Here is a 72,089-nt window from a genome sequence, read left to right as displayed (position 1 = left end):
AAATAACTTATCCTAAAGAAAATAATTCAACCATTCATTATGGACATTTTTCTAGATCAAATCATGCTTTGCATGTCTTTCACAATCGGTATCAATAAAATGGACTTGTTTGACCAAGTATTCATCTCCTTAACCTCCCATACGCCAGAACGAGGTATGCCAATATTAGATTCCGATATGGAATATTTTAAAATGAGATAACTCAAATGTTCTCGCATCAAATTAAGTACACTATGCTCAAGCTACATATACAACAAATAAGCCACATGTTATTTCAAAAGGAATTTCTTACTCTTCCTACCTCAATTTCTAATATATTGCTGTGAACAACAACATAATACATACAAATATGATAGATAGAGCATAGGATCAAAAACTAAACATGTAGTTTTTTCGAGGAACAAAAGGTTAAGCAAAAACCAAACATGTAGTTGAATATGTAGAACTCAAGTACATAGAGCTAGCATACTCATGTTTTGCAAACCCCACCAAAACTAATAAAAGAACTTCTCCGAAAAATTCATTGACTCTACAACACCAAAATGAAAGGCATGAAAGAATATCCCAAATTTAAAAAATATTGTATTAGATGTCTCTATTGGACATGAACTATTTAGGGATGTTTTGAATCTTGTATAATCATCATCACAATAAAATGAAGAATGATGAAAAGTATATAATTTTCAAATGCTCTTTGCCAACAAGTAGCTTCACGTTCAATATAATATAGATACAACAAGGCTTCAAGTACATGATTGACAAGCATATAAACAACGGCATTGTGGACTCTACTATGAATATAACTTCTTACATTACAAATCAAAGATATAGTTAGCCTTATGAAAATAGATATAAGAAATAAAAGAAAGTTATAATCAATTGAAGAAACACATTATTCTCTGATAAACCTCAAATATTGCTCATCCACCCACCAGATACACATAGAACACGAAGCGAGTGGATTCCTCAATACAACCAAGTAACATTTTTCTAAACTGCTCAAATAAATATGAAAACATAAAGCAAAGATAAGGACTCAAATAGGCTAAGTAATTCAATATTATCCTTATGAATCCTATGTTTAGGCTATACATCTATATTCATGGACTCAAAAGTATAAAAATGAGCTAAAGAATTATTTTTCTGATAAGAAAAGCCTGAAATAGACACTGATTAAATACGTATCATGTTGTTCAAATTTGTGTTTTATTCTATAAATTCTTTAAAAATAAGTAAACTATAATATTGTGTTTTGAATAGTTCTCTTATTCTTCTATAAGTATAATCGAAATATATCATATCAAGTAGGCTTCATCAAGAGGCTAAGTGTGTTTAGTAGCAAGAGACTTCTAGATTGTTGAGAAACTATTTGTTTGTATTAATAGGCTATCGCCTAGATGTGTTTTATTTCATCAGAAAGGTGGAACATGAGGGGGATTGAACCTTACCTCCAAAATACATTACGAGATTAATTGTAGTCAATCTCTCAAAAAAAACTAAAACAGGGAATTAAACTCTTTCAGTCTAGCTGGACTATACAAATTTAACTAAAAAAAAAGTTGATTTATCATACGAGGTCTTATTGTAGGGAGTTTCCATTTATCTAACAACAGAAGACCAAATCTAATGGATCAACAACAATGGAAACACAAAATGTCATGTTTCCTATTATTATGATAAAAATCAAATACTATTACCATCAAGAACAAAAATTAACCCTAAACAGCTTCATTAGCTTGTTGACCTGCAGAATACAAAATGATATCAAAGATCTCTACCTCTTCTATTAGCTAAGGCCTATATAGCTCTAGAAATATCCTGAAGCCAACGAAGATAAATATGATCTCCTTAGCATATGTTCAGGTGAAGATTTACCAATGTTAATATGTGACAAACATTACACTTTCAAATGAATTCCTAGCTCAAATTGCAAAGAATCAGATAAAGAGTCCCACAAAATGCAACTAAATATAAAAAAGATACAACTTATTATTAGGTGCCAAAGGCTGAACACAAGTGACTTTGTGGAAACTTACTTGCCTAAAGAAAACATTTATCTCAAGTGGCGGGTTGAGTTGTCGTCCAAAGAGAATAGGAGAAATGCTAGAACCTGCAAAATTGATGTAAAAGAAGAAATCTCACTAATAAATTAAAAGTAGCAGTAACAAGCAATGCGAGAAGCTACACAAAATGAAAAAGCTTGAGCCACCAACATAAGACATAATAGAAAATGATAACTCAAGATAGATAGACAAAAAAATAGTCAAATAACCCAAAGCGGGGTTAATTAGTAGAAAATAGAGTAATACCTGTGAAAATTAGAGCAAACAAGACAGACATTGGGAGACAGATTTTCCAATGAAACTTGGAATTTTTTGGTGGATCTCATAATCCAAACAACATCAAGGACGATCTGGTGGTTGATGTTTTCAAGCTTGGTACCAAAGATCGCCTATTTTTAGGCACAAAATAGAGCACAAAATCGCGAACCCCACCAGATTTGGTGATCTTCATTGATATCCACATCGTATCAATGAAGAGGGTCCAATAGGATGCAACGGAGGTTGTTGGGACCAATAGGTTACGTCACAACCTTATTGTTAGTGTAGCACTATGGCATGGCACACCAAAGCATCAGATTTAGCGAATGCAGCCAATTATTCCGCGAATCCAAAGACTTGGTCAGCTAAGGTTCACGAACACGGCCACCTCATATGAGAATGCAGAGTATAAAGAGGCAATGATCTACGAACGCAAACAGACCTCCGCGAATGCAGAGAAGAAAGTTGCTAGATGTTAGGGACATATTTGGAACTTCAAAATTAAATATCAATTCACAATATACATACATACACAACCATTTTGGAATACATATTATACTTGGATATTTTTGAACTTGGGATTAGCTTTCAGAGCAAGGCTTCCTATACAAATACCATTAGAGTGAAGATTGAAAGCTTAATTTTTAATTATTTTTCATCCTTTCTTCAACTCTTTTCTTTGTAATGCTTAAATTCTAGGTGTAATTGTTAATTGGTGATTTAGATTTTGTGTTAGAAATAAACAATTTATGGGTTATTGATTTTCATCTTATGCTTTTATAATTGGTTGAATATTTTTATATTTATGAAATGAGTTTTTGATTATCTAATCAATTTCATGCTTTAATCGCTTTCCTATGAATTTGATCACTCCTTGAACTTGCCCATTTACTTTGATTGAGCTTGAAAGAGTCAATTGAGATTGAAAAAAGTTTAATAGTGCATAATTTGAGGTTTAGCAACTCATATATCAGATTTTAACTAGAAATAGTGAATCAATGCAATGCCTATAGTTGAATTGATTGTGTTGTCACTTAACTAGGTTCGAAAGAACTAGTTGAGAAATATTTGTCTATATTCGAGAAAAATAGGTGAATAATTTAGATTTTAAGGCATGTATGATTTTATCCATGATTAATTGAGATTATATGAAACTGGTATACATTGGATTGTGTAAGCGTTGATTAATTTTCCATTACCAAATCCCATTGGTATCCTTGCTTGAAAAGGCTTTGTTCCTTGTTCTTTCCTATCTTTCCTATCCTAAATTGTTACCAATTTTTTTATATTATAATTGTATCTTTATTTTGGATTCAAACTAGTAATTTGTAATTCTTTATTTGTTCAATTGCCTACACATTGTTCCTAGTGGGATTGACCCTGACCTAATACGTTGGGTTATATTGCTAACGACCACCTACACTTTGATTTGTAAGTTGTAGTTGAGCGTTATCAACAGATGATTCAGGTGTTGGAGGACATGCTTCGAGCCTGTGTTATTGATTTTGGTGCTAAGTGGGATCAACATTTGTCGTTAGCAGAGTTTGCCTATAACAATAGTTATCACTCAAGTATTTAGATGTTCCCATTCGAGGCGTTGTATGGTAGGGGTGCAGATATCTTATTGGTTGGTTTGATTCAGCTAAGTTGGATTCATAAGAAACAAACTTTCTTAGAGATGCCATGGAGTAGGTTTGTATGATTTACGGTAGACTATTGACAACCAGAGTTGACAGAAAGGTTATGCAGGCCGAAGAGTTTGACCCCTAGAGTTCATTGAGAGATACCATGTGTGGCTCCAAGTATCGCCCATGAAGGACATGATGCAGTTTGGCAAGAAGGGCAAGCTCAGCCCTCGATTCATTGGCCCATTTGAGATTTTGGGACAAGTGAGAGAGGTGGCTAATAGGTTGGAATTGCCACCTAGTTTATCAGTTGTGCATACTATATTTCATGTTACCATGCTCTAGAAGTATGTTTTGGATGATTCCCATGTGATTTCCCTTGATTTTGTATAGTTGGGTCCAGATTTGACATTTGAGGAGGAGCCTATATCTATCCTGGATAGAAAGGTTTGTAAGCTTAGTAACAATGAGATAGCTTCAGTGAAGGTTCAGTGGAGGCACCCTTCAACTTGAGAAGCTATTTTGGAGGTGAAGTCCCACATGCATGCCTAATATCCCGAGCTTTTTGAGGCTCCAGATACCTTCCTTTAGTTTATATTTAAGGACGAACATAGTTTTTAGTGGTGGATGATATAGTGACTCAAAAGGTTATTTTTGGAAATTTTTATAAAATGTTCATTTTACCCCTCCCGATAGTTGTCCTGAATCATTTTTTGATTAGTGTTTAGAGTTGGTTTTGGAAATTCTTTGAAAAGTTTAGATTTTTGGAATTTTTTTAGTTTTGAAAGCCTAAGATGTTTAAAAGTGGTATTTGATATCAACTGGAGCTACGAATCTTGGAATGTATTTCTCTCAGTTCCATCAGCTCCGAAACGTGGAATTTGATTTAGGAGAGTTGTCATTTCTGAAGTTGGAGTTGTTTTAGAGATTTGAGATCTTAAGTTGGAAATTTATGTTATTTTAGACTAAGGCTTGACTTTTGTCAACAATTGGAGTTCGGATGCTCAGATTAGAATTTTGATGATTTCATTAGATTCAGAAGGTGATTTTAGGCCTAGAAAGAGTTTCAATATATTTTTTGAGAACTCCAAGGGCATTTTGGTCTGTTTGAGCCTTAAACTAGTTTAATTGCGACTAAATAGATTTTGGATCAAGGATACGTCAAATTGAAATTCTTACGGTTCCATTGAGTCCAAAACATTGAATTTAGTAGGGTGGCATAAATGGTTTGTGTGCACGGAATTTCGAATGAGTATCCAGGGTCTATTTCGTGACTTTGTGGCTTATATTCTTGTTGTGTTACTGATGACTCCTGCCTTCCTCTTCCCATTTGTAGAGCTTAAGGTTGCATTCATGAAGTTTCCCATATGGATACTTCCAAGGTAGCGTGTGTCTAACCTCGATCTCGCTGCACTAAAGGGTTGACCTTCGTGTTCACGGGCCACAGGCCGCAATAGCGGAGAGTAAATTAATGCCCCACAGTAAATATTTCCCAAAAGTTCAAAGTAGGTTATTTTCACTATTTTTGGACTTTAAGAGCTCAGGGGAAGGCAATTTCAAAGAGATTTTTTCGTGGAGACCATTGTGTAAGTTATTTTGAACTAAAATCTTCTTTAACCATGATTATGTCATGAATTTGATCTTTAATTCTCGATTTTGAATTTAGAATGGTGATTATGAATTGATTTTAATCCATTTTAGAAATGGTTTTCACTAATAGATTTCTAATATCCCGGAGAACATTTTTATATTAAAATTTCCAGAATTACCCTTTCCTTTCAGGAATTGAGTTTTTGGGTCGATTTCAGACCGATTTCCAAAATGGATGATTTGGTATCATTGTGCTCATATTCTTATTGGAAATTCATATTTAAATAGATTTTATTAATTTGGAGAGCCGACGGAAGGGAAAGGCCCAAGTTTCGGGATAGTTTGTGATTGAAATTAAGGCAAGTGAACTTCTAAACGTTCATTAAAGCTTGTAGAATTATGTGCTTCTTGTTATGTGTATTGGGGGAGTAATAGGAGTCGGTTTGGGTTCTTTATTCACTATGTTGGCTCTTAATAATGATGAACAAGGGTAATAAAATATCAAATATGATAAATTATATCGGTGTGATTGATGTGGTGATGACTTTGATGTACTACAGATACATATGTGATTACCTAATATGAATGGTATGTTGTTACTGAATTCATCGTATTCTCATATTTTTTGTGAACATTGCCTGTTTGCATTGATTCTAATACACTATAATGAGATTAGAAGTGATGAGAAAGAGGGGTCACACTACACGCTCCATGGCAGATATTATGAGAAAGAGGGGCCAGGTCACATGTTCCACGACATAAAATATGTGGAAGAATATATATATATATATAGATAGATAGATAGATAGATAGATAGATATGAAGAGACGAGTCACATGCTCTATGGCAGGTTACATGGATAGAAATATCTCCCATGGATTCCGTAGTGAGTTTCAACTGATATGTACCAACAGGATAGACATGCATCATCTTATTGCATTGCATTGCACATTTTTTTATAGTTGTGGATTCGTGTTTACCCCTTGTTGACCCTATATTAGATGTACTTCACTTGATATGATTCATTTGGTGACATTGTTGATCAATATTCGTGAAATGTGTGCTATATGATATACAAATTGTTAGGTTGGGCTAATTTCTATGCAGGATGTAATTAAGGAGGTTTGGTTGGGATGACAGGAATACTTGTATTATTATTAGCTTTGCTTAGTGTTAGTAATCCGCTTGTTAAGTACCGTATTGTTTGATATTCACTCCTTACTTCTAACCTTGTGTAGGTTGTGATCTTGGACCTGCATGATCTCCTAGTATTTCCTACTACATCCAAGGCTACTATTTTGAGCTGTTGAGGTAGTTGTTGCATCCATCCAACGAACACCTCTTACTTTTTTTATGTTTTAGTTCTAATCTTGAGACAATGATATTGTGACTGTATTTCTTTATTTATCTTCTGTATTTCATTAGTGGCTTATACATGTAACAACCAATCTTGGGGTATTTTGAGATTATTTATCCGTATTTACTTAAATTATATCTTATATTGTCTTATTACTTCTGTATTTACTTCTCGTTGGGTTTTAGGCTAACTCAACTCGGTGGGTTAAGTAAAGTGTCATCACACACATATTCGGATCGTGACAATATGTAAGGCTAATACAATGTTAGATTGAGTTCGTTCTCGTGCTCTACATCTTCGTTCAGTCAAAGTTTGAGTTTGAGTTTAAGTTTTAATCCCATTAAATTAAGTTCTTGCGTTATCTATGTAAGTTTTTATTGAGTTTTTTTTATATATATGCATATATTGTGATGATCCTCATGATTTGATCTCTTGAATTGTTGTTCATGTCTTCATTCACACGAACCCTAGTTGAGCATTTGCATTGTTTAATTCTATGCATTGTTTTGAGTTTAAAGAATGATTACATTTCATATCTTAATTAAGATAGATTTTTGTGCATAATATATATTATTTGATTCGAGGTCCTTCATCCACTAATTTTGAGCATGATCAAGTCTAAATGAATTTGAGTAATAATGCATTTACATATTTATCTTAAGATTGAGTTGAGAAGTTAAAGCTATATTTTATGCATTCACTGGGTTGAGGAGTAAAACTATTTTAACAAGAAGTTATGAGTTGAGAAGAGTTGAGTTAAATTGAGTAAAGTCCAATGAGACTAATGAGATAATATATGAGTACTTACACTCACCGAAGTTCATGAGCATAATTATATTTATTTTGAGAGTAGTATTGAGCATCGATTTGTATAAGAGTTTATATAACTCAAACCTCATAAACTACGTAGCAAAACTTAGGATAGGATCATGTCATTTGTTCGGGCGACTCCTCACTTCAATCCTTGATACGGACTTTTATTGGATCCATGAAATGAGTTTGATTCCCTTATACTGGAAAGGTATTGGATGGCTGTGGCAAAAATAGAAGTTTTTTGTATCATCACGAGGCTCATAGTAATGGTTGTTGGTTAGAGAAACTCCCTTAAGAGTAAAATATTATTTTTATACTGAGTTGCATTATTTATTTATATTTTGTAAAGCATAGTTTTATTCATATATTGCATGCTTTATTGAGTTGAGATATTTGAGTATTCATCCCATTGAGTTATCTGAGTGTTCTTGAGTAAGTTCTTTTCACTTATTTTCATACCATACATTTCATGTAGTGACGCCTTTCGACACTTTATCATTTTATGGTGTAGATGTAGGTGATAGAGATCCTCAACAGGTGCATTGTTGAAGATCAGTTTTCATCCAGCTTTTTGGTGAGACCTCTTTTCATTCAGAGGAGCTCTTAGTCATTTATTTCATTCTTTATTTTACTTGTCATTTGAGATAGCTATGAACCTATTGCGGTACCTATCTAGAGTCAGTTTTAGAGGCTATACAGACTAGACACAAGCAGAATTAAAGTTCTTTCAGTTTATTTTTAGATTTTTGGACATCCTAATATTTATATATTTGAGTATTGAGATTTATTGAGAAAAGCTTATGTATTTATTTATGCCCGTTTGAGTTATATTTTCTATGAGTTAACTCTTCCACTTAGTAGTGAGGCAGGTCAAGGATTCGCTTGGGAACCAAAATTGGTTCTTGAGTGTCGGCCACGCCTAGAGTGTAGACATAAGGTGTGACATACTTGATATCAGAGACCATAGTTCAAGAGTTCTAGGATGTCAGTGAAGACGAGTCTAGTAGAGTTCTCCTTATCGATGTGAAATGCGCCACATCAATAATAGAGAGGCTACAGGACTTTAGAAAATGTCTCACTTCTTTCATACTCTAGTTTGTGCAATAGAACTTAACTTTATGAAATCTCCTTCTAATTTGTATGTTTCATATTTTTAGATCATGCCTTCAAAACGCACTCTAGGTTAGAGAAACGTTGCCAACAATGAGATTCCATCACCGTCTGAAATGCAGACCTAAAACCAATCCCGAGCAGTTAAGACTGATAATGAAAATGGAACTCAAGAGGTTCCACAGACTGCTCAACCTACCATGACTTCTGAGACTGAGTTTAGAGGAGCGATTTCAATGCTCACACAGTTAATAGTTGATCAGCTTTGCCATCAGAGTACTCTAAACCCTAGCTCTAGTTATCTAGATCCATTTGTTGTTACTAGAATTAGAGACTTTTTGAGGATGAACACATCAGTTTTCATCGAGTCGAGAGTTGAGGAGTATCCCTAGAACTTTATAGATAAGATGTGAAAGATTCTGAAAGTTATGCATGCAATTGAGATAGAGGGAGTTCAGCTTGTTTCCTACCAGCTCAAAGATGTTGCGAATATGTGACATGATTAGTAGGAGAAGAATCGTGGTGAGGATCTTGAACCTACAGTTTGGGATGAGTTCGAGACTTCATTTCTAGACCACTTCTTTCCCCAAGAGCTGAGGGAAGCAAAGGTTGAGGATTTTATTAATCTAAAGTAAGAGAGGTTGACTGTGTAAAAGTACATCCTTAAATTCATTCATCTATCAAGGTATGCTCCAGAGATGATCCAGATGTGAGAGTAAAGATGAAGAAGTTTATCTCTGGTCTGGGCAAACATGTGAAGAATGAGTGTCAGGCTGCACTATTGATTTTAGATATGGACATCTCCAGACTTATGGTGTGTGATCAACAGGTTGAGGAGAACAAGAAGAAAGACAGGGAGGAGCACTAGCCTAAGAAAGCAAGGTCGACAGGAAATAAGGGTATCCACCATAAGAGTGGTAATGGAAATTGGTCTTTCTTTTAGAGGAGGTATTTTGACTATGCACCATTATCGGTGAGTGCATCTGCAGTGAACAACAAAAATGACCAGATATCTCAAGGTAACCAGAACTTCAGAGCTCAAGACTATAGTCTCGAGGTAGTGTATCTCAAGGTTCTTCACGCAAGCTACCTTGTGGTAAGTGTGGTAGACAACATTTGGGAGAGTGTCGTGATTGCACTAGTGGTTGCTATAAGTGTGGCCAGATGGGTCACTTTATAAGAGACTGCTCATCAGATAGGCAAAGTAATGGTGCCAACAGGGCCCAATCTTTTTTAGTAGCACCATCAGGTAGATATAACCAGAGAGGTATTACTTTGGGGGTAGGGCTGTTCAAAACCGTCTGCTATCGATAACCCAACCGCAAAATTGGCTTATTGGCTTATTGGTATTGAGTTATCGGATTAATGGGTGGGGAATAGATTTAAATTTTATAATTAACGGCTTATCGGTGTGGGGAACGGATTACTCAATTTTGTTATTGGGTAAACCGTTAACCCGTTAAGAATTTATTATATTTTACTATATTTTTATCCCTAAACATATAAAATATGTATGATAATTATAATTTATAAATCTAAAATAAGCCTCAATAAGCCAAACTCATTTAATTAAACAGGTCAAGCCCATTTAAAGTATACTCAACAACTAATTACTAAACATAATTTTCCCTAAACCTAAATAAGAGTATAAGAGATTCAGAGTGCCACTTTGCCAGTTGCCCTCTGTCTTATCTCTATTCTCTCATTCTCTCTCAAAGCTCAGTGTAGTGTTAAGTTGTGTATACTGTGTACTCTTCTTGACTGCCATGGTGGCTTTAAATAAGTTAAACTAGTTTGATGTTGCTTGAGCATTGATTGGTCTCCAAGATATCAACAGAAACGTTGTGGCTCCAAACTCCGGCGAACAACAGGCTATGCGCCGTTGGGATATTATAAATATGTATTTATTTTCTAAGATTTGTGTTTATCTAGATATTCTGGATTATATTTGTTATAGTTTAATTTTATTATTTTTGTCCAAGTCTATTTTCAGTGACTAGTTTACTAATTTATTTTAATCCTCAAATAAGTTATGCATTGTTAAATTGTCTTTATTCTTTTATTATTGGTTTCTCACTGATCTTGTCCTCCATTATTTCATGATATTATTTTCTATCATTTTATCTTCTAAAAATCACGTGTTGGTGATCTATTTAGATTAGCTTTTGTTTCTGCATTTAAGATATATGAATATATGTGATGTTTTTTTTAACAACGTTGGATTTGTATTGCTGCTCCACTTGGTTCACAGTTAATTTTCCTTAATTTATTTGAATTGATTTCATTCACTGTTTAAGAATTTGTTGGCAACCCTTGTGTATGTCATTTTCATTTGACTACTTTTTGTTGTTTGTCTTTCCTTTACATGTTACCATACCATCGATACACCGCCCGATAACCGTCCGATAATTACTAATCCGATACCGAACCAACCGATATCTTATAGGTTGGCTAGTGGATTAGTACTTTTAAAAGCCGATAACCGTTAAGTCAAACTGTTAAGCATAATAATCCGTCCGATCCGCCCGATAAGCACCCCTATTTGGGGGTAGGCGGAGGTTCAAACCGTAAATATGCTATGGCTAGTTGCCAAGACTAGGAGAACTCACCAGATGTTGTCATTGGTATGCTACGTGTCATTTCTTCTGATGTTTATACATTACTTGATCTGAGTACAACTTTGTCTTACATGACCCTTTATGAGGCTATTAAGTTTGGGATCCGTACCGAATGACTTTTAGAGCCCTTTAGTGTTTCCACTCCTATTGGTGAGTCTATTCTAGTGAAAAGAGTCTATAGACATTGCATAGTTTCTTTTTATCATAAAGATACTTCAGCAGAGTTAGTTGAGTTAGACATCATTCTTGGCATGGACTGGCTTTATGCTTGTTATACCTAAGTTGATTGTAGAACTTGAGCAGTCAAATTTTAGTTTCCAAATAAGCTAGTTATTGAGATGAAGGGTAGTCTAGAAGTGCCTAAGGGTCGATTCATTTCTTACCTTAAGGCAATAAAGTTAGTTTCTAAATGGTGTATCTATCACATTATCTGAGTTAGAGATCATAGTGTAGAGACACCATCCCTTCAGCCAGTTCTAGTCGTTAATCAGTTTCCTGATGATTTACCTAGAGTCCCTCCCGATAATGAGATAGACTTCAGAATAGATGTTCTTGATATTCAACCTATCTATATTCCGCCATATAGAATGTCTCTAACCGAGTTAAAACATCTTTTTAAAAAAGGATTTATTAGGTCGAGTGTCTCACCTTGGGGCGTGATACACCCAAATTATACCTCCCTAAAGAAGTATAAAGCGGTCGTTGATCAAATATAGAACCTAACAAAGTTAGGGTCGATCCCACAAAGAATATGGTTTAGACTTAGATTAATCTGTTATTATTTATTTTAGTAATCAATTTATTTTCGTAAAGAAAGGGGTTATTTTTATTAAAAACTAACTGACAAATCAAATAGCAAATATTAAGTGACAAAGCAATAGTTTAATGTGGTTTTAAATTAATATGAAGTGAAACTAGGGTTTACGTGTTCCCCATGAATCCTTAACTATGTAGACCTTTTTTTATTAGTAATCATTTTCTAATGTGTTACATGTAGAATAAGTAAGTTAAGTTCACCTAAGTCCTTGATCCGACAAATAAGTGAATTTTACTACACAACTTGATCTGTCTACGAGTGTATGCTTTAATAACCCTTACCAATGATCTCAGATTTAGTTATTTTTTGATCCGTTCAAGTTAATTAGATGAGGATATTAGCCCCAAATTTTATTGTTTAATCCTTTTTCCCATCCATTACCTCCTTGATCTTGCAAGTAAGGATAATGTGACTTCTAACATTGGCCACTGTTAAAAATAAATTAAAATGAAAGAAAAAATAATACATGCATGCACACTATTCAAGATTTTTTTTTTTTAAGTCTACGTCGTTAATTCTTCATCGTTCTCACAACCCTAGTTGTGGAATTAGTTACTCATAACTACATGATCAAAATTGATAATATTTGAGTTAAAAGAAATCATGAACTTACAATAATAATTTTGAGAATCAAAAATCTTTAAATAAAATTTGAATGTAAATATTGATAATAAAAATCAGAATTCAAGAATAAAAGACCAAAAGTAGTTCAAACTATATTCTCAAACCCAAAAATATACATCATGTAAATAAACCTAAAGTATGTATTTATAGACAACTAATTCTAGGTAAATATGAATTTGGAAAAATTAGGAAACTTTAAGTCAATTGGGTTCTACGACTCGCTTCTAGAATCGTCATGAGTTTGACGAGTCATCGACCCAACTAATAATCCAACACTTTGCAATGAGGAACTCTTCTTCTTCATGAAAGACTTCTACAAATCGTAACATACAAGACGACTCATAAACTTGAATCATAGATAAGGTCCTGGTTTTGTCTTCTGCAGTCTATTCTACGAGTGTCTTTTATGACTCGTAGGCCCACGAACGAGTTGTATACTTGAATCGTAACTTCAACTCTTCTTCACTTCTTCACTATCACTTTGATGACTATAAAGGACGACTCGTAGATTTTTGAACGAGTCATAGACTCGTAATCTTTAGCTTTGCATTTATTCCTTACTTCTATGTTGACGACTAAACCTTACGACCCATAGAAGTAACTACGATTCGTTGTGCTTCCTTAATTTATAATTCGACTTAGTTTCCTGCAAAACACAACTAACATCAAATATACTACCAAACACTTAAAAGACATGCATATTCTCAAGTTTAAAGTATTAAAAGTACTGTAAATACATGGTACATCAGGGCGCTCATGTCCTATTCATGCGCAAGAAAGTTGGTTTCCTTAGAATGTGTATTGACTACTATCAGTTGAACAAGGTCACCATAAAGAATAAGTACCCTCTTCCGAGAATCGATGACCCCGTTCGACCAAATTTGATGTGCCACTTATTCCTCTAAGATAGACCTAAGATTAGACTATCATCAGTTGAAAGTGATAGAAAGTGACATTTCAAAGACAACTTTCAAAACCAGATATAGTCATTATGAGTTCCTTGTTATGTACTTTGGTTTGACTAACTCTCCTGTAGCATTCATGGACCTCATGAATAGAGTGTTCAATCAATATCTAGATATGTTTGTTATCGTGTTTATCAACACATTTTGATATGTTCTAGAAATGAGAAGGAGCATGCCAATCATCTCAGAATTATTCTCCATATTCTCAAGGATAGGAAGTTGTATGCTAAGTTTTCTAAGTGTGAGTTTTGGCTTGCATATGTAGCATTCCTAGGCCACATTATTTCTAGTGACAGTATCTGATGGATTCATAAAAGATCGAGGCTGTTAAGAATTAGCCCAACCTACATCTCCGACAGACATAAAAAGTTTTTTGGATTTGGCTGGTTACTATAGAAGGTTTATTAAGGAATTCTCATTCATATCATCTCCAATGACTAAGTTGACTCAGAAGAACACTAAGTTCCAATGGTTCGATGCTTGTGAGAGAAGTTTTCAAGAGTTAAAAACTAGGTTGACTATTGCTCGAGTATTATCCCTACCCGAGGGAACATATGGACTTGTAATTTATTGTGATGTATCTAGAGTTGGACTGGGTTGTGTTTTGATGCAGAGAGTTAAGGTTATAGCATATGCTTCCAAACATCTTAAGATTTATGAGAGAAATTATCCGGCTTATGATCTCGAGTTGGCAGCGGTGGTAACATATGGTATCATTATCTTTATGGATTGCATGTGGATATGTTCACTCATCACAAGATCTTGCTATATGTGTTTAGTCAAAAAGAGCTTACCTGAGGTGGAGGAGATGTCTTGAATTTTTCAAGGATTATGACATGAGTATTTTCTACCATCCGGTGAAGCTAATGTTGTTGCTGATGCTCTTAGCAGGTTATCCATGGGAAGTACTTCTTATGTTGAGGAGGAGCAGAATGAGTTGTCTAAGGAAGTTCATAGACTTGCACGTTTGAGATTTTATCTTGTAGACTCATATAAGGGTGGTGTAATTGATTAGTGTAGTAAAGGAACCACTGTACCCACCTACTTTCTTGGTCTTCTTGTTCACAGACTTAGTATGAAAATCCTATTTCACACCCTCTACATATGTAGCATGTTCAACCACTTCCTGAAATGATCTACTAGCATTCATCATCTACAGAGTCGCAAGCTCAGAAATCTCATCAAATCGGAGAGCCACAATTACAGCATGCTAATCTCCTAGAGGTTGAACCATAAGAATAATGGGAGTTGTGGGAGTGGTAGGCATGGTATCATCACCTGCTAGATCGTCGAGCAACTTCACCACCTAAACTATCACCTCTAAAGAAGTCAAGTAGGTGTAACTGTCTCACGAACTGATACCTCTATCTCCTCAGTAACAACTTTAGGAGCCACTCTCGGTGCAAGAAACCCATCCCTCTCTCAGACCATCTTAACAGTTGAAGTCCTAGCCACAATTAAGATCGCTACTCTCCCTCTACCTCTAGTTTCACCTTTGGCCCATCCTCTACCATAAGTCGCAATATAACATTGGCACGGGAGCTTTAGCTCTAGCCTCATCTGATTATGTTCTCACTATTTGTGAGAGAAAGAGTGAAATAGTGTCAGATATCATTGGAACCAAGTAATAGCACAAAGGAAAAAAATAAGTAAGTTTCCTTAATATCTGGTAACCTCTCGAAGAAAAGTGCAGATGTCTCTGTACCATTCCGTTAGATTCTACTAGAAAAATTTCAGTACGATGAGATTAATGAATCTAGAGATCTGATACCAATCTTGTTATGAACCAAACCTCTGTGATTAACATCCACGCCATTCTCTTAGTGGGAGAATCAATCCTTAACATCTTAAACCATGCATTCATCCAACAATTTAGTCAAAAGAGGAAGCACATCATAAAATAAATCTAATTCTGAAAATAGATATATAATAATACAGAAGTATAACTATTAAAACCTCATAATCCAAAAGCCATCGTACTAAAACATCTAACTAACAAGTCTAAGCAATGATAATAACTAGTAACTAAAAAGTCTAAATGTATGAAAAGAAAGCATAAAAAACTAAGAGTATCTGTGGCAGCTCGAATGGAAGTAGCTCACCCTCAGATTTGGAAATAACTCTTCTAAATACATGGCCAAGTAGACGCCTCTGGATCATAATTTGCACTCAAAATAAATATTAGGAGTAACATCAGTACAAACACAATATATTGATAGGCATCATAGGTCAACTAAGATTAGTAGAAAATATCTAATCACATTTATATAACACATAAACATGCATTGCACATAGTTTAACTCCTAAGAACATTCATGGCCCCCGTTGAAACTCAATTATCAATCTAACTCATCAGGTAAGTCAAAACATGCTTGTCAAATATTCAACAAGTCAATTCAACACATTAAACACTTATCCAAGATACAGACAAGTCAAATGAAAATCATATTCATCCTAGCCTTGCCAATGCATAGTCACTGCATCTACAAGGAATCAATCACATAGCTCCTGAATTATTAGTCTCACACTCATATATACATATATGCTAAAAGGTCTTTTGTTTGACCATTTAGTCATGACTTGAAACAGACCATACATGTCCATGTATAGTTCTTACGTTATATCCAATTCCACTTAATGCTCGTCCATAGGCTCACATTGGAGTCAAGCCTCTCATTATCCACGCAATCTCTCGTCTGTAGGCTCACATCAGACACGTACTAGTCATCATTTGAATAGTGGAAATATATAGACTACCTCTACCCATCTCATTATAGCAGTCTTTCTAGTTCCCTCACAAGGTAACACATTAAACAAACATAGCTATAATTTCCTCATTCAAATACATCATCACTTCACAGAGTATTTACAAGTTCATAAATCATAATATCAATGATTAAGTTAATTCAACAATTAATCTAACTAGCAACACTTAGTTTTGTCAAACAATCAAAAACTATATCTGAAGACCAAGTCAACATGCAATATAAGTCACATTACATCTTGGCAACTAAGCAAAGTCTAACACTAAGTAAATCGTTATATATGTCAACCGATGAATTGAAAGTGAAAAAGCTAGATTGCCGGAGCCTTTTGTTTTCTCAACACCTCGGAAAACTCGAAGTCTAAATAAATAAAATATAAGGTCACTTTAATATCATAGTTTAGTAAAAAGAAAGTCTGGGATACTCAAACTTACTACTTCTGCCCTTTTAGAAGGTCTGGCGAATAATCAACGGGTTATTTTACTATTCCAAAGGCTTTCATGATCAACCAAATCTCATTCATGGAGTTTTTATCCCATTAAACTCTCTTGAATAGTTTGCATGCTCAAAAACTCATTTTATGGGATTTCTAGATTTTCAATATCAAAATTATAGCCTGGTTAACAATATCATGCTAGAAGACCAAGTTCAACATAAAAGAATGAAGAAGATGTATAACTATAGTTCAACATAAAAGAATGAAAAACACGTATAACTATAGTAATTAAACATTCTGCTCCAATAATATAACCCTAGATTTTTATCCCAAAAGGTTCTATGAAGAACACACTCTTTGAATCTATGAAGAAAATTAAATTCGGAAGGAAAAATGGATAAAATTTACTTACCTCAAGAAGAAATTACCTAATCCTTGAAAAGATTTCCTAAGTGTTTTACAGTCGAGTATAAAAAGTTATGATCAATACTTGGACGAAAAACTAACTTAAACACGAAATAATAAAATCTGACCTTTATTATAGCGGACCACCCCTTGCAGCTTTGCTGCCTTCGCTATAGCGAGCCTCCCTTCCCTATAGCGAAACTTGGCAGTTTTTTCCCCAATTGTTCATTTTTTTTATTTTCGTCAATTCTCAATCCATGGAAACTTAAGCAACATTAGTATGGTCCCGAAGAGCTATAATGACGGGACAAGTCGATACAGACTTGCTGTTTTTGTTGCCTACTGCTATAATAGTTATTACTATTTAGTACTTTTGAACCATTTTAGCATGTATTAAATTTATGATTTAATTACTTTTGACTATTTTCTTAGTCACCTATGTTGTTGAATTTTAATAATTGCACCATCTAAGTGTCTATTACTCTATTATGCAAAGGGTGTTGTTAGGGTAGTTTGGCTGCTTGCAAGTTGCAAGGTTGAATTGTTTGGTATGTGTAATGTGTTGATGGTTGCTGAATTCGTATGCTTGCACAAGTTGTCAATATCTTATTTTGTCATTTATATGCTATTATGCTTGCAGTTTTTTGATTAATGTATTAGTTATTTAAGGCTGCAAATTTAGAATCTTGTTATTTTTTGTTATGTCTACTCTAAAATTGAAATGAAAATTAGTTGTTTGTTGAAATTTTGAAATCGAACAAATAGATTGGTGTAACCAAACCAAAATAATAAAAATCAATCAAATTGGATAAAAAAAAATCAAATTTGATGAGAATTTTAAATATCAAAATTTAAAATTTCAAATCGATGATGGCCAAAATAGAACCAAACCAATTAATTTAGAGGCCTACTATTCATTACCCAACTCAAACAGGAAATCACATATAATATCCCTTAAATGTAGTAGTCTTGATTTTTTGTCCTCCATAAAAGGAGTCTTATAAAAATGTCTTTCCTTCCATTTTAAATTGAGTCAAAATACATTTTTGTCCTCTACGCCTTAAATATTTTTTAAACCTCTCGCTCAATTGCCTATCAACTTTTTTTTCTTTTCTTGTTTTTCTTTCTTTATTTTCTTTTTGTATATTATTTTTTCTCTTCTCTTTTATTTTATTTTCATTTTTTTTCCTTTTTCCTTTTATTCTTTTTCATTTTCATTCTTTTCTTTTTCATTTTTTTGTTTTTTTTTCTATTCTTAACTTCTATTTTTTTCTCTTTTATTTTTATTTTTCCTTTATTTATTATTTTTTCCTTTCTCTTTTTTTTCTTTTTCTATTTCTTTTTTTCTCTACTTCTATTTTTTGTCTTTTTTCATTGCTTCTAAGACAAAAGTTATTGTGTTCCTCATAAATTTGACTTAGTGATAATGATGAAAATTATTGTCCATGAGGCACACCTTGTTATTTGAAAGTCCTTTGGCTATGTCTTGCCTCTAAGATAAGAATTATAAAGTATTTCATATATCAAAATACAACGTGGTGGTATCAAATTTTGTCCATAGGGAGTAACTTATTATTTTGAAGTTTTTGGTCTGAGTTTTGTCTCTAAGGCAAGAGTTATAGAGCATCTCATTAGATAGACATAGTGAAATAGTATAAATTATTGCCCATGAGGCATATATTATTTGTTGTAACCCTTGAGATATGTTCTGCCTCTAAGGCAAAAGTTATTGCATTCCTCATAAGTTAGAGTTAGTAAAAATAGTGTAAAATATTGCTTATGAGGTACAACTTATTATTTGAAGTCCTTGGGCTAAGTCCAAAAGTTATAGAGCATCTAATAAAATAATATATAATGTGGTAGTGTCAAGTCTTGGCCATGTGGCTTAACTTGTTGTTTGAAAGTCCTCTGACTAATAAATCTTACATCTAGGACAATAGTTATAGAGTATCTCATAAATCAAAACACAATGTGATATTGTCAAGTCTTGCCCATTAGACTTAATTAACTTGTTGTTTGAAAGTCCTTGAGGTAAGAGGCAGGAGTTATAGAGCATATTATAAATCAAGATACAATATAGTAGTATCAAGTCTTTCCTATGGGGCATAATGTGTGAAGTTCTTGATCTAAGTCTTGCCTATAGGGCTTAACTTGTTATTTGAAAGTCCTTGCGGTAAGAGGCAATAGTTATAAAGCACATGACAAATCAAGACACAATGTAGTAGTGTCAAGTCTTGTTCGTGGGGCATAGCTTGTGAAGTTCTTGGTCTAAGTCTTGCCCATAAGGCTTAACTTATTATTTAGAAGTCCTTGAGCTAGGATGCAGGAGTTATAAAGCTCATGATAAATCAAGGCACAATGTAGTAGTGTCAAGTCTTGCCTATGGGTCGTAACTTGTGAAGTTCTTGGTCTAAGTCTTTCTCATGAGGCTTAGCTTGTTGTTTGGAAGTCTTTGGACTAAGAAGAAAGAGTTATAGAGCATATGACAAATCAAGATACAATGTAGTAGTGTCAAGTCTTGTTGATGGGCGTAACTTACAAAGTTTTGGGTATAAGTAGTGCCCATGGGGCTTTACTTATTTCTTGGAAGTCCTTCGGCTAAGAGTCAAGAGTTATTGAACATATGATAAATCAAGACACAATTTAGTAGTGTCAAGTCTTGCCCATGGGGTGTAACTTGTAAAGTTCTTAGTCTAAGTCTTACCTCGAAGGCAAGAGTTATAGAACATCTTATAAATCAAGACATAAAAAGACAATGTCAACTCTTGCCCATGAGACATACCTTGTTCTTTGAAAGTTATAAAATATCTCATGAAATTTCATATATAAAAATTATATATATATATATATATATATATATATATATATATATATAATTTTTATATATGAAATTTGAAATAGTAAATTATGAAAGAAATTTATCTTGAATCTTGACACTTGAATCTATGGATCATTTTATTTTAAAAAAGTACAAAATGTATAAAATAGATTAAAAAAATTAGTTCTATAATTAAAAAAGAAAGAAAGAAAAAACCAAAAATAAAAATAAAGATAAGCCATAAAAAGGAAAAAAGAGAAAAAATGTAAGAAAGAAAGATAAGGATTAAGGGAGGAAAAGAAAAAAAAGAAAGGAAAAGAAAAATAAAAGAGAAAAAACGTGACAAAAAAGAGAGACAAAAAAGAGAAAAAAAGGGAAGGATTTTTTTTTGTTTCATTTAGTTATCAAAATTTTTTTTTTTTTTAAGGATTTGGAGGATAATTTTATCCAAAACATTTTTATTAAATGAGTGAAGCACGTTTTTATAAGACTTTTTATGGAGGATAAAATATTAAGACCACTCTTTGCTAAGATCATTTGTGAACTTGACTCAACTCAAAAGTATAAATGATTAAGAGCTATTTGGATTAACTGAAAAAAGTAGCTTTTAAGTCAAAAAAATAAAAATCAAATATAAATGACTTATAAGTTAAAAACCAAAAAGTAGGGAGAGTTCTATTTTTGATTTTAAAATTATTTTATGTTATTTTTAAATTTATCAAACACTATCGTAAGATAAAAATAAAAATTGATTTGATCAACTTTTAAGCCAATTCAAACAGGCTCTAAACATAATGCACAACACACACTTGGTATATCCTTCCGGTTTTTTCTTTTTGTTCCCGCAAGTGCAAAATTTTGTTACAATACAAATAGGGGTGTTCACGGATTGATTTGGATCAATTATTGGTCAAAATTAAAACCAAATCAATTTTAAAATTATTAAAATCAAATCAAACCAATTAAAATATTCATCCATTGATTTGGTTGTTATCAATTTCGATTTGATTTGATTCGATTATTAACCATACACAAAAATTAAAAAAATAATTCATTCAAAAGAGAAGAAAAGATTATAATTCATTCAAAAAAAAATTATTTTCGTGTCATTTTGGATCTTATAATTCTTATTCAAAACTATAATTATATTTAACTTCCTGCTTATATTGTCAGATAATCCAATATATTAAACAAACAAATAAAACACGTATCTTACTATTTTAAAATAGTGTATTGTATTCTTTTCATAAAAAATAATATATTATGTATATATAATTATTAAAAAAATGTATATAATTTATCTGTAACATTAGGTTATTTTTAATTTTTTTTTTTGAATAAAATCAAAATCAAATAAAATATTATCGAATTTTAAAAATATAAAATCAAATCAAATAAAAAATCATTTTGATTTAATTTTACGATTTGAACTATGCAATTCCCTGCATTTACACCTCAACTGGACATCAGTTACACCACCCAACCCCGCCTTCTTCCCCATCTCCGATCATCTCTGTAAATCTGAGAGCTACCGGAAAAAATGTCACACGGAGACACAATACCTCTTCACTCCACATCCCAATCGGACATTGATGAAATCGAAAACCTCATCTATTCCAATCCTTCTACTGTCCTTCCAGCACGCCCGCCTTCTCCTCCTCGTGCTGCCATCCCTGTTTCATCTTCTCCCTTCATGCCTTCCAATATTCGCCCACCACCTCCCCCTACAGCTACCACAACCGCCAATCACAAACCCACACCTGTACCTTCCATTCCATCCCCACCACCGTTACCTTCTTCGGGACAGTCGAACATAGCCGCTACCGGATTCGGATCTCCACCCAACACCCTTACGGAACCTGTTTGGGATACCGTCAAAAGAGATCTGTCCAGAATTGTTAGTAATTTGAAGCTGGTGGTTTTCCCTAATCCTTATAGAGAAGATCCTGGGAAAGCGCTTCGTGATTGGGATCTATGGGGACCTTTCTTCTTCATTGTTTTCCTTGGTCTCACTTTGTCATGGTCTGCCTCTGTTAAGAAGGTAATTACCACTACATTGTCGAATTTTATCAGCGATTACGGTAATAAGAATTATCATGTTACTGTTCAAACTCTCCGTTGAGTCTTAACTTACTTATGCCTTGTGCTAGAAGGTACTGAATTCTGTAAATGTGTTGGAAGCATTTCTTTTTGTGATTGTGCATGTACGTTGTTTTATAGTTTTCATGTATAATGTGTGTAATTCTAATTAACTCTGGTACAAGGAGATACCAGTACAGTCAAATTATGTCAAACTAGATAAATTATCCGCGCGAGAACTCCCTCAATAAGCTTATCCATAATCATTCATAATATCCGTGTTTTCGAGTGAGTAAACAATTTTTTTTTATTTCATTCTCTATATTTATCTTTTCAAAAAGTGGTATAAATATTTTATTCATCAATTTTGAGAGTTTTTCTCTTATTCAAGGTTTCTTCAATTTTTTGTTCTTTTTGTTTCGGTCAAGATTTCAATTTCTTGAGATATTTATTTCTTTAGGGTTTGATTAAGCAGGACATCGCCCCAAAATGGATCTTTTAAGCGCTCTATACTCTACACAGATCAAAGTATATGTTACCAGTTTGAGAATTCTAGTCTACATGACATCGGTAATCTAATGGTAAAACCAAACTGTTAACTAACATATCCTTACTTCAACCTAGCGGTCAAAAACGTCAACAAACATGTACACTGCTCTGCTAAAGTAGCAAACAAATAGATGACACAATAACTGCTAGTAGCACAAGTTTATTTAACTTAGATAATCTAAGTAATTATCAATATTACAATTTAGATTGTGTTTTTTTCTATCAATGTAGATAACGAACAATTTGACTTCAGCTTTCCACCCAAATAAGGATGAGCCTAATGTCTCAAATGCAGCCTCTTAGTTCAATTAAGAGGCCAAATGCTCAAAAAAGATCAAAACACCTGCTACCTCTGCGGTAGAAACAACTTATGTAAGGCATGTAACAACTTACTACCTCTGCTTGGTCAGCCAGGACGAAAAGTTGGAGTTGTTGAATACCTCATATATATAAATATATATATAGATAGATAGATAGATAGATAGATAGATAGATAGATAGATAGATATATAGATAGATAGATAGAGAGAGAGAGAGAGAGATTTCTCTGCTGCTCTAGATCGCTGCTCTCTCGAGTGGTTTTGTTGTCATGAACATGTTACGATAAAGCTAACATTTTAAGATTTTTGACAGGATCACAACGTACTTTTGATATTCAGACTTTACTTGAAATGTGTAATTACTTCTTGCAAAATGGGACAGGAAAAAAGGCCCAAAATATTTGTACTTTTATTTAAACGCCCTTGGAAACTAAACAAAAAATGAAAACCTTTTTCATTGGAAGTGTTTTATCCCAGTACAATCAAGAGAAAGCTAATTCTTTGAAATTGTACAGACCTTCCAAGTAATTAACAACATTGGTGCTTTACTTTCGTATTCACCACAGTTGATTATGCTTTGATTTTAATATTTAGGCAAGACAAGAAAAAATTAAAAAATTTCAAAAAGTACAAAAAATTAAATTGAGAATTTGCAAGGAGAAAAATGCAGAAAGAAGGATAAGAGATACAGAAAGACATAAACTTATTTGTCGAAATTTGTACGACATCATATGCGGTAACTCATCAGAAGAACCAAGTAAGATAAGCCCCAACCATCATATTATTAAAGTTTGCATCTAAATTTCAATTATGCTAATAAAAATTACAATTATTTCTAAAATAAATTGTTTTTCTATACCAAAAAAAAGGGGAAAAAGAAGAAAAGAGAACAATTAATTGGTGTATATAACCTGATGTATAAGGCCCTATTAGTGCTCTAACCTCTTTTACGTGGCAAGTGATTTACTTGGACTTTGCTATGTCGTTACCTGAGCGGATAAAAGAAAAGCACCATAAATTAGGCTTGTTTGAATATGTTAATTTCAAGATTCATGTCCTTTGATCCTTAACCTTCGATTTCTTATTCAATGAAGATGTGGACTTTGAATAGTTTAGGAGCATGTAGTAGTTGCATTCAATGAATTGAGAATTGCCAATGTAAAGGAAAAAAAGATTTACTTGTAAATGAAAAAGGACTTTGGCCGTACTTAAAGTGCCGAAAGAATGGGATGTTTCACTACTGGGAAGGAAAAAAAGTAGTGCCGTTTTTTTTCAAGCGGTACATTTTTTCCTAAAATTTGAAAAAGACTAATGGTGATCTTAGAGAGTGCCACCTCATCGGGCTGAAGATTCTCTTTTATATATATATATATATATATATATAAGATTATGTGCCATGAATGCAGAATCTAAGCTCAAAAAAGAAAAACAGGAAGATTCAGGCAGAAGAGATATTTTCTCATTCAATCAAAACTAACAGATTATACTACAAGCTGGATATTTATAATGTGCATCTCAAACTAACTAGTCGGCTAACTCTAGTGCAATTAACTTAACTAAATCCTAACCAACTGATAACTCATTGACAGTTGTCTAACAAACTAACCAACTAATTAACCAGCTCAACTAAGTGCAGTATTCACTATAACATCCCCCTCAAGCTAGGTGGTATGAAGATGTTCTTCATCCCTAGCTTGGATACGAGATGATCATGTTGTCTGTGACTAAGTCCCTTTGTCAGCATATCTGCTGGTTGTTCAGCTGTAGGCAAATAGACATTCTTCACCAGGCCAAGTTGTACCTTCTCCCTAATAAAATGACAATCAATGTCAATGTGTTTGGTACGCTCGTGAACATTGGATTGACTGCAATTTGAATGGCAGCATGACTGTCACAATGAATATGAACTGGAAGAGATAATTGCACATACAAGTCTTTGAACAAACCAATGATCCACACTACTTCAGCAAAAGTAGAGGCCAAACTCCTATATTCTGCTTTTGCCAAGCTTGTAGAGATAGTGGATTGCTTCTTGGACTTCCAAGAAATGAGTGAATTCGCAAACTTGACTAAATAGCCAGTGATAGATCTTCTAGTGCTGAGGCATGACCCCCTGTCAGCATCACAAAATGCATCTAATGTGTTTGTATCCTCAGTTACTTATAGAACTCCAGCTTCCATGTGAGACAGCTTAGGGGCATGCATGAACTGACTTAAACTTTGTACTCCACATGAGATATCAAGTCTGGTTATGGTGAGATAAAGCAGTCTACCAACCAACCTTTGGTACCTTCCAGGATCAACCAGTATTGGATCATTAGACAATCCAATATGTGCATCATATTCTGCACCATTCAAATTCTGGCTTACTTCAACAGGAGCATGGAAGGGGTTGGAACCTGACAATCCTGAATCTGAGATTGTTCTAATGCATACTTCCTCTGATGCATTAAGATCCCTTCCTTGTTCCTTCCAAACTCTATTCCAAGAAAGAACCTGAGATCTCCCAAATCTTTAATTTTGAAATTATTCTGCAGCACCAGCTTTGTGTCCTTAATTAGTTTGTAATCACTACCAGTGATCAAAAGATCATGTACATATATCAACACTATTACTATCCCAGCATCAGACTTCTTGATAAGAACAGAGTAATCTAAATGACTGTTTAAAACCTGCATCAATTAGGGCAGCAGTGAGTTTAATGTTCAACTGCCTGGAAGCTTGCTTGAGCCCATATAGTGACGACTTCAACATTTTACATACTCTTTGACCTTGATTGTGTTGTGTGGAGACTTGTGCTTTGTGTGCAAAACCTTGAGGCAACTGCATGTATACCTCCTCATTCAAATCACCTTGGAGGAATGCATTGTAAACATCCATTTGTTGAATTATACACCATCCTTTGTTAGCAACCAATGAGATCATTGCCCTTACACTCACCATCTTCACAACTGGAGAAAATGTCTCCTGATAGTCTAAACCTTCCCTTTGATTATACCCCTTGGCCACAAATCTTGCCTTGAACCTCTCCACTTCTCCATCTACCGTAAACTTGATTTTAAACACCCACTTGCATCCAATTGCTTTCTTCCCAACAGGTAGGGAAACAACCTCCCATATGTTGATCTCCTCTAGTGCTGTTATTTCAGACTCCATAGCTTGTATCCATCTTTTATTCTTAACTGCCTCATGATAGGACTGTGGTTCAGTTTCAGTGGAAAACATTGTCAAAAGACACTGGTAATGTGTAGATAAACTATCATACATGACTGAATCAACAATGGGGTAGAGACAAGCATTGATAGGTTTCAACTTTGGACCTGTTCTGGCAAAATCTTTAAGCCAAATAGGAGGTCTGCTAGCTCTGCCGGACTTTCTTGTTTCTACAGCTCTATCCTCAACTTGGGGTTGATTAATGCCTACCTCCTGCACATCATTATTGTTGTGAAGAGGTGGACCAGAGTCCACAGGTTCTTGCAATGACATAGCCTGTTTCTCATGTTCCTGCAAGGGCATAGCTAACACTTCAGAGTCCACAGGTTCTTGCCATGGCATAGCTTGTTGCACATGTTCCTGCAAGGGCATAGCTAACACTTCTTGCTCATTTCCCCTGCAACTCCCATGGTGATCTTCTTAAAACATCTTTAATAGTGGGTGGATTGGTTCCCAAGGGCATTGGTTTCTCATCACTACTAAAATTCTGATTGTAATCATGTGATTCCAGAGATAACCCTTGAAAAGGGAAGGCAATTTCAACAAACACAACATCTCTGCTAATGAATTATGATCTGATAATCAAATTGTACAGCTTGTAACCCTTCTGATGTGTGGCATACCCCATAAGAACTGATCTAATAGCTCTAGGCGCAAACTTGTCACGTTTGGCTAGGTTGGTTGCATGACAAAGACAACCAATGATTCAAAGGTGAGATAAGTCAGGAGCCTTCCCATACAAAACTTCATGTGGACTAACATCATTCAACATAGTAGAAGGGTTCCTGTTGATGATGTGTACAACTGCTAAAATACAATCACCCCAAAATCTCAGTGCTAGATGGACTTGAAATCTTATTGCCCTGGCTGTCTCCAAAATGTGTTTGTGTTTTCTTTCCACCACACCATTTTGCTGTGGGGTGTGGGGACAAGAACTCTGATGCACAATCCCATATTGTTGAAATAATGTTCTGCAGTTCTGATTAAAAAACTCTCCACCATTATCTGATCTAAATACCTCGATATTTCTGTCAAACTGAGTGTTTACCATTGCAATAGAATGCTGCAGTAAATGAAACACGTTAGATTTAAGGCGCATTAGAAAAATCCATGTCCATCTAGAGCAATCATAAACCAAAGTAAGGAAGAACCTCATTCAATTAGATGTAGCAACTTTGTATGGACCCCATACATCCATATGAATCAAATCAAAAAAACTAGTAGACTTAGTTGAACTATTTGGAAAAGGCAATCTAACTTGTCCTTCTAGGGGACAAATATCACAGTGATCTATGGGCAAGATATTAGATGTATCTGGTACATTCATCCTTCTAATAACAGCCATAGGTATGTGGCCTAGCCTCTTATGCCACAGCTCTCCATCTCTACTGCTACCTGCTGCAAGAGTGTTTTTTATTCCTTCAAAGCTACTTTTATTGTCTGTTCTGCATGCTGCTGCAGCAACAACTTTATTTGCTTCTTCAAAACTCCCTTTATTGACTGACCTTGGACCATATAATCCCTCTTCTTCTTCACCAATCTCCTTACCTTTCCAGTGAAGAGATCCTTAAAAATGAAGAAATCAGGGAAAAATAGTGCACAACAATTCAATTCTCTTGTCAGTTTTGACAGAGACAAGAGACTAAACTTGAATGTTGGCACATATAAGACATTCTTAACTACTACACCTCCATTCAAATGACAACTCCCTGACTGAGTGATTGTTGCAGAATCACGAGTTGGTAATTGCACTGGTCTTGAGTTTCTCACTGTCAAGCCATCATTTAACAAATTCTCATAACCAACCATATGGTTAGTTGCACCACTATCTACTATCCACTCAGTAGGGTTGTTCTTTATATTAAGAGAAGTACTTCCTGTAAACATACCTGCTGCATGAGCTACTGCTACATTAGTACCTGGTGTGTGCGCATTGCTGTCGTTTGCATTGGCATTATCTCCAAAAGTAGGCTTGTTCAACAAATGGAGGATCTGATTGTACTGAGCTTGTGTAAAATATGGAGTGCCCTCACTATGTCCATTAGCCATAGGGAATTGGTTTTGTGCTGAGAAACAAGACTGAATTTGAGGTAGGTTAACAACTACATTGACTTTCTTCTTTCCTTTGAAATCAACAGGATAACCTATCAATTTGTAGAAAGTGTCCCCTTGAGAAATATTGAAGAAGAATATTATTGAATTTGTGTATTTACATTATTACACAAGGACCCTATTTATAGACACTACAATACAATCATTTACCAAGTAGGATACTATTTATTATTCTTATTCCTATTCCTATTCTAAGTAAGATTGTATATACCTATTCCTATCCTAACACTCCCCCTCAAGCTAGTGCATACAAGTCATATGTACCTAGGTTGTTACAAATGTAATTAATACAAGGACTAATGAGGGGCTTGGTGAGATATTTGCAAGTTGATCACTGACTTGACAAAATTGACAGTCAATCTCAATGTGCTACTTAACAAAATTGACAGTTAACCTCAATGTGCTTAGTCTTCTCATGAAATACCGAATTTGATGCATAATGTCGATAAAACATAGAGTGATAAAATTACAGTGTTGAACTTCCTAAACTATGAGTGATAAAATTACAGTGTTGAACTTCCTAAACTAAGCTTGAGAAGACTGTTTCAAGCCATAAAGTGACTTACACAATCGACATACAAGGCTACCAGACTCCCCTTGAGCAACAAAATCAGGTGGTTGCTCGATCAGAACTTACATAGGTCAAAAGGATAACTTTTCATACCACCAAACAAAAGGGTTATGGTGTTTGTTTCAATATTAGGTGCATAAATTCTTCCAAGGAAAAACAAGAAATTTGTGATTCCTTTTCTCTTCCTATATAATCTTGTATATAAATTGTTTATGAAATGGACTTTGGACCTAACATAACTCCAAAAGTTAGTTCATGGGGAAGGACTGACCAAGACCATATAAGAGATAACAATCCATTTTCTTTCCCAATGGGCGACTAGTAACACCCCCTTGCCAGCCTAAGATTGGACATTGTGGCATGGAAAACATAACTTGATGGCCCATTATTGGGTAAACCAAGAATGAGGATGAGTCTAGTTAATACCATGTGAAGAAATGGATCGTCAGCCTAATTCAACCCAAAAGCTAGTTAATGAGGGATGATTGCCTATGACCATTTAAGGAGAGCGCAACCTATTCCCTCAATCAATGTAGGACTTAGCAGTTAACACTCTCCCCGGTATGACGAGGACGGGACAATTGTAGCATGTATAACATAACACGGTGCTCCAACATTGAGAAGCACAACAACATGGATTGATGAGTTTGATTCTGATACCATGATAACCTTGGGCTATATTTTTCTTCCCTTTCTTTTTATATAGTATTGGAATGTAATGAGCCTGAATGAATTGGAATTGACATAGTGGATTCATTCAGCCAGCCCAACTAGTATGGGATTTGAGGGATAGTTGTTTTTTTACAAAAAACCCAACAACTTTATTTGTAGTTTCTTGCATGTTTCCTCTTGGTCCATTTCTCTTTTCTTTTATCTCCACCTCTTTAATGTCCTTACTTCTAAATTCGCTCTCCATTTCACTATAATCTCAACGATTTGATTTCTTTTTTGTTTCCTCATCTAGATCCAGCCCGAAAGAGAATTCTTGGAATTGCATAAGTTTTCAACTTTTTACTATCTAGCTATCTTTTTTTTTAATTTGATGTCTTCTTGTGGACGTGTCCTATAGACTTGCTAGGGTATAGTTGGCTTGATTTAAAAATGACTATAAAATCAACACAGGTGAATGGGTGCAAATAGTTCTATTTAGTTTGTGCACTGAAGTCCAACATGCCTAATGTTTATATTCTCTTGGGATATGCCTTATTTTATGACAAGGTAACAATGGGTAAATAAATCATAAACACAAAAATGTTGGAAACCAAAATGAAGTGTTTACATAAGTGGATCCAAACCAAAAGTATAAACAAGAGAAAACACCTAAGCCCTTTATAATCTTATTAAGGACCATATGATGCCTATAACAGAAACATGATCATCTTTGTACTCCGATTTACACCAATAACAAAAGATAAGAATACAATTCATCTTAATTTTTTGTAAGGAACTATTAGTATCTTCAAAACACATAGAACTCCTGTTGAGAAAAAAAATAGGTACTAATATGGTCTCAGGAACGGTTAAGAGGTAGTCACCTAAGGGCCCTTTCGGACTTCTGGATACCTTCTCCAGTGGTATTCGATCGCCGGAGATCTATTCTTAGTCTCCTTTTCCTCCTTCTTAAAGCCTTTTATTTGGTCAAGGATAATCGTATTTATTTTAGATTTGGGGGAAAGTCGTTTGACATTACTGAGTCAAGATATACGAGTAAGAGATGATATGAATGGGTGGAGAGTTTCGGACTGTGTATCAGGAGAATGTTTTTAAGTCTTGATGCGCTGCACTGGGTGTCACAAAGGCTCAGAGAAGCATCAATATTAGAGGTAGAGTGTATAACATGTGGAGAAGCAGAGATAAGGCTGCAAGCCTCTTCCATACCCTGAAGTTCAATAAATCTGGTCGCTTTATTTCTGCCATTGCTGTCAATGGGAATTCGAGATCATTTACTATTGTGCTAGAGAACAAATTTAATGAGGGCTGGTCGACTTTGGTTTCAAAGGTTGACTACTCATTAATAAAGCTCAATTCAGGCAGAGGGACTTAAATACCAAAAGGACAAGGGATATTAGATTGCTAAGGGATGATATAAGCTTTACAGAAGCATTAAATGAGTCTACATGGATCCATGATGGTGATAGTGGGGAGATAATGAAGGCTTCCATGGGAACAAAGCTGTCTCAGGTTGACAATTCCCTCCTAAGAAGATGCTTAGTGGGCAGTTTCCTGAGTGCGATGAAATTCCTTCACAAAATGATGTCCGGAAATGGGCAGATTAGGCTTGGCTTAGAATCCATAACCTCCAGGTGTTTGACATGAATGGGATTCAATTCTAGTTTGAATCTCAAAGTGTGAAGGATGCAGAGCATGTCATGAAGTGATCTTGGAGAAAACCAGGAAAGCAGACTTAAGTTGGATTGGTAGTCACCAATTGCTGGAGCATACTTAATTAGTACCAATTTCAATTGGTATTGGATTAGGGTTCTAGGTCTGCCACTTCAACTATGGTCAGCAGTGGTTATGAAGGAGATTAGGGATTAATGTGGCGGATGGTTGGAGACGGAAGAGGAGACAAAGCTCAAGAATCACTTGAGATGGGCTTGAATTAAAGTAAAAGGGGCGTCGGAATATTTTCCGACGTCGGTTGAAGTCGGAGATGGGGAATGGAGATTCATTTTACCAATATGAGTAGAGGCACCGACAAATTTTGAAAATATTAGGGTTGTTGAACAACCAAGAGGGGACACTTAGTTTTCATGCATCTCAATGTGGAGTGTGGACAATTCTTATTCATGTCTAAACAAACTTTTTGCAGTTGTTTTTGCATTTCTTTATTATTTTAATTTTTTTGCTTTTCTGCTGTTACTAGTTATCTCTTATTCCACATGGTGTGAGAAGTTACCTATCTAGTTTGAGAACAATGTTTCTCACCCATTGACAAACCATCAAAGAGGTTATCAAATGTCAAGTGGAAATGTTGTTTGTCTAGACAGTTAAGTTATTTTCAGACAATTTGATGGAATGAATAAAACTAGATCATTCTTTGGACTGTTGAAACTTAGGTCTGGTTGGATCTTTCTCAAATATGGCATGCTGCCTTGTTACTGTAACGATGTTCACAGGCACCCTTTATTTTACCTTTTCTTTTATACTTCATTTAGTTGCCTGTGGTTATATAGCCTTACCAAAATAGCTAGGACTGGTATATAACCGAACTGCACTAGCTACGACTGAGGCTTATGTGATTGATTAATTGATATTTAATTGCCTGTGGTTTGAGTGATTTATAGATGGATTCCTGACTACCGGATTTATTTTTATTAATTTTCTTCCAGTCCGAGGTTTTTGCTGTTGCATTTGCTCTGCTGGCCGCCGGTGCTGTCATCCTGACATTGAATGTCTTGTTACTGGTAATGAAACTTTCTCAACCCATGCCTATAAAAAGAATAAGGTCAAAACATGAATAACAAAAGAAAAAGAAAACACCCTAATATGAGTATATGCTTAAACATCTTTAGGCAGTTACTAGACATATAATAAAGATGCCAAGAGATGTCAGATATTGAACTGATATGGAAAGGGCAGTTCATTGGTGCGTATATTCCCAAGGAATGCATTCTATAGCTACTTTTCACTAAAGCAATACCATTATACAGACACTAATGTGTGTATATGCAGATTCCTTTTCACAGTACTAAAGGAGTCGGAGTCCCAGAATTAATGTAAATGATGTTTCTCTTACTTCAGATGGATTAATGAGTTTGACCTGCAGGGTGGTCACATAATCTTCTTCCAAAGTCTCAGTCTTCTGGGTTACTGTCTATTCCCACTTGATGTTGGCGCCTTTATTTGCATGCTAAAGGACAATGTGATATTGAAGGTGGTTGTGGTTTGTGTTGCACTAGCTTGGAGCTCTTGGGCAGCATATCCCTTCATGAGTACAGCTGTTAACCCTAGAAGGAAAGCTCTTGCCTTGTATCCTGTGGTACTCATGTATGTATCTGTTGGATTTCTCATTATTGCTATTGATTGATGGCAGTCATGCCTGTCATATGAAAATGTAAGCTGATAAACGCACATTGAAGTAGGCATGTAACATGGTGGACTTTTTGATTGCCATATGAAGTTTTGTTGATAGTTTTGGTTCTACCACTGATATCTCACATTTCGTCCTCATGTCCTATACATCTAGTTATGTCTGGTGTTATCCTGTAAGCCTGAAACACTGATTCCACTGTAAAAGAGATTTACTGATGACGGTCTCTTCATTCATGGGTGTTGTTGCCTCAGAGCACTAAGGTTGATTGGTCACGTGTCATACTCGTCTTGTTAGTGAATGTATTAACTCCTTTTTTTCTCGGCGATTAAGGCCAAAGGGGACTTGGAAAGTTATATGGAATCATATACTAATAATTGTAATTGTTACACTTTCATGAATAAAAAGGAGAAGCTTTCACATAATTATACAATGTATAGTATCTAACTTTTATTCCATATTGTTTTTACCTGTTCAGTAATTTTTTTTAATACACGATTTGTTATCTGAAATATACATGTGCTTGCAAAATTGGCCTGGTATGGTCTAGTTGTTGCTCACCCATTATTGTTCTCCCTGGAGCTGCTAGGGGTAGAATGAGGATTAGACAGTTGAATTGAAATGTTAAAAATAGTTGAGAGTAAGTTGCAGAATATTCTCCTGACCCTTTTATTTTGGGTAACAAAACTAATGCATTTGTATCAAAGACAAACATTTGATTTAAACAAATATAAAGCTAATTGTTGTGAAAAGAAAATGGTTCGTGTACTTGTTCTTTCTACAACTCGATTCACTTCAGAGAGATTATTACTGATGTGGAAACCGACCTGCCATTTCTTGCCTGAAAATTGTAGGTATTATTGCTTTGACCAGTATATATGGTTTGCTTCAGCTGATTGAACTTTTTCATAAGGATTAGGGTTATGTATTTTTGCTTTCTTTTAATATTGAGAAATCTTTTTTTCCAGCTTTGAAATTCGGTGGATGATAAGCCTGGTCATCTACCATTGTTCACTTAAATTTGGACTTAGTCCACCCATTGGGATTTGGCCTCGTGTCATGCACGTGTTACATATGGGTTGCCTTCTTTTTTTCCCTCCTTTTATTTTACTGTTACTGATGTACTAATCTATGATAACAATACTAATAGAGAAGTGTTGAAGCACCATGATTTTTGAATCTATATTCAATATCAGGTAGTATTTTGGTGATTGACAAACTGTGTACAAGAGATAATATATATAAAGAAGGAAGACTGAAAAATAAACAATGAAGTATCAAGAATCAGGTCTTTCTTGATCTCCAAGAACGAGTGAAGAAGTTGCAACACGGTCAGAAGAACTCATTAGAGAACCTGTTCCTCTTGGCAGTACCAGATAGGGGTGTGCATCGGTTTTAAGTATTATCGGTTCGGTTTTAAGTATTATCGGTTCGATTTGTCGATTTTTGATTTTTAAATACGCTAAATCGATAACCAAACTAATAAGATATTTGTTATCGATTTTTGGTCTTTAATGGTTCGGTTTTCAATTTAACCAATAAAAAAATGCTTTCAAAATGAATATATAACTTCTTCAATAATTTGATGCAATACATGCATACATCGAAACAAGCAAATCAGACGTTCTTGCTGTGGATACTTACATTTCAGTACCCTAGCCGTCGTCTAACTCTTGCTGTTGTCATTGCAAACCATAGCCGCCGCCATTCTTAGTTCTTTAGATTTTGACATTGTGAACATAAAGTAATACTAAAGCCTAAACGGTAAATACAATGTGAACTCTAAAACAGTGTGAACCGTGAATTGTGTAGGGTACTGATGATAATCTGATATAGTGATTATATTAATATCTTTTGTTTGATACTTTGATATTTATGTATGAGTAAAAATTAAAATAGTAAATTATTATAGTCTTAATGGGTTATCGGATTACCAATAATCCAATATTAAAAACCAATACCAAATCGATAACCCAATAATTTTTTTAATGAAACCATTAAATAATAATTAACCCAATAACACAATAACAATAAACCACTAACACTTTTTTTGGTTCGATTTATCGGTCGGTTTGATTTTTGCACACTCCTAGTACCAGAGACTATCAAGAATGAAATTATTTCACTTGAAGAATTACAATACAGGAGAATTCAATTTGAAATCCTTGGAGAATTGCATTATAGGAGAATTTAATTTGACAAGGAACTGAAATTGCAAGGAAAATTATCTTATATTATGCACATGAAATTAGCTTGGAAAAAGTAGAAAGAAGTTGACGCGTGAAAAGGTTTAAATCAAGTCAAACCAAGATTGAATTTTTAGAAAGCCTTGAATCGCTTGTTTGGATTGGAAAAGAGTGAATTGTCAAAAACACACCTACGCTATCTCATCTTTATGAGTTTCATACCTAAACTATTGAGAGTGTGAGTTTCATACCTAAACTATCACTCATTAGTTTGAGAAACATACCTCTCTTTTCTTACACTCTTTTGATGGTGTATGTACTAAACTCTCTCTTTTATTTTGAAAAAAAATTGCCACATGACACTCCACATGAACAAAATATTCTATCTTGACAAAATTAAATTATTGATTGTTACGACCTGAGCTAGACCTTAGACGTGACACGATGTATCGTGGATTTACGATACTTGATGCTTTAAACTTAAGAAATTGCATGTGTTTTAAGCATATGTTAGTAGATTTGATGTTGTTTGTGCAGGAAAATAGGATTCGGTAGCAAAAATAAAAAAAGGCAGTGTTTACAAAAAATTTTGGTAGCCTACAAGTCTATCCTATGAGTTGTAGTCCTTCTCACGAGCCGTAGATAGCACTCGTAGGAAAAAGTATAAGGATCTGAGAATAAGTCTGAAGCTACAAAGTGTTCCTACGAGCCGTAGAAGATGTTCGTGCATTGAGAATCAGAAAGGTGAAAATTAAAGACTCAACCCATGAGTTGACAGGATGAGCCGTAGATGGACCTACAATCCGTAGGTCCCGTTCGTAGAAGAAGTTCTGAAGGCTGTCTAGCCATTGGTTTTCACGAGTGCATCACACGAGCCTTGCAAGTACCTACGACCCATAGGTCGTGGGTCGTAGAGGCTAACCGACCTTGTTTTCATATTTTTTTAGATTTGGTTTATTTAGGATTAGTTGCTATAAATAGATTTCATGTTTTTTTATTGTATTGTGCACATTTCTGGGTTTACGAATCAAACATAAACTATTTTTTTGGCTTTAATTCTTAAATTTGTGGAATTTTGTTATCGACGTTTAGTTTCCGAGTCAATTGAAGACTTTGGATTTTCTTACGCTTTATTGTAAGTACATGAATGATTTAAATTACATTATTATGAATTGTTATTACTCGATTGTGAGTAGATAAATCCACAACTAGGATTGTGGGAACCATGAATAATTAACGACATAGAACTAATAAAACGTAATTCTTATATAGTATGAATGCGTTAGAACTTGTCTTATCCTTAATTGCTGGATCAAGAAAGTAACAGATGGAAAAAGGGATTAAAAACAAGATTTGAGGCTATCAATCCTCATCTAATAATTTGAACAGATCAAGGGTTAGATAATATGGGATCACTGATAAGGGTTAGTAAACCATACACCCACAGATGGATTAAGTTAAGTGGTGATATTCACTTATTTTCCGGATCAAGAATCTAGGTGAAATTTACTTACCAATTCTGCATGAACAAACTAGAAAAGGACTATTAATAAAAGGTTCTACATAGTTAAGAATTTGTAGGGAATGCATACACTCTAGTTTTGTCTCTTATTGAATCAAATCATATTAAATTATTACTTTGTTACTTGATACTTGCGATTGAATCAATTAATTATTTTTATAAAAAATCCCCCTCTTTAAGGAAATAATCTAATTACGAACACAAATAATAAACGATTAACCTAAGTCTAAATCATATTTCTCTTGGAATTGATCCTAATATTCGTTAGGTTATATATTTAATTCGCTTTATACTTCTTTAGGAAGGTGTAATTTGGGCATATCAAATTTTGATGTCGCTGTCGGGGAATAAGGCTTTTAGATTAGATTAATTCTTATTATTTGATTTGTAGTAATTATTTTTTGATTTTACTTTTTTTTGTTTGTGCTGAAACATGTTTGAATTCTAGTGCATGCCAAATAATCAGAGTCAAGGTATTCCCCTGATTTCATTTAACCCCAAAATTCAGAGAGCACTAAGAGGAATGGCAAACAACGTGGGTGCGAAACTAAAGCAAAAGTCACAAACGATTTAGAATGAAGGCTAGAATGCACATCAAAACCCTCCTCAACATCGACCGCAGACTGTTCTCAACAACCCACCAGTAGTTAGAGAACGTCCTTCACCCACACAACAACTTGAATTCGACATATGAAATAACTATGGAGTCAACCATGACGTTATCAAAACTACTGGTTCCATTATATTACTGCCATTTCCTCGTGGCGTGAAGTTTAATAGTTCGAGTGGCCTTATTCAAATACTTCATAATTGAGGACTGTTTGGTGGCCTGCCATCTGAGGATCCATACACCCATCTCAATAATGTGGTATACGTTTTCAAGAGCAGTGTTGGTAATCCAGACTTGAATATGGATGTCATCGGACTGTGAGTGTTTCCACTATCACTCACTGGTGATGCAACTACGTGGTTGACCGAGCTGCCATACAATTCAATCACTACTGAGAAGCAGTTGCATGGAGCTTTCATCGACAAGTACTTCCTATTGTCAAAGAAACTGAAGCTGAAGGATAGGATGAACAACTTCCAACAGTTGCTGGAGAGTCGATCAGTGCTGCTTGGGAATGTTTCGTTAAGTATCTAAGAAGTGTGCCAAATCACAGAATTCCCGATGAGTCACTTCTTGAGATATTTTGTTGAACACTTGATGACAATGGGAAGCTGTGGCCGACACCATCACTGGAGGAGCATTCATGGCCAACACTTTTGAAGAAGCCACTAAGAGACTTGATCGTGTTAAGAAAACCAGCAAAGCATGGAGAACTAGGGATATCGAGACCTTAAGGAGCGAGATCTTTAGGAGCACCTTTACTGTTGGCACTAACTAGAACTCAACATTAGCAAACAAAAAAGTGCTGCAAGAGATAGCACAATTGTGGACTGAATTCAAATTGGCATTCAAAAACTTAGGGTCTGAAAAAGTTAATATAATCGATCAACAAGGAAAAAAACCAATTCATGATGAGTATGATTATGAGGAAGATGCGTATATGTGAATGAACATTTGGGGGATTTCTAAACTAATGCCCAAGCTTTCAATCAGGATTCTTGGAGCCAAGTTCAAGAAAATCAAGGTCAGAACTATAGCAACTTCAACTGAAAAGGGCATTACAATTGCGACAACAACTACAATCGTGATGGGAACTATAACTGTGAGAACAACTATAATCGAAATGGATACAATGATCAAAACCATGGGTAAGACAGAGAAGGTGATTTGGGAAGGAGAGATAACAACAAGAGTGGTGCATACATCCCACTCGAAAATTGAGATGGGAGTTCTGTACTTGCAAGGTTTGAGGATATGATGTCAAAGATGATGAAAAAGTATGACTCTACTAAGGAGAATCTTAAAGAGATATAGAATGATATTTCGGGAATGAATCAAAAAGTAGAGTTGCAAGCCACATCTATTTAGCTTATTGAGCAACAATTGGGTCATGTTTCTTTATCTTTGAATCCACGCCAAAAAGAAACTCTCCCAACCAATACAATTCAAAATGCTAAGAATAACGGGCAATGCATGAATGTAACCATCGAAAGTGGTGGTCAAATGGTGGATCCACCAATGCTAGCAATCGAGGTGATACACATGACTCCAATTCGAGTAGAGATGAGAAAGCTAGAAAATCTAAGGAGAAAGTAGAGGGCGAGAAAGTGAGAACCGAACAACCTAAGAAGGGGGATGAAAATATTAATGTAGAGGTTGACAATGAGAAAGATGCTACTTAAACTCCAATTCCAATGCCATGACCTCCCCCACCTTTCCTGCAGAGATTGCAAAAGAAAGACGAGGATGGAAAGTATCTCAAATTCAAATCCATACTAAAGCAAATTTTTGTAAATGTTTCTCTGATTAAAGCATTGGGAAAAATGTCTGGGTAGCAAAGTTTACGAAGGATCTTGTTATAAAGAAGAGAACTATAAGCTTTGAACCGGCTGACAACTTGCATCATTGTAGTGCAATAGATACTCGCTCACTTGTGCAGAAAAGAAGGATCCTGGAGAGTTCACCATATCATGTACTATTGAAGCATTCAGCTTTTCCAAAACTTCGTGTGACTTGGGTTCTAGCATTAATTTGATGTCGCTAGCAGTCCTTTGACAACTGGGCTTAAGAGCTCCCCAAACTGACGTCAATGTATCTTATTATGGTAGATCATAATGTGAAGAAGCTCATGGGCATTATTTATGATGTTCTAGTAAAGGTTGAATCATCCATATTCCCTTTGGACTTCATCATTCTTAATTTCAAGGTAGATTTTTGAGGTTCCTATCATTTTAAGAAGACTATTCTTGGCCATTGTACGGGCTTTGGTAGATATGGAGATTGGCTAACTGAAGTTCAGACTGAATAATGAAGAAGTAGGTTTGAATTTATGCTGAGCAGCAAAACATCATAATGATTTGCGAGTGGTTTATATGATCGATCTTGTTGATGAAGTGCAACCTAAGATATCAATTGAGGAGAGATTGGGTGTTGAAGCATTAACTGCCATCATCATGAAATTCGATGGAGATCTCATTAGGGAATACGAGGATATGGTCGGTGCACTTGATGGCCTTGGAAAATACAACTTTTCTCTAAAGAGAATTGACTTAGATCTAAAGAATAGAGAACCTCGCCTGCAAAACCATCCATTGACAAACCTCCGACTTTAGAGCTGAAAGCTCTCCCTTCTCACTTACAATATGCATTGTTGGGGCTCGACAACACTTTGCCAGTCATTAGAGTTGTTGATCTTAATCAAAGGCAAGTGTAAGCATTGACATATATTTTGAGGTACTTCAAACGAGCAATTGAATGGTCCTTATTCAATATCATAGGCATCCCACCAGACATATGTTCTCACAAAATCCAACTCATGCCAAATTATAAATCAAGCATTAAGCACCAAAGGCAACTTAATCCACCTATGCAAGAGGTAGTCAGAAGGAGATTATCAAGTGATTAGATGCTGGAGTAGTTTACCCGATTGTTGATAGTAAATGGGTAGGTCCTATCCAATGTGTGTCGAAAAAGGGTGGTCTCACTGTAGTGCCAAACACAAAGAACGAGCTCATTCCAATGAGGCCTATCACTAGTTGGAGAGTATGCATAGATTATCGCAAGTTGAATACATGGATAGAAAAAGATCATTTCCTAATGCCGTTCAAGGACCAAATGTTATACCATCTTGCAGGCAAATGATGCTACTAATTTCTTGATGGTTATTGACCAAGAGAAAACCAGTTTTACGTACCCGTATGAGATATCTGCTTTCAAAAGAATATCATTCAGATTATTTAATGCATCGACGAACTTTTATGTTGCATGATGTCTATATTTTCAAACGTGGTTGAGACACAATCTATGTTTTCATGGATGACGTTTTGGTGGTTGGTGACTTATTGATGATTGCTTGGCTCATCTTAGTGACATTCTTAAAAGGTGTGAAGAATGCAGTCTTGTGCTAAACTGGGAGAAGTGTGACTTCATGGTGAAAGAAGGCATAATGCTAGGCCATAAGATCTCAAACAAGGGCATTGAAGTTGATAAAGACAAAAGCGAGGTAATTGAAAAGTTGCCCCCTCCTATCTCTGTCAAAGAAATTAGAAGCTTCTTGGGACATGCTGGGTTCTATTGTTGCTTCATCAAAGATTTCTCCAAAATAACTTATCCATTATGCAAACTACTCTAGAAGGAGATGATTTTTTTTGATGAAGCCTGTCTAAAGGCGTTTGAAGAGTTGAAATAGAAGCTGATTTTGGCACCTATCATCATTGCACCTACTTGGGAACAATCGTTCAAAGTTATGTGTGATTCAAGTGGGTTAGCACTTGGGGTAGTAATAGGAAAAAGATGTGAGAAGATTCTACATCCCATCTACTATGCTAGCAAAGCCTCAATGCTGCTCAAACAAACTACACGGTGACCGAACAAGAGTTGCTTGTCATATTATTCACTTTTGAAAAGTTTAGATCCTACTTACTTGGCTCCAAAATCATTGTACACACTAATCATACTCCATTAAGATACTTCATGACAAATAAAGATGCTAAGATGAGACTGATTTATTGGGTGCTACTTTTGTAAGAGTTTGACTTTTAGGTGAAAGATCAAAAAGGGACCAACAATCAGGTTGCCGATCATTTTTATAGACTTGTGGAAAAGGCAATGCTTAAGTTAGAAGATAGAGTTGAGATAGATGAGACTTTTCTTGATAAGTAAGTGTTGGTAGCATCAAACGATCTAATTCCATAGTTTGCAGATGTTGCTAATTACTAAGTAAGTGATGGAGTACCTTCCAACATAAATATTCACCAATGCCGTAAGTTCATGTCTACTGTGAAGAAGTTTTTTTGGAAAAGGCCATACTTGTTCCATTTCTGTGCTGATGAGATTATTTATTGTTGTGCATTTGAGGTAGATATGATGACTATTTTGGAAGCATGTCATTCATTTCATGTTGAAGGTCATCATAGTGGTATTCGTATATCGTATAAGATTTTGTAATGTGGGTACTATTGGCTAACAATTCAACAAGATGCTTATGATTTTGCAAAATCTTGTGATCGTTGTCAAAGAGAATGAGGTGTTTCAAGAAAACATGAACTCCCACTCACTCCTATTTTGGTAATTGAATTGTTCGATGTATGTGTGATTGATTTTATGGGACCATTTGTGAGTTCGAATGGGATGAAGTACATAATTATTGTGGTTGACTATGTGTCTAAATAGGTAGAAGCTGTCTCACTTCCCAACAATGTAGTAAAGAGTGTCACCGCCTTCCTCAAGCAAAATAACTTCTCTAAATTTAGAATACCAAGGGCGACAATCAGGGATGGAGGTTCCCACTTTTGCAATCGATTGTTCAAAACATTGATCGAGAAGTATGGGGTTCAATTTTGTGTAGAAACTCCTTACCATCCACAGATTAGTGAGCAAGTTCAAGTCTGTAACCGCTAAATCAAGCAAATACTTTTAAAGATGGTGAATGCAAATAGAACTGATTGGTCAAAAATCTTGATGACGCTTCATGGGCATATCACACTACATTCAAGACTCCCATTGGTATGTCACCTTAACAACTTGTGTTTAGAAAGTCTTGCCATCTACCCATAGAGTTGGAGCACAAAGCCATGAGGGCGTTAAAGAAATTTATTCTAGATTGGGACGCCACATCAAAGTAAAAAATAAATCAAATAAATAAGTTTGATGAGTTTTTCCTAAACACATATAAAAGTTTACCCTTGTACAAAGAGAGAATGAAGAAATATAAGATCGAAAAACGAACATTTTCACTCGGAGATTCGGTCCTTCTATTCAATACAACGATGGATTTATTTCATGGCAATCTCAAATTAAAGTCAGTAGGACCATTCCAAATGATTCAAGTCTCTCCACATGGTGTAGTCGAACTAGAAAAGAGAGATGGAACGAAGTTCAAAGTGAATGGAAAAAGAATTGTAATATTTCTCAAAATGCTCATAAGTACCTTAAGAATAGCTTGGGAATAAGCCACTCATGTAATGCATTATCCTTAATCTTTTTGGATAATCCAAGTTCGGAATATCGATCAAGGGGTCAAAACCTGCGAAAAACCAAGAAATGACCCGAAATTGGATCTTGGTCTATTTGAGATTGTTCCTTTTAATCGTAATCAAAGATGTTTTCTTGTCTCTCGTTTCTTTTCTGAAAAAAAAAAGAACTTTCAGCAAGAGGGTACCTGTACCCGAAACCGACACAGGTGGGTAGGTAGAGAATACCTAGGGGCGCGAGACAACTCTCTCTAAGGAACTCGGCAAAATAGCCCCGTAACTTCGGGAGAGGAGGCGTGCAAAGGTTTCCTTGGGCCGGACGGAGATTGGCCCTCGAGTGCAAAGGCAGAAGGGAGCTTGACTGCAAGACCCACCCGTCGAGCAGGGACGAAAGTCGGCCTTAGTGATCCGACGTTCCCCTTTCCTTCACTTAATATCATACTTCATCTCAATGAATATTCACTTATAGTCTTGGTCGATTTTTAGGACCCGTAGATCGAAAGACAGATTTTTCAAAGGAACTGCGCAAATCAGTAAGGTGCGCGGCAAGTTCGCATCACAAACTTGTTTGCCTCCGTATCGCGGACCTGGTGAGGGTTTTTCTGGCCGAATTTAGTTTTTAGTAAGGGCACTTTAGACTTTTCCCTAATTGTTAGCTAATGAACCTATACATTTTTAAGACCTAATTCAACTTTATAAATTGACCTAAATCCTCTAATTCTATTCATTCTTCTATAAAACTTACTCAAATATTTCTCTCTTTACAAAAGACTCTCAAGGGCTCCATTGAAGACTTAAAGTAAATTCACTCAAGCTATCCATCAAAACTCTCAAGTTCTTCCAAGTTATTTGGTGTTTTCACTTAAGGTATGTGGGTATTGATTCATGGATCCTTTCATCCATGAAGCCCAATCAATTTATCAAGGTTTTCTATCAAATTAAAGTATGACATTTTATGGGTTTTATGATCTCTATTCCTATTTCATGAATTATGATTCAAAGTATGATCATGAGTCTATTTTTATATAAATTGATGGTTATTTCATTAAATTGAAGAGTTTTTCATGAATTCTCCTATTTTAATCTGTAGGGTTCATGATGTAAATTATGAGTATTTTGAAGTATACTTCCAATGGATATTATCTATATAAATTATGTATGGTCTGATATAAAGTTTATGATCATGCATGTTTTCAAGTCAATTACAGGATTTTCAAAGTCAATTGATTATGCAATTGAGTTCTACTTTAAGTTCAAGGTATGAATTTCATGCAATTTATGAAGTAAGGTGACTTAGGGCCCTATGTGGTGACCTAAGGCCAAATGATATGAATTATGCAAATATGATTGGAATGATGAACGGACAATTCTCACATTACAAGTATGTTATGAAAATGAGCTACTCTATGATTTCAAACCTATGATCATGACTATGATCTATGTAATTATGATTTCTATGCTATCATGTATTCCATGGGATTTGACTTAGCACTAAGTGGAGTTGAGGTGGTGGCCCTACCAAAAGTCTTAGTAGCAGCCTCATGTCCCAAAAACTACGTTCCACCATAGGTTGCCTTTATAGCCTAGTTATTGGATCCATATATAGCGTATGTATGACCCGCCTAGCGGGGTAGAGTCTAGTTTGGCAAGTAGATTCCCCTTTTTCTTGGTTGTACGGGATTCAATGTTAAAGCTTGCATGGTCTTATTGTCGGTTATGGTTCCTATCCCACATATGTATGATCTTTTATGTATTCTATGATTTTAAATTATGCTTTATAAATGCTTTGGTCAAATATGATTTTTTTGTCATGACTTTACTTACCTCATCTTATCATGTGATTTACTTGACCGTTGCATTTCATGATTTACATTGCGTCACGCCTTCATACTTAGTAAATTCCAACGTACTAATGTATACTTTTTGCCTACATTATCTTTGTAATGACCCGTTAGGTAATTTTGAGAACGAGTTCTCCTTCTTTCATAGAAGCCCCTTTTCGTAAATTTAAGTTAAAAATTTTGGACCTTTTGGTAACTTTGGTTAATTAGTTGAGGGATAATTTTAGAGAATTTATTTAATAGATGGGCTAAAGTATAAATTTATTTAATACCCTATACCACTTTTCTTATATTTATTAAAATAGGTTTGTAAATTTTAATACATAATTAGTTTATATATATATATATATATATATATATATATAATATGATGGCTTAATGCCATCAAATGTAACAAGAAACGAAAAGAGAACAACGACGTAGAAATGAACACAAAAACTGGAGAAAGAAAATAAGAAGGAAGAAAGAAAAGAAAGGGGAAAAGAAAAATAAAGGAGAAGAGAAAAATAGGGATTTTCATTCCAAAGCGTCAAGGTAATTATTGTCATTCTTTTCATTAAATTTTCATGTGATTATGAACATATTTTTAGGGTATATTGGTAGAGAAATAAAGCTGAAATAAGAAAATATGACCCTAGGGTTCTTCACATAAAATCTTGATTTGGGGGTCGAATAACGATCCATTTTAGCTGAAGTTTGACATGTGATTTTATTTTATCATGAGTGAACATAATCGAAAAGAAAATTTCAGATTTGACTTCAATCACTCGGGATGACTTTTTGACCCATTTTTTTATCCGAAAATAAATATAGCAATATGGGTGTCATTGGATTTATATTCTTATGAAGATTATGTATTTGAACAGATTTTAATCACTCGGAAGCATTACGAAAGGCTCAAGTTTTAAAGTGATTATTCAATTTAATTGAGGTTTAACCCTAGTTTTGAAATTCAAAAAATATGGGAGTTGACATGTTAAGTGACATCAAGATTAGGAATGTGTTTATAAATTTGCTTAAATTTTTGGGTCTAGGCTAGACATATGGTAATAAGGGTGTGGTTAGTTTTGAAAATTTTATTGTGATTATTTATTTGACTAGATTACGTTGATTTGGAGGCCCAAAGAAAAGGGAAGGCTCTAGTCTCTGAGTGATTGCTTGATTAATTAAGGCAAATGAATTTCTAAATCTCAATTTAAGCTTGTAGATGCTTGTATTTCCGTGTTATATACATTAGGGAGTAATAAGAATTATACTGGGTTATTGATTGTATGATTGGCCTTAAAAATAGAGATGAGGGATATAAAATGGTGATCTAATGACATATATGGGTGGAATTGATATATTATGATTATGGATTTATTTTGGACATGTGAAATGACTATGTTGATGTGAGATAGAAAAGATTATTGTTGTTTCCATATTATTATCGTGAATTATATGAGTATGAATTGATTGCATTGGTTGTGACATAGTGTGTTGAGACTGAAAATGATATGAAACAAAAGAGTTTGGGCCACATGCTCTGTGGCAGGTATTATGAAATAAAGGAGTACACGCTCCGTGGCAGGTATTGTGAAACAAAGGGGTCAGGCCACATGCTCCGTGGTAGGATATATATATTGAGGGGATGGTCCACATGCTCTGTGGAAGGTTACATGGATAGAAATATCCCCCATAGGTTCCAGACTGTAATTCAACGGATGTGTACCGATAGGACAGCCATACATCATCTCATTGCATTGCATCACATTTTGTTGATATTTGTGAATTTGTGTTTACTCCTTTATTGCTTTGTATATGTAGAACTTGACTTGATATGATTCATTGATGAGACTATTAATGAGTATTCGTGGACTGTATTATTATTATTATTGTACAAGTGTAGAGTTGGGCTGGTTTTATGCAGGTTGTAGGTAAGGAGGTTCGGTTGGGAGGACATGAGTACTTGTATCTATTGAACTTTGCTTAGTTTTAGTTGTCCACTTGCTGAGTACTGTGTTAATTGGTACTCACCCCTTGCTTCTACACTTGTGTAGGTTGTGAGACTGGACCTGCTTGATCTCTTAGTGTTCTCTACCACGTCTGAGGCTATCATCTCGAGTGTTGAGGTAGTTGTTACATCCATCTAGCGGACACCTCTTACTCTTTAATATGTTTTAGTCCTATTCTAGAGACAAAGACATTGTGACTGTATTTTCTTTCATACTTCGGTAATGTATTAGTGGCTTGTACATATGACAACCAATCTTGCGGGAATTGGATGTTTGTTTTATGTGTTTTTGATTAAGTTAAATTTTGATTTATTTTGTTTCCTTTCGCATCTACTTTCCGTTGGATATTAGGCCGACTTATCTTGGTGGGTTGAGATGAGTGACATCACACTCGGATTTGGGTCGTGCCAGTCTCATAACATAAGAGTTGAGGTTGAAGATCATACTCATCTATGTGTCTAGTTAAGCTTTCCTATCCAGCGGTGTTTGTGGTGAGTCCTCATTTATCGGTGACTAGTTATCGAGTTTGTTATTATTTTCAAATACTTTTACTATGTTTCATATTGAGGGTGAGCTAGGGACATGTCTTAGCCCCCATTCATATTCACGAGTAGAGGCATCTAGTTGGACAAATATTTCGAGTTTATGTTGTCATGTGACGTTCTTAAATTTCTATTAATGGTTTAGACTCTTTTATGATGTTTCCGCTTTTGCTTTACCTTATGTATGCTTATGATATGTATAAGAGGTTTGGTTGGAGCCTTTTGGGGTTTCAATTGCTGTGTTACGACTAGGCCCTAGGTTGGGTCATGACAAGAATCAAAGCATATATGGGCACCGATGATGAGATCAGAGCTGTGGAAGTATGGGCGCTTGGTGAAGTCTAAGTAATTAAGGAACCTGCATCATGCTGAGACATTAAATCAAACGCTATTTGGGAGGCAACCAAAGATGTTTTTTTAACTTTAATGTAATTTTTCACTTTTTAGTCTTGCCTTTTAGGATAGTATAGGGTCCGTGTTCAAGGAATAAAACGTAAATAATGGAAATTTAAAGTACAGAAGGTCCTATGGGCTTCTTCTATGGGTCGTAGAGTTCTTTTCAGCACATAGAGTTAATTTATAGAAGCCACCCCTATTTACATGTAGAGGCTTTAAGTCTACGAGTTCACTCTATAGATCGTAGAGTTTGTAGAATGCCCTCGTAGACTCCAGGTATGTTTCCTATTTTTTCTAAGTGTTTACATGAGTTACATGACCGATCTATGAATCATAGACTTATCTATGGTCCATACACGAGCCTCGTAAATGCCTTGTGCATTTAATTGCCCAAATGACCCAACTCGCGATCAAGGGAATAAAAACCCCAAATGTCTGATTGTTGTTACCTCTTTCAATTGAACATCATAATGATAAAATTTACAACTCCATTGCCATTGAACTCATTTTCACTAAGTATATCTACAATCACCATTATCATCATCTCCACCCTTTCTTCACAATCACCACTCAAATTCCCAACACCTAAAGTGCCTAAATCAAAGATCCCTTAAGGGAAAAGTAGCGGGTCAGAGAAGTAAAAAATCAAAGAAAGGGTCGGGGTTGATTTTACATGCTCACACAAACTTACACACACTCAGTTAGTGTTTTATCCCAAAATCTAGAATTCTTTGAGTGTGGAGTCTTGTAGTTGAGTACAACCTTGACTCGGGGGTCAATTGAAATTAAAGGTATTTAGGTTGAAGTTGAACAAATAAATATGGATTATGAGTGTTTGGGTGAAATGATGAAATCTACATGTTGAAAAATATTGATGGTTGGGTTTGATTGAAAGATAAGAGCATTGGAGCATTTGGTGTTTTTGAAAATGTACCGTTGACATGAGTTTTTATTCGACGAAGGTTTTCTATGGGCTGTAGGGTTTTCTACGACTTGTCGTTACCCTTCATAGAAGTACTCCTCAAGAATTAGTGATGAATTTTAAAACCACAAAAAGCACGAGTGCTTTCTACAAGTCGTAGAATCTTCTACGACCCGTAGTTAGCACTCGTAGACACTAATGTGCAAAACCAGTAGCTCAGGATTTTGTACATGCTTTGTAAGAGCACCTTTTATGGGTCATAGACTTTTATTTGGCTTGTACGAAGGTCTCATACAATTCAAGTACTCAAATCAGTAGTATAGGGAAAGTTTCTATGATTGAACCTATGGTTCGTAGAAACTTCTACGGACCATAGGGACAGTCCGTAGAAACCTTTGAGTGACCAGGTTTTTGTTGCCTGCTTTCCTACAATAGGGTCTTACGGGTGGTAGATACTTCTACGGTCGTAGAGATCCTATCGTAGGACCAAAAAGACAAAGTGTAATTTTGATTTGTTTTCTTTTCTTCAATTTCTTTGATTTCTTTCCTTGTCATGGGCACTAATACTTACTTCACAGGTACAATACAACCCAAATCGACTCCAAAACACAGAGAAACGACTACCATCTTATCTAAAAAGGATGTAACTTAGAAATTTAAATCCTGGTTACAAGATGAGCCAACTAATACTGAGGCTAGCGAAGTAAATAGAAGCAGTACCGAAGCATGTTGGAATGTCTACCCATGCCCACACTATAATAGCTACTACATCCTCCTAGTCTAACAAGGGGGAATAATCTTTGGGAGAGGAAAGTGGTAGAGATGAGCCGGGATCACAATCCAGCTCCGGCTTAAATTTTAAAGGAAGGTATTCATATCCAATACCAATTAGGGGATAAAATAGGTGGTGTGTACTGGGTATGTCCAAAATGTATCCATAGGATATACAATAAAATGATAAAGGCAAGTCTACCCAGGCCATTATGGAAGATCCCCACATCAACCTACCGTCCATGCAGCAGTACCTGAGATTCAAGAACTATTTGAGCATCACAAATCTGGGTGGATGGTAGACCCGCCTGGTCAATATAGTGCAAACATGGTCCATGAGTTTTATGCATCTTATGCGACACCTGTGATGAATACCAAACTGCTAAGGCCAAGGAATTGGACCAACCACCACTGACTAGCACTCTAGTTCGTGGTGTTCCGGTTGACATATCGGAGTGCACCATTAGGTGTTTCCTTTATTGGTCAAAACATGAGCTGCCTACCTCGACGTCCGAGAATGATCATTGTCCAAAATATAAATATCATTCAAGATTCAGCATAAAAAAAGAAGTCTTAAAATGGATAGCATGGTATATTATCAAGAAAGGAGTTAATGCCGACTGGGTATCCGGTTTAGCTCCTATCAAGAAGGTGTCACTGAATTTTGTGATTAAATTTTTGTAGGCCATAGTGAGATTTCACCTATGCGTCACTATGGCAGATAACCACTTCATCTTAGAACACTCAATGATAGTTGCGAGTATCATAGCCACCTATGACATAGACTTTCCCCGATACATTATAGTTGAGATATATCAAAAGGGAATTCTGGAGGGTCCGACCATGTCATTACCTTGCTTGATCTATAAGCTGTGCAGGGATTCCGTCTCACCCATCATACCTGGGCTGATCAACTAACATAGGTCATAAAGATTGAAGATGTAGGGCTGATCAAGGAAGATACAAATCCAGTAGCTTAGAAATGTGCCTCACAACCCAAGGTTGTACTGCCAAAGTTATTTGAGGGATAAACTATTGCACAAGATGAAAATATAGTTGTTCTGAACAGTTCTACACCTACTATGGAGTCATCCGAGGCTGCCCCAACTGCTTCCACACCTCCTCCTACTATCATACCACATCCATAAATGGTGGGTGTTGTCACTATTTTAGTCGAGGTGTTGCAAAACTTGGTGCAGCGACAAAATCAGACCGAGGCTCAGTTAATTCAATTGATATAACAACTCAAGCCTTGTGTATAAAAAGTGATAGCCGATTCGAAAGAGTGGGCTGCTGTAAAGATTCATACCACTTTATATGAGAGGGAATGACGTGTTCATGGCTAGATTGAAGCTTTTGAAAGGAGGGTGAACAAGTGCTTTATGGTCATGCAACATTTCTCAAAATGTTTATAAGTGCCTTAAAAATGCTTTGGAAATAGACCGCTCATGTAATACATTATCCTTATTCTTTTTGGAAAATCCAAGTCCTAAATGTCGATCAGGGGGTCAAAACTAGTGGAGAAATAGTCTCAGTAGATTTTTAGGACTCGTGTATCAAAAGATGAATTTTGTCAAAAATTACACAAAAATAGTGAGGTAGCGCCAGCTACGCGTCGCCCAATTGTGCTCATTTCGTGTAAGTTTTCCCTGAGTCAAAATTTGGCCAAAATTTCATTCACTAAAAATTGGTCTATCCAGGAGCAGTTTCGCATTGCAGACCTAGGAGATATTTTTCGTCCGAATTTAGTTTTTAAGTAAGGGCATTTTAGACTTTTCTCTATTTGTTAGTTAATGAATCTGGGCGTTTTTAGGATCTAATTCTACTCTATAAACTACCATAAACCTTTTAATTCCATTAATTCTTCTACAATTCACCTACTCAAATATTTCTCTCTCTATAAGAGGCTCTCAAAGACTCCATTGAAGACTTCTAAGAAATACACTCAATTTCTGTATCAAAACTCTCAAATTCTTCCAAATATTTTTGTCTTCTCACTCAAGGTATGTGGGGATTGATTCAAGGGCTCTTTTCACCCATGAAGTCCCAAAAATTTCTCAAGTTTTCATTCAATTTACAATTGATTATGAACCCTAGTTTTGATGAATTATATTTGGCTGATTTGATTTTATTTTTAAATGTTATCAGTGGTCTTTATATGCATGTTCTCATATAAATTTCATTATTTCAAGTTTATTTATAGATGCCTATGCATAAAGCTATATTTTCAAGATATGATTATGAATTTAAGATGAGTTTATGAGTTGATCATGAGTTAAAGGATTTTCAATGAAAGTTTTATATGAATTAGTGTTAAGATTTATGAGTCTAAAGTTAAAGTTATGGTGATGGTCAGAGTTAAGATCAAAAGATGTTTAAAGTTGGTGATAAGGACAATTCTCACTGAAGTTATAGATTGTTATGAATCACTAAATAGATGAGCTATTCCTAATATGTTTTACAGATGGATTGATAGGAAGTTACTACCTTTCCCCACTATATTATGGTTATGTTTTAATGAGTTTCTATTGGGATATTGACTAAGCACCGAGAGGACTTCTAGGAGGGGTTTGGTCGGATAACATAGTTAGTTATCCAAGATAATCCTAGGAGCAACCTCAAGTACGAAACTATATTTCCCACGTAGGTTGCCTTCATGGCCAAGCTAGTGGATCCATATAGCCAAGTTGAGTTGAGTTGAGTTACCTTTGGAATATACCCTGGCATGATAGCCTCCCTCTTTTTGATGCAGGAGTCATCGGATTCCGTATAATAGCTCGCATAGTCTTATTTGTCGGTTAAAGGTCTTATCTCACACAAGCTCAAGTTAAAGCTATGAGATGTCAAGTTATGAGTTGGAAGTTGAAGTTCTTATGATATGAATTGACCATGATTTCCATATGTTTTAAGTTGGTTTTAAACTATACTCATGTTCATTATAATTGGTCATGCATCCTATGACATCTTGATTACGTTCTTTACTTGTTCATGCATACCTCACATACTTAGTATATTCAAATGTACTAATGCATATTTTGCCTACATTATATCATAAAGTAGGGACGGACGATACTCATGATCACCGTGCTCGTGGCTAGAGATTTGCTTTAGATTTCAAGAAGTTGGTGAGTCCTCATTCTATCGAGGACAAGACTTTTATTCTTGTTACTATTATTTACACTTTCTTCTATTGTTAGGGAGGGCTAGGAGCTTGTCCTAAGCCCCCGTCAAAGACTAGAATAGAGGCATGTTTAGACGATATTCATTGTTGTAGTCCAGATTTGATATTTATAGACTTAATTTCCCTTTGTTTCATTCCCCACTTAATGATTACTTCTGCTCATATTTATGTTTTTCTTTACCTTATATATGCGATGTAAACTAAGATGGATTATGGTTAGGGTCCCTCGCATCTCGATCGTCGTGGTATGACTAGGCCCTAGGTCGGGTCATACCAAACTTGGTATCAGAGCACAAGGTTTAATATAGTCATAGGGACTCTAACATGCTGCATTAAGTAGAGTCTTATTCATTTATGTAAAGTGTGCAACATCCATGAATAGGAGGCTATGAAACATCTTAGGAAAAGGTCTCACTTCTTTCATAATCTATGTCATGCAGTAGAGTGGTTAAATCTATTTCCTGTAACGCTTGTTCTTTGCAATTTTTATAATATGCCTCCACAAAGATATGTCGTTAGAAGAAACATGGTTAAAGAAGAGCAACAAGATCTGAATGACCCTATAAATGATCATGTTTCCAATGGAAAGTTTCGACCGGTCATTTAAGTGGTTTCTCAAGCCGTTATGACTCAAGTAAATCGTGAGATGGTTGCTCCCATGAATTTGAATGCTAGTACGACAGTAACAAGAGTTTGATATTTCATGAGGATGAATCCTCTGGAGTTTAGGGGTTCTAAAGTTGATGAGGATCCCCAAGAGTTTGTCAATAGCATACATAAGATTGTTGGGATCATGGGATTTTACCCGATTAAAAGGGTAGAGTTGGCTACATACAAATTGAGGGGTGTTGCTCAAATTTAATTTGATCAATAGAAAAGTGAGAGGCCTAGAAAGTTGGAGTCCGTGACTTGGGATGAGTTTAAAGGGGTGTTTCTTGATTGCTTCTTCCCATTAGAGTTGAGAGAGGCCAAAGTGCAAGAATTTATCAAACTTAAGTAATGTGGTATGAGTGTGAGGAGGTATACCCTCAGGTTTGCTAAATTGTCAAAATATGCTCTATTCATGGTTGTCGACTCAAGAGCTCGTATGAGCAAGTTCGTATCAAGTGTGTTGGACATGGTTACAATGGAATGCAAAATGGTGATGTTAATTTTGGAGATAGATACATCTAGATTTATGACCTATGCGGAGCAAGTGGAAAGTGCAAAGCTAAAGGTGAAGAATAGGGAGTCTAAGAGGCCAAGGACTAGTGATAGTGAATTCTCTCATGGTAAGTCCAAAAATGGTGGACGTCCTCATTTTCACCAAAAGTACTCCAGCCAAGGGTGTTCTAATGGTACTACTCCAAGGTTTGACAAAGATAGGGTGCCTAACCCTAAACCTCAAGGAGGTGTTCCTATAGGGTGTCTAACCTAAACCTCAAGAAGGTGCTCTTATAGGACAAGTTACTCCCACATGCAAGAAGTATGGTAGGAACAACAAGGGTGAATGTCTGGCCGGGTTAAATATGTGCTACCAGTGTGGTAAGCCAGGTCATCATACTAAGAAATTCAAGGTCAAAGATGGTCATCCTCAAGCCAAGTTGCTCTAGGTATCCAAGGGTAACCAAAGGGTGGTCAACTCAATAATAGGTTCTATGCCCTCTATGGTAAGAAAGAGGTGAAAGAGACGCCCAAAGTTGTTACCGGTATGTTATAGGTCTTTAACTATGATGTTTATGCTTTGATTGATCCAGATGCAAATTTATCTTTTATTTACTCTTATGTGGCCATGGTATTTGATGTCAGTCCTGAGACATTGCTAGAACCTTTCTCTATTTATACTCCCATAGGTGAGTCGATTGTGGCTAAAAGAGTCTAGTACTTGTCTAGTTACGGTTTTCCATAAAGTTACCCTATGTGACCTAGTTGAGATTGTGATGACCGATTTTGATGTTATCCATGGAATGGATTGGCTATATGCATGTTATGCTTTTATTGATTGTAGAACCCAAGTGGTTAAGTTTCAATTTCCGAATAAGCCGATCCTAGAATGGAAGGGTAGTAACTCCGTGTTTAAAGGTCAATTCATTTCTTGCCTTAAAGCTCGAAAGATGATTTCCAAGGGTTGTATTTATCATCTTGTGAGGGTTAGGGATGAGAATTTTGAAGTCCCTATCCTAGAGTCGGTCCCCATTGTAAATGAGTTTCCGGATGTGTTTCTCGATGATTTACTCGATGTTCCCCCCAAAAGGGAGATTGATTTTGGTATAGACCTTCTTTTGGATACTCAACCTATTCTATCCCTCTTTACCAGATAGCTCTGATAGAGTTAAAAGAGTAAAAGGATCAATTAAAGGACTTGTTAGACAAGGGGTTTATTAGGCCAAATATTTCTCCATGGGGTGATCCCATATTGTTTGTTAGAAATAAGGATGGTTCACTATGTATGTGCATTAATTATCAACAATTCAATATGGTTACCATTAAGAATAAGTATTCAATTTCGAGAATAGATAACTTGTTTGATCAATTGCAAGGGGAAGTTAATTCTCCAAGATAGACCTTTGGTTCGGTTATCACCAATTAAGGGTAAGGGAGTGTGACATTCCCAAAATGGCATTTCAGACAAGGTATGGCCATTATGAGTTTCTAGTCATGTCAATTTGTTTGACCAATGCTCCTGCAGTTTTCATGGACTTAATGAATAGGGTGTTTAAGAAATACCTAGATATGTTTGTGATTGTATTCATTGATGACATTTTGGCTTGCTCTCGGAATGAGGAGGAGTATGCAAGTCACTTGAGGTTTGTGTTGCAAACTCCAAGAGACAAAAAACTATTTGCAAAGTTCAACAAATGTGAGTTTTGGTTAAGGAAGGTGGCCTTCCTTGGTCACATTGTGTCTGAAGGAGGGAGTATGGTTGATCCTAAGAAAACCAAATCAGTTAAGAATTGGCCCAGACCATTATCTCCTTTGGATATTAGGAGTTTCTTGGGCCTAGCTGGATACTATAGGAGATTTATGGAAGGGTTTTAATCTATCTCTTCACCTTTGACCAAACTAACTTAAAAGAAGGTGAAGTTTCAATGGTCGGAAGCATGTAAAAAGAGTTTCCAAGAATTGAAGGATCGTCTCACACCACTCCTACCTTGACCTTATCAGAAGGGTCCGATGGTTTCTTGGTGTATTGTGATGACTCAAGGGTTGGTCTTGGTTGTGTATTGATGCAACATGTTAAGATAATAACCTATGCTTCTAGGCAACTTAAGGTGCATGAACGAAACTATTCAACCCATGATCTTGAACTAGCAGCGGTTGTGTTTGCCTTGAAGATTTGGAGACACTATCTTTATGGTGTCCATGTAGATGCGTTTACCGATCATAAGAGTTTACAATATATGTTTAAGTAAAAATATTTGAACCTTCAGCAAAGGAGATGGCTTGAATTATTGAAAGATTATGATATGAGTGTGTTGTATTATCCGGGCAAAGCTAATGTGGTTGCCAATGCATTAAGTATATTTTCCATAAGTATTATGGCATATGCTGAAGAAGATAAGAGAGAATTGATCAAGGATGTTCATAGGTTGGCACGTTTAGGTGTGCGTTATTTGTTCATAATGGTTCGGAATTATATCTTGTAGCATATGTCAAGGCCAAGTAAGACCAAGATCCAATGTTGGTTGAGTTAAAGAGGTTGGTTGCCGAAAAAGCCATTGAGGCTTTCTCTCAAGAGGGATATGGTATGCTATGTTACCAAGGCTGTTTGTGTGAACCTAACATTGATGGGTTGAGAGAGTTGATATTAAATAAGGCCTATAGTTCCCAATACTCGATTCATCCGGGTTCCACTAAGATGTATCGTGATTTGAGAGAAGTGTAATAATGGAATGGCATGAAGAAGGACATAGTAGAGTTTGTAGCTACGTGTCCAAATTGCCAACATGTTAAAGTTGAGTATCAAAGACCTGGAGGTCTAGCCCAGGATATTAAAATTCCTTCTTGGAAATGGGAAGATGTAAATATAGATTTTGTAATGGGTTTTCCTAGTACTAAGAAGAAACATAATTCTATTTGGGTTGTTGTAGATCGAATGGCCAAGTCGGCTCATTTTCTACCAGTAGACTTACTATGGTGCTAAAGATTATGCTAAGTTGTATGTACGTGAGTTGGTAAGACTTTATGATGTGCCCTTTTCCATTATATCGGATCGAGGTACATAATTCACTTCACACTTTTGGAGGTCATTTCAAAAGGGTCTCAGTATAAATATTAAGTTAAGTACCGCTTTTCACCCTTAAATTGATAGTTAAGCCAAAAGAACAATCAAAACTTTAGAGGATATGCTAAGGGCGTGATTTATTGATTTTAAAGGAAGCTGGGATGAACATTTGCCATTGATTGAGTTTGCCTATAATAATAGTTATCCCTCTAGCATCCAAATGGCTCTTTTCGAAGCATTGTATGGGGGGAGATATAGATCCCTGATGGGATAGTTTGAAATTGATGAGGTAGCTTTGATTGGTCCAAATTTGGTTATTGATGATATGGAGAAGGTAAGACTCATAAGAGAGTGGTTGAAGATAGCTCAAAGTCATCAAAAGTTCTATTCCGATGTTAGGAAAAGAGAGGTTGAATTTGAAGTGGATGATTGGGTCTATTTGAAGGATTCACCCATGAAGGGTTTAATGCATTTTGGCAAGAAAGAGAAATTGATTCCTAGATAGTTGGGCCTTACAAGGTATTGAGACGTGTTGAAAAAGTGGCTTATGAGTTAGATTTGCCATTTGAGTTAGCTATGGTTCACCCGGTATCTCATGTGTCCATGTTGATGAAATTTGTGGCTGATCAAAACTCCATTGTGCCCTTGAAAGATTTAAGTTTTGAGGAGAATTTGACTTATGAGGAAGTTCCGATGGAAATCTTAGACCGACAAGTTAAGAAGTTAAGAAACAAAGAAGTTGTGTCCTTCAAAGTGTTTGGAGGAATCAACAAGTAGAAAGTGTTGCTTGGAAGGCGGAGGTTGATATGATGAAACGATACCCACACCTCTTTCCCTCTACTCAAGTCTAAAGTAGTAAGTTGTTCTTATTCGAGATAAATTGAACTCTTACATATTCAATTCATCCTATTTCATTCATATGCATGCATGTTCTTAAAATAGTTGATTTTAAAGCCATGATTTTATGTTACATTGAAGTTTACATATTCTATGCATTTTTAAAGTGTCCCCATGTACATGTTGGGTTTCTAGTCCTCTTTCCCATGTCCTTCCTATATTAGTTGAATCTAATTCGAGGAAGAATGTTCCCAAGGGGGATATATTGTAACATTCCTCAAAATGATCATAAGTGCATTAAGAATGTCTTGGGAATAATCCGCTCATGTAACGCATTATCCTTATTTTTTTAGCAAATCCGAGTCTGGAATGTCGAGCAAGGGGTCAAAACCTGCGAAAAAATGGTCTCGATGGATTTTTAGGACTCATGTATCGTAAGATGAATTTTTTCAAAAATTGCACAAAATAGTGAGGAGCGCGGTAGCTCCACGTCGCCCACTTATTCCCATTCATTGTAATTTTTTCCCGAGTTAAAATCTAGCCAAAATCTCATTCGCTAAAATTTGGCCTATTCGGGAGCAGCTCTGCGTCGTGGACCTGGGAGATGTTTTTTCTGAATTTAGTTTTTAAGTAAGGACACTTTGGACTTTTCTCTAGTTGTTAGTTAATGAATACATATATTTTTAGGGACTAATTCTACTCTATAAACTACCCTAAACTCTTAATTCCATTCATTCTACTCCAATTCATATACTCGAATATTTCTCTCTCTACACGAGGCTCTCAAGGAATACATTGAATACTTTGAAAAAATTTACTCAATCTCTTCATCAAAACTCTAAAATTCTTCTAAATTCTTGTCTTCTTACTCAAGGTATGTGGGGATTGATTCATGGGCTCTTTTCACCCATGAAGTCCCAAAAAAATCTCAAGTTTTCATTCAATTTACAATTGATTATGAACCCAAGTTTTGATGAATTGCATTGGGATGATTTGATTATATTTTTAAATGTTATAAATGATCTTTATATGTATGTTCTCATATAAATTGCATGATTTCAAGTTGATTTATAGTTGCTCATGCATAAAGTTATATTTTCAAGCTATGATTATGAATTTAAGATGAGTTTATGAGTTGATCATGAGTTAAATGATTTTCAATGAAAGTTTTATATGAGTTAAAGTTGAGATTTATGATTCTAAAGTTAAAGTTATGATGATGATCAGAGTTAAGATCAAAAGATGTTTAAAGATAGTGATAAGGACAATTGTCATCGAAGGTATACATTCTTATGAATCACTAAATAGATAAGCTATTCCTAATATGTTTTACAGAAGGATTGATAGGTAGTTACTATCTTTCCCTACTATGTTATGATTATGTTTTAATAAGTTTTCATTGGGCTACTAACAAAGCACCGAGAGGACTTCTAGGTGGGGTTCGATCGAATAACGCAGTTGGTTATCCAAGGGAATCCTAGTAGCAACCTAAAGTCTCAAATTATGTTGCCCACGTAGGTTGCCTTCATGGCCTATCTAGTGGATACACATAGCCCAGTTGAGTTGAGTTACTTTTTGAGTATGCCCTGGAATGACAGCCTCCTCTATATTTATGCAGGATTCATCGCCCTGTCTCGATGTAAGAGTCATCGGATTCTATGTACTAGCTCGCATGGTCCTAGTTGTTGGTTAAAGGTCCTATCCCACACAAGTTCAAGTTAAATCTATGAGATGTCAAGTTATGAGTTGTAAGTTGAAGTTCTTATCATATACAATGACCATGAGTTCCATATGTTTTAAGTTTCTTTTAAACTATATTGATGTTCATTATAATTGGTCATGCATCTTATGGTATAATTATTACGTAATTTACTTGTTCATGCATACCTCACATACTTAGTACATTTGAATGTACTAACATATATTTTGCCTATATTATCTCATAATGTAGGGGCAGACGACACTCACGATCACCCCACTCGTGGCTAGAGATTTTCTTTCAATTTCAAAGAAGTAGCCAAGTACTCATTCTACCGAGGACAAAAGACTTTTATTCATGTTACAATTGCTTACACTTTCTTCTATTGTTAGGGTGAGCTAGGAGCTTATCCTAAGCCCCCATCAAAGACTAGACTAGAGGCATATTTAGACGATATTTATTGGTGTCGTCTGGATAGGAAATTTATAGACTTAATTTCCCTTAGTCCAATTTCTCACTTAATAATTGATTGTGCTAGTATTTATGTTGTTCTTTACCTTATTATGCGATGTATGCTAAGATGACTTATGGTTGCGGTTTCTCGTATCCCGATCAATGTGTTACTACTATGCCTTAGGTCAGGTCGTGCTAAACTTGATATCATAGAACAAGGCTTAGAAGAGTCCTAGGGAGTCTAACATGCCGCATTAAGTAGAGTCTGATTCATTGATGTGAAGCGCATCACATCTATGAATAGGAGGCTGCAAAACATCTTAGGAAAAAGTCTCACTTCTTTTATGATGTATGTCGTACGGTAGAGTGGTTAAGCCTTTTCCTTCTAATGCTTGTTCATTGCAATTATTAGAATATGCCTTGATGAAGATATCCCATTAGAAGGAACATGGTTGAATAGGAGCAACAAGCTCTGAATAAATCTATGAATGATCAAGTTTCCAATGCTGAGTTTTGAGTGGCCTTTCAAGTGCTTGCTCAAGACATTACGGCTCAAGTATTAGTGAGGTGGTTGCTCCAGTGAATCCGACATCTAGTATGACAGCAACAAAAGTTTGAGATTTCATGAGGATGAATCCTCTAGATTTTTGAGGTTCTAAAGTTGATGAAGATCCCCAAAAGTTTGTCGATAGCATCCATAAGATTGTTGAGATCATGGGAATTAGCCCGATTGAAAGGCCAGAGTTGGCTATGTACCAATTAAGGGGTGTTGCTCAAATTTGGTTTGATCAATAGAAAAGTGAGAGGCCTAAAGAAGCGGAGCCCGTGACTTGGGATGAGTTCAAATGGGTGTTTCTTGATTGCTTCTTCTCATTAGAGTTGAGGGAGGAAAAAGTTCAAGAGTTTATCAATCTTAAGCAAGGTGGTATAAATGGAAGGGAGTATGCCCTCAAGTTTGCTTAATTGTCAAAATATGTTGCATTTATTGTTGCTGACTCAAGAGCTCGTATGAGAAAATTCTTATCGGGTGTGTCAGACATGGTTGATATGGAATGCAAAATAATGATGTTAATTTGGGAGATGGATATATCTAGACTCATAACCTATGCAGAGCAAGTAGAAAGTGAGAAGCTAAAGGTGAAGAATAGGGAGTCTAAGAGGCCAAGGACCGGTGATAGTGAATTGTACTCTGGCCAAGGGTCTTCTAATGCTACTATTCCAAGGTTTGAAAAGATTGGGTTCCCAACCCTAAACCTCAAAGAGGTACTTCTATAGGCCAAGTTACTCACGCATGCAAGAAGTGTGGTAGGAACCACAAGGGTGAATGTCTAGCCGGGTTGAATGTGTGCTACTGGTGTGGTAAGCCAGTTAATCATGCTAAGGAATGTAAGGTCAAAGATTGTTATCCTCAAGCCAAGTTTCTCAAGGTGGGAAAGGGAAATCAAAGGGTAGTCAATGCAATAATGGGTTATATGCCCTCCATGGTAGGTAAGAGGTGGAGGAGACGCCCGATGTTGTTACCGGTATGTTATGGGTCTTTTACTATAATGTTTATACTTTGCTTGATCCAGGTGCAAATTTATCTTTTGTTTCCCCTTATGTGGCTATGAGATTTGATGTTAGTCCCAAGAAATTGCTATAACCTTTCTCTGTTTATATTCCCGTAGGTGAGTCGATTGTGGCTAAAAAAGTCTATAGAAGTTATCCAGTTACGGTTTTCCATAAAGTTACCCTATGTGACCTAGTTGAGCTTGAGATGACCAATTTTGATTTTATCCTTGGAATGGATTGGCTATATGCATATAATACTTCTATTGATTGTAGAACCCGAGTGATTAAATTTTAATTCCCGAATGAGCTGGTCCTAGAATAGATCGATAGTAACTCCATATTTAAAGATCAATTCATTTTGTGCCTCAAATATTAGAAGATTATTTCTAAGGGTTGTATTTATCATCTTGTGAAGGTTAGGGATGAGAATTCTGAAGCCCCTATCCTAGAGTCGGTCCTCATTGTAAATGAGTTTTCGGATGTGTTTCTCGATGATTTACCCGATGTTTCTATCGAAAGAGAGATTGATTTTGGTATCGACCTTCTTTCGGATACTCAACCTATTTATATTCCTCCTTACCGGATAGCTCCGGTAGAGTTAAAGGAGTTGGAGGATAAATTGAAGGACTTGTTAGAGAAGGGATTCATTAGGCTAAGTATTTCTCCATGGGGTGCTCTTGTATTCATTGTTAGAAAGAAGGATGGTTCACTACGTATGTGCATTAATTATCAATAATTGAATAAGGTACCATCAAGAATAAGTATCCAATTCCCAAAATAGATAATTTGTTTGACAATTGCAAGGGAAAAGTTACTTCTCCAAGATAGACCTTCATTTCGGTTATCACCAATTAAGGGTGAGGGAGTGTGACATTTCTAAAATGGCATTTCGAACAAGGTATGGCCATTATGAGTTTCTAGTCATATCGTTTGGTTCGACCAATGCTCCTACAACTTTCATGGTCTTAATGAATAGGGTATTCAAGCAATACCTAAATCTGTTTGTGATTGGTTTACTCTCAGAATGAGGCGGTTCATGCAAGTCACTTGAGGTTGCAAACTCTAAGAGAAACAACTATTTACAAAGTTCAACAAATGTGATTTTCGAGCAAGGAAGCGGGAGCGCCGAGCTTCCATATCTCTGGATAGATCCGGTTAGATAGAAAGATGAAGCAGGCTATTAGAGCATCAACCTCTAGAGTATCTGCTGATGGCGGCTAATAGGCTGATTCAGAGCCACCTACTAGTATACCGAGCTCTACATCGATGGACCCAACCACAAATTGATAGACAGCGACGCTTAGGCGCCATAGGTGTTTCTTCTCTTCACCCTCTATATTTACTTTTAAAATAGTGTATTAGGGACAATGCATGACTTTTTAAGAGAGGGTGGAGTTGTTATTATCTTTGGGGGTATCTTGGTGAAGTCTGCGTAGTCTAGACGCTCGATTGATTTCTTGGGGTTTATTTACCTGTGTTCTTTTCCTTAAGACCATTTATTTATGTTGAACCATCATGTGTAGGATTAAATGTGAAATAAGAATAGGAATATATGGCATGATGATTATACAATGAAATATGGTAAAATAGACTTCTCCAAAAACTTAATTAAGTTTTGTATCTATTTCTTTGATATGTTGACAATATGAGATCTTTGTATGACTTGACATAAACTGATAGGATATGCATTAATTTAACATAAACATGAACCGGACATTAATAATTGATAATGGAACTTGATGCTAAGTGTGTGTGCGGTATTTGTGTAGTCTTACTATTTGTGTCAATCTAGAACTTGCTCCATTGGTCATTCTGTGATAATTGAATTGTTGATTAGGAAAGGATCATAGGCGATTACTGAAATAGTCCACTTAGCTTAAAAATAACCAACCAAGTAAACTTATACCCTTTGAACCAAAAGGTTGAGCCTGAAAAAGACCTTTTTGATCTGAATAAACACAATTCACCTTCTGTGTCATTGATTGTAAACCTTTGTTTTGGCCCTAGTCCCTCCTAGGAAAATGTGCACCTCAACTTAAGCTAAAAACTTAAGTTGAGGGTAGCCACTATAGAGGAAAGCTATAAAAGAAGAGGTATGAAAAGAGATGTGTAATGAGAAAAAAATGAAATAAATGGGGTGTGGCCGTGATAAAATACAGTATAAATGAGCAAGAAAGCACTGAAATCACCAATCGTAAGAAAGAATTAAGATAAGAACAACAAAAAGTCACTCCTGAGCCTAAATAAAAGTAAGGAATAGGGGTGAAACAAGTTGTGGGTTGTAAAATGTGGAATCAATTTGATGTAGTGTCTAGGAGGGCAATAAGTCAAAATCTAAATATATCACACCTGTCCCTGAGCCTATGTTACAAGCTGAAAAAGGTCCTATAGTGATGTTAATTCAACTGTTCGAAAGTCTATGTATTGAAAATAAGGGCAATCTCATAGTATTGTGCATGAATGTTTGAATTTCATTAGTGAAAGTGAGTGCTTACCGAGTCCCCGTTCCTAAAGAAATATTTTGTTATCTATGCAAAAAGGGACTTCTTTTCAGTGAGGGCACAAATGACATTGTCGAAAAGTGATAAACTTGGTGATTATTGTTTGTGTATGTGAATTTGTCCTTTGGTATTTTAATTTCATAAATTGATCCGCATTTGTTAGCTTGATTTGAGATAATGAATGCACTGTGGTTTTAAATAAAAAGTGGAGGGTGTTTTTAGTTGAAAAACCATGTGATTGCCATAAATTCTTGATCTTATTTAGCTTAATATCGTTGGGTGATAGTAGCATCACTTGAGGACAAGCAACTATTTTAAGTTAAGGGTGTTGATGTACCATGGATTTAAGGTACTTATATTTCTTTAAACTTAAGAAATTGCATGACTTTTAAGCATATGTTAGCAGATTTGATATTGTTTGTGCTTGATTTGCAGGAAAATATGGTTCGATAGCAGAAATAGAAGAAGGCAGTGTTGACAACAATTTTTGGCAGCCTAAGAGTCTATCCTACGAGTCATAGATAGCATTCTTAGGTAAGAGTCTAAGGAACTGAGAATAATTCTGAAGCTACGAAGTGTTCCTATGAGCCGTAGACGATATTCGTGCATTGAGAATCAGAAAGGTTAAAATTGAAGACTCAGCCCATGAGTTGGCTGGATGAGCCATATATAGACCCATGATCCATGGGTCACATTCTTTGAAGAAGTCCTGAAGGCAGTCTAGCCATTGATTTTGACGAGTGCATCACACGAGCAGTGCAAGTGCCTATGACCCATAGGTTGTGGGTCGTAGATGCTAACCGACCTTATTTTCTTATATTTTCCTAGATTTGATTTATTTAGGATTAGCTATCTATAAATAGATTTCTTGGGGTTTTTATTGTATTATGCACGATTTTGGATTTAGAAATCAAGAATAAAATACTTTTGGCTTTAATTCTTAAATTCATGGATTTTTGTTATTGACGTTTAGTTTCCGAGTCAATTAAAGACTTTGGATTTTCTTACTCTTTATTGTAAGTGCATGAATTATTTACACTACATTATTATGAATTATGATTATTCAATTGTGAGTAGATAAATCCATAACTAGAGTTATGGGAACCATGAATAATTAATGACGTAGAATTAATAAAACTGTCTTGAATAGTGTGCATGCATGCATTATTTTTTCCTTCATTTTGATTGCTTTTTAATGATGGCCCACGTTAGAACTTATCTTATCCTTGCTTGCAGGATCAAGGAGGTAATAGATGGGAAAAGGGATTAACAACGAGAATTGAGGCTATCAACCCTCATCTAATAGCTTGAATGGATCAAGGAATAGCTAATCTGGGATCAGTGGTAAGGGTTAGTAAAGCATACCCTCGTAGACAGATCAAGTTGTATGGTGTTATACACGTATTTTCTCGATCAAAGAGCTAAGTGAAATTAACTTACCAATTCTGCATGTAACACACTAGAAAAGAATTACTAATAAAAGGTTCTACATAGTTAATAATTCGTGGGGAACACGTACACCCTAATTTCATCTCTAATTGAATTAAAGCATTCGAAATTGTTACTTTGTTACTTGATACTTGAAATTGAATCAATTAATTATTTTTATACAAAATCCCCTTATTTAAGGAAATAATCTAATTTCAAACACAAATAATAAATGACTAACCTAAGTCTAAACTATATTCCTCGTGGGATCGACCCTAACCTTCATTAGGTTTTATATTTGATCAACGACGGCTTTAAACTTCCTTTTGGAGGTGTAATTTGGGCGTAGCATGACATGGAGAAAAGGATCTCAAAAGACCCTAAACAAGCCTTTCAACATATTATGATGTAATATAACATAGTGAACAACATATAAATAGAATGTAGAAGATAAGTCTTGAATCAGTCTCATCATAGCAACCCAATCATAAAGAGAATCTCGAAAATAACATCTGAAATACAAAAGAAATCATAATAATCTTACATAGCCTCTACTACATAGACGGAGCATGGGACAAGCCCTAGCTCAACAAGATAAATCTGAAACTCATAAAAGTTTGAAAAGAAGACATAAAGGAACTAATATCATGGTCTCGTCCTCGGAGAGTGAGGACTCACGGCAGTAGGAGTCAATACTAACCACAAGCTAGATAGGGAGTATCGTGACCTAGATTATAAAATAATATAAGCAAAGAAGTATGCAGTCAGTATTATAGAGTGTACTGATAGAAGAATATGGAATGCATGACATAAAAACTAATAATGCAATGACCAAGGTAAAATATAGTAAAAACCTTTAAAATATCAATAAAAACATGAGACATGGTCAATTTAAAACTCGCATTTAGATCATAATTAAAATGTAACATATTGAGAATCATAAGTCATAGCAAGAGATACTGTAATTGACATAAACCATGTGAGCTATAACATTGATGTGGTGTCATACCACCCACACTGAAAAGAGATTGCCTTACTTGCCAAGGTAAGGGCCATAAACATGGTCATTTGTGGATCCACTAGCTAGAGACATTTAAGACTAAGTACTACGGGTCATGTAGTTATGGGATTGTGGATTGGTACTAGAGACCCGGCCTCTACTAATAGGAGAGCCTCCATCACAAAATTTTCTTAATGCTAGGTAAACTCCAATAAGAATAGGCAGAATCATAATATAGTCATAAAAAATATAAATAGACTTGTAAGACCAAATCCATCATAAATACGTGAAAATGATAAGAATAGCTACTTTGAAAAATCATAATATCAGAATTTGTTCATAGTGATACTTATCTAAGCATAAAAAATCATGATAAGCTTGTTCAAAGAAAAAATCATAAAAATCCTTCATGATAAGCATTCTTTACTTTCAAGCAACCTTTGTATTCATAAAAATCATGTAGATACTATGTCAAAACATACTTAAAATGATAGTTCATAGTCATAAAGTAGGCATAATGCATGGGTTCATGTATATTTCATCTAAAATGTATAATTATGATCAATTCATACATATTAAGATCAATTGAAGTAAAATAGATCATAATTGATGGAACCTAATGCAAGATCATTAAAATTCTAGAAACTTGGATTGAAATTCATGGAAAACTAAGGAAACCTTAGGGACTCCATGGATGAAAAAGGATCCATAGATACAATTTCCACATGCCTCACTGAAATCTAATCTTGAAACTTGAAAGGGGGACTTGGATCCTTAAAACCCTAGTTTGGAGAAGAAGATGATCTTGAGATAGAATCCTTGAATGCCTTAGGAATTTTTAGATAAATGGCAGGGAATAGTGGAAATTTGAAGGATTTCAGTAGATATAGGTCGTGCAAAGTAGTCAAAAATGGCGTAGCCTATGTGTTAAAAGAATTGGAAATGTCCAAAATATCCCTAAATTAAATCTATTGGAACTGACCTACGGAATCCTCCTAGGGGTCATAGGTGCTTACACAGGGCGTACCTCAGGCTCGTGGAAACTATGAAAAAATCTAAGCTACTGGAAATTTCCCTAAGACCTAGTCCAACGGGTCGTAGATAAACCTACAGCTCCTCAAACTCATTCATCCTGTTGCACACTTAAAACATAACCTCTTAACCTCCAAATACTAATCCTCCTATGGACCATTGGTCTATCTATAGACTATCTTGTTGGTCCGTAGAAAAAACATCAGACACTTGATGTTTTCCAGACCTTAGGACCCTTCCTACGAACACTTTCTACGGACCGTAGGACCTTGTACTGTTCATATATCACCCTCGTAAATCACCCTGTGACTTAAACATTTTTCTCAAGTGTAAGGGCTCACCTACGATTGTACTCCTACTGACTGCAGGACCTTATACGACACATAGATCAGCTCGTAGGGACCTGCACCAGTAAATCTTCTGCAATATTTCCTGTCATACATACTTTTTGACTTGCGAGGTGTTGCATTTAGCATTAGTTAAAAGTTAAAGATTAAAGCATCACTATCACATTTTTTTTTAAAATTAAAATATTTTTCTTACCCCACTCCACCACCTCCTCCTATGGTACCCCCCCCCCCCAATTTTTTTTTTAAATTTTAAATTTCTTTTATACTCTTTTAAAAAAAAATCTTACTTCATCCCCCAAACCCCTTCCCCTGATATAGTTTTTTTAAAAAAGATTCACCCCTTGGATCAAAATTTGACCCCTGTGATTTTAGAGATTGATTCCCTTATTTTGGCAAAGATTTTAGATGGTATTGGAGAAATTTCATGGGGTATTAGTATGCTTATTAAGAAGATTGATTGGATGAGGAGTAATGGTCAAGTAAGGTGAATCATGTGCTAACGGAGGGCAATAAAGTGGTTGATGTTTTTACTAATATTATTTTCTCTTTTGAGGGTACAAAATCTAAAGTATTTCGATCAATCCAGGAGGTAAAAAGAAGGAAAATCTTAATTACAATGGATGCAAAAAAAATTCAAATATAAGAATTAAAAAATACCAACACTAGCTATTTGGTTTGTAAATTGGTACATGAACATATATTGATTGAGAGCATGTGTCACGACCCAATTTCTCAGGCCTTGATGACACCTGCTAACATCCACCAGTAGGTAAGCCTAAACCTTAACCTTTAACCCAAAACTAGAGGCAACGGGCTATTAAGCTAAACATGAATAAATAAAATTGAAAGTAAATACTAATGGAAAGAAAGAGAACAACTTAAACAAACACAAGAAACCACTGCAAGACCTGGCATCAGTCAGTAATCGAGCATCTAAATTAAGATAGGAGTACAAGGCTTTTACAAACACAATATGAGTACAGACAGTCTTCGAAAGAAAATAAAGACTAGTCCTAATTCAGCATGGATGGAAATCGACAACTCCGAACGCCATGAGCTCACCAAATCTCCGAATCATAAGCTGCTCTACACCAGTCCAAATCAACCGTGATAACCTGTACTATGATCTGTAGGGGGCAGAAGTATAGTATGAGTACCAAATAAATGGTACTCAGTAATCATAGACCGACTGAACTCCAAAGATAAAGCAAATATAATTAACATATAATTAGGTAAATACTGCACAAGTAACTAATCAGGAATTATCACAATAATGACAGGAAATAAGGCAAGAAGATTGGAAACATAGATAAAGGAACAGAGTCAAAGAACATACCTGAACCACTATCCAACAACCTATTAACAGAAAGAAGGCATCATAGGAGTCTACTAATGAAAATATAGTGCTAACAGACAACGCTAACCCCACAATCACCTAGGAACTATTTGGACTGAACCTAGCAAAGAGTACCAACCATAATCCAACTCAAATACAACATAGGCAAACTACAAATACAATCCTAAGGCACCAACTATAAGTACTATAAGTACAATAAGAGATAATAACACATATAATCAAACAATAACCAATCGGACGCCTATACCCCAGAAAGGTACAAACAAGGACAAATATACCCTCGCCCCCCATAAGATCGGGGGATAACACCATACAAGTATGCTTGTGATAAGCGATGCTAATGAATGTAAGTCTGTAGTAAAAATCTAGTAACATCATCGATAGGTCTCAAATATCAACAATAACAAGTGTATAGAACCACCCCTGCCCCCAGCTTTCTAGGTGGAACCCATGCGATTCCCTCATCTAGTTCAAGGGTACACTAGCTAGAGGAGCCCATAAGGGATGCGGGAAGTCAATTTATACTACCTAGGACCAAACCAGGTTGTACATAGACAAATAGTATTCTGGTAGTAGTAACAGAGAGTGAGCAGGCAAGCTGATGTAGAAAGGGAGACGCTATATCGGATATGAGTAAATCAGTAACCTCAATAGTGAGCACCATAAAAAGGGATGCCCACCCGATATTTGAACTCCGAGGGGCATGTCCTAGCTAGCAAGAGTAGACCCGAGTGCATTGATGGGTAAAGAAAGGGTGTCGACACGCTGAATATCCAAGTAAAACTGAGCACATTCCAGATGCCTCCAATGACTCAAGTAGAAAAAGGAGCACGTCGTCGATGCCTCATAAGTTTCAAAACCAGTGACCAAGTATCCAAATGGTACGAATTCTGTTAAAGACCATTTAAAATAGTAAAAATACGAGAAAGCCTTCGCAAAAGGAGTAGTGAAAATTCCAATTTAATACCGGGATCATACCACAAAATGAGTGAATATGCTCAAACAATGCAAGCATTCTATCACCGGCATCCAAACAAGATACATGCAGCCATAAAGGAAATACCAAGTCCTTGCACACAAGCAAGTCAAGGGACTAACCTGGGATCCAATCGCTCCTCGAATACGGCCTTGGTCCCAACAATAGATATTAGGTAAGATGACATTATAAACCTACCTTTAAGTAAGAGATATACAAATGAGACATGGTTTAAAATTATATAGGGGGAGAAATATCTCTAAGTATGATGCCTTACCCCAAAATATGCCATCTCAGCTCCCAATGAGCATAGCTAAGTCAAACCTATGGATATGATGAGCCACAAAGGTCTCTGGCACTAAGAATAAGGTGTGATGTCCATAACAAGCCCTAATGGAAGCCACACCTAGCTATAAGGGCAAATAACCACCTACTAAAGCACCTAAGGCTCATACCTTGCCTAAGGCCACAAATAACAATCCTAAATAGGATAACAATGCTAAGTCCACCCCATAACCAAGCCCACAACCTAAACTAAGGATTTCACAAGACTATTCTAGCCTAAAGCTCATCCGAAGACAAAAAAATTGAATCGGATGAGAAGAACATTATATCGGTAAATACTAACCTAAGTCACATGTAAAATACGCTAAACAATATCTAATAGAGTCCAGTCAAAGGGGGAGACCGCAACCTACCTCAAAGCCAATCACGCACACCCCAAATCTCCTAATTTGAAGTTCTCATCCTCCAAAACACCTCTAATTGCCGTTGTGCTAACAAAAGAGTAATCACCTAGTTAATATGATTATTTTGATACTAAATTTATTGAATTCGGAGATGGGCCAATTTTAGTGTCAAAAATCAGGAATTATGGGACTTGCTCTGTAACTACGGAATTGACTATAAGAATAGGTCCTGAATGCTAAACCTAGATTGTGTTCCAAAAGGAAACACAATTCGCACAATAAATTAGCTTCAATATCAACATGCATCTACATTCATAATTTGGCCAAAACCAAGAAAAGACCTCATCCAAATGGAAGAAATTACCTCCAACGAAGCTTCTACACTAACTTCTGAGCACACCACCTGATTTCCCTCAAAAACCACACGAAACAGCCTTTCGAATCACTCAAATTGCCTAAATTTTAAAGAGAAATCGATCTTCAAAGTTGAATACTTGACTGAAATTTTGAACATTAAAATGACCAAGGTGTCTCTTAAGCGACCACCCCAAAGAGGCGGACCTCGCTTATGCGATAGCCTTGTTTCTCTTGCGAGGGGTTGCTTTAGTGACCTCTTGACGCTTTAGCGATAGACACCCAGGAGGGCCAGGTCACTTTAGAAACCTCCTAGACACTTTAGCAACTAGGAGTCGCTTTAGCGACGGCATCAGACTCAGCTGGTGCAAATTAGACTTTGGCATGCCCAATTCTCTAATGGGGTGCTTGGGATTCTTTTGGAACCCCATGAGCGCAAATAAGATATGCGACCCCACCAAATTTGATGTTTCGGAGTCAACGGCGCATTCCAAATTTTTATGTGAGGTCATTACGACTGAAAGTGGGTCCCATACCCAAGTGCCAATTTAAGCCTAAATCCATAATAGGCCTGGAGATTAGACCAAAAGCCTCTAGAAGCAAACGAAGGGTTGTTCTAGACCAAAATTGACATTCCAGAGCTAACTGTGCTGATGGAATTTCAATCCAAGTACATTTTCCAAGAATATTGACCAAAGTCAATCATAGGTCAAATTTCAAAAACAAAAGCGCCAAATGGTCCCAAACTCATACTGATTACCTCGATACTCATGCCGACCATGCTATTAGCCTAATTTGGTCATTCTAGAACAGCAAAACATACATAAAACCCAAACGAATGACTAGACGACCGAACTGTCAGTGCCAGCAAGTCATAAATGACTTGGGGTTGTTGCAGGAAAGCTATTAATGCTGAAAATATTAGAGAATAAAGAAAATGACCTGGAGGGTCATTAGAACATCCACTACTAAAAGAACTTTCATTCGCAAAAGTAAAAGCATAGTTACAACCTAGAGGCACGAAAAGAAAAGGGCATCAGGCCCGCATGCTCTGCCAGACCCTTGGACACTCTCTCAAATC

At 35.7% G+C, this 72,089-nt stretch overlaps 1 protein-coding gene across 1 annotated transcript; it reads left to right on the top strand.

Moving 5' to 3' along the window:
* Positions 1 to 21,692: 21,692 nt before the first annotated feature.
* LOC129891164 (protein YIP4b-like) lies at positions 21,693 to 33,576 on the top strand. The gene is made up of 3 exons (XM_055966434.1): positions 21,693 to 22,305; positions 32,441 to 32,515; positions 32,878 to 33,576. The coding sequence occupies exons 1-3, from the start codon at positions 21,805 to 21,807 to the stop codon at positions 33,136 to 33,138; spliced, it is 837 nt and encodes a 278-aa protein (XP_055822409.1). The 5' UTR covers positions 21,693 to 21,804; the 3' UTR covers positions 33,139 to 33,576.
* The last annotated feature ends 38,513 nt before the right edge of the window (positions 33,577 to 72,089 follow it).

This window comes from Solanum dulcamara, chromosome 6 (genome assembly GCF_947179165.1).
Source record: "Solanum dulcamara chromosome 6, daSolDulc1.2, whole genome shotgun sequence".
In the NCBI taxonomy this organism is placed as follows: domain Eukaryota; kingdom Viridiplantae; phylum Streptophyta; class Magnoliopsida; order Solanales; family Solanaceae; genus Solanum; species Solanum dulcamara.
The sequence above is the reverse complement of the archived record's forward strand: the minus strand, read 5'-3'. Positions and strand labels throughout refer to the sequence as shown.

Excerpts from the sequence above, each read along its gene's own strand:
- LOC129891164 (XM_055966434.1), top strand. The coding sequence starts at position 21,805 with ATGTCACACGGAGACACAATACCTCTTCACTCCACATCCCAATCGGAC. Across the intron at positions 22,306-32,440 it reads GGTCTGCCTCTGTTAAGAAG|TCCGAGGTTTTTGCTGTTGC; the intron begins GTAATTACCACT and ends ATTTTCTTCCAG. Across the intron at positions 32,516-32,877 it reads CATTGAATGTCTTGTTACTG|GGTGGTCACATAATCTTCTT; the intron begins GTAATGAAACTT and ends TTTGACCTGCAG.